Source organism: Amaranthus tricolor, chromosome 6, assembly GCF_026212465.1.
Source record: "Amaranthus tricolor cultivar Red isolate AtriRed21 chromosome 6, ASM2621246v1, whole genome shotgun sequence".
Lineage (NCBI taxonomy): Eukaryota > Viridiplantae > Streptophyta > Magnoliopsida > Caryophyllales > Amaranthaceae > Amaranthus > Amaranthus tricolor.
Window position 1 is genome coordinate 10332303 of NC_080052.1, and position 72089 is coordinate 10404391.

General features: G+C 33.7%; 1 protein-coding gene and 1 long non-coding RNA gene across 6 annotated transcripts; one reads left to right on the forward strand and one right to left on the reverse strand.

Moving 5' to 3' along the window:
* Nucleotides 1–20236: 20236 nt before the first annotated feature.
* Nucleotides 20237–37032, reverse strand: LOC130816154 (uncharacterized). 5 transcript variants are annotated; one of them, XR_009042714.1, is made up of 4 exons: nt 36322–37026; nt 31164–31756; nt 28374–30481; nt 20241–25982 (listed from the first exon to the last, which is right to left on the reverse strand). It is a non-coding gene; the product is annotated as an uncharacterized LOC130816154 (long non-coding RNA). The 5 variants fall into 5 exon arrangements; XR_009042717.1 differs by lacking the exon at nt 36322–37026 and adding an exon at nt 32024–33116; XR_009042716.1 differs by having other exon boundaries at nt 20242–25982; nt 31164–32194; nt 36322–37032.
* A 27715-nt stretch (nt 37033–64747) lies between these two features.
* Nucleotides 64748–66212, forward strand: LOC130815538 (uncharacterized). The gene is made up of 2 exons (XM_057682027.1): nt 64748–64771; nt 65886–66212. The coding sequence occupies exons 1-2, from the start codon at nt 64748–64750 to the stop codon at nt 66210–66212; spliced, it is 351 nt and encodes a 116-aa protein (XP_057538010.1).
* Nucleotides 66213–72089: the final 5877 nt, after the last annotated feature.

Here is a 72089-nt window from a genome sequence, read left to right on the forward strand (position 1 = left end):
TATATATATATATATATATATGTATATATATATATATATATATATATATATATATATATATATATATATATATATATATATATATATATATATATTACTATTATTATTGGTAAAATCTAATGTTTAATTTATTAATGTATAGTATATTATAGTTTTATACGACATTCCAAGGGAAACACCCCCTTTGAGAAATGAAGAAATGCGCGAAATAAAAGACAAGATTACCGCATATCTTGCTAATTTTTGTCCTTGGTAAATTAATTGTTATCAGTTTAGATTTTTTAGGACTTCAATGTATATATGTATGTACATATTATTATATTATATATATATGATCGAGATTTTATTATTACAAAGAGATTATTGGTGATTACTTGTGATTATCGTTGGATTATTGGATTAATCATTGTTTATTACATTGTACATTATTATTGGATTATTTTTAGTATTAAACGAAAAAAGAAAAAAAAATTAAACTATATGTTGCGGGCCACAAAAAAACCACAGCATATTGTTTAAGATTGTATGTTGCGGGCCACCAAAAAACCGCAGCATATAGTCTTAATCTATATGCTGCGGTTTTTTGTTGGCCCGCAGCATATAGCTTATTCTATGTGTTGCGATTTTCCATTGGACCGCAGCATTTGGTTCCCTTTTCTGCTGCGGTTTTAAATCGCAGCATTTAAAATAGGCTATTTGCTGCTATCACTAATGCTTGGCGCCAAAACCGCAGCATATTATGGCCAAAAAACCGCAGCAAATGAGGTATTTTCCACCAGTGATTGTCTTTTCTACGTTTTGATGATGATGGAGTAGAATATATAGACAATAAAAGAGTTTCCCTCAATTGCTCTTCAATATCGGTTTTTTGAGGTTTGGATGATGTTGATGTTTTTTGCATCAATGAGTCTAAAATACATATAAAATAATATATGAGAAAGTAACAATAAATGAACAAATAATAACATGAAATATGTTAACATAAAGAAGTACAAATAATAAATAAATATATGACATCCTTCATGTTCAACATCAGCTATGTGTTGCTTTTTAATATATTAATTGAGACCCTCAAACAAGTGAATTAAATCTTCAACTTGTAAGATTTGAATTGAGACCCTCAAACAAGATGCCTTGCCTAGAGAGGTACAAACTCCACTTAAGTAATATATTGCATTATTATGGCCTATACACCTACCTACACTAGTGGAAAAAAACGTATTTGCTGCTTATCATTTGCTGCGGTTTTAGTATATTCGCAGCAATTAATTGGAAAAAGATTTAGAAAAAAAAAACTATTAATTTTTGCGGTTTTTTGGTTCAACCGCAGCAAATACTCCATTGCCATAATAATTGCTGCGGTTTCCCTTCCGACCGCAGCAAATAACTGTTAACTGCTTCATTATTTGAGTGTTATTTGCTGCGGTTGTTGATGCCCGGAGCAATTAAGTGCCATTATTAAGAAATTGCTGCGGTTCTCCCTCGAAGCCTGTAGCAAATATTGCTTCTAAAAAATTAAAATGACGTTCCAGTAGCTTCTTTGCAGCCATTATTCACACTTACTGTAAAATCAAAAGCCCTCCTAAAACCCACCATTTTCGCACATTGCTACTGTTGCTTCTTCATCTTTGTACTGTGTGTCGTCTTTAATTTCGTTTGTCTTCTTCATCATTGTACTGTTGCTTCCTTCAGTTTCGCATACCCAACGAACATTTCAACCTAAACCCACCATTTTCGTTCTTTTTCTTCTTCTGTAACATTTGAAACCCACCATTGTTGCTTCCTTCAAAAACCCACGAAATTAGGACTTAGTCTTGTTCTTCTTCAAGGTATTATTTTTTCAAGCTTAATTTAAGTTCTTCAACCTTCATTATGTTTTAGGAATTTAGTTTTTTTATACTAATTTTTTTTTCATTGTATAGGTTACACAACCCACCAAAACCCACGAAATTCAAGGTATCTTTTTCATTTTGATTTTGTAAATTAGGTTTAAATTTGTCATACTTTATGAATATGTATGTTGTTGTTGTTTTTAAGTTTTAAATTTATCATATATATCATGTTCGTTTATGCAAACATTTAGTTACTTGGAGTTCATTGATGTATGAGTATATCAGTATATGTTATTTTGATGTGGTTTTCTCTTCTAAAGTGCTGTTTTGTTGTTGTTGAGTATATCAGTATATCAGTATATCAATATTCAGTATATGAGTTCAATGGCCTGTTTTGTTGTTGGTATTTTATGTTGGTAATGGGGATGATATGTGTTTTCAATTTAACAAGTATAAGCTATTAAAAATTATTTTGTTTACAATTTTCCATCACTATCTAATACCACATCTCAAAATGAGTTGGTTTTGTTTAGTTTAGTATTCTTGGATGTGGCAGTAGTCTTTTTGTTTACAAGTTGCAACTTCTTATGGAATTTTTGCGTTAAATGTTTTGCAGTTGCTATGCAAATGCTGTGCTCCAATGCCTTGCTTCACTCGGCCCTTGACAATGTATCTCCTTCAAGGACTTCATTCTAAAGAATGCAAGTATCTAATCCTCTTGTGCACCTGGACTTAAATACTTTTGTAGTTGTTTGACTTTTGTGCTTAAGAACTCTCTTTTGCTTTCTTTCTGTCAGGCTGGAAGGAAAAATGGTGTTTTGTTTGGGAGTTTGAACATCTTATGCTAAAGGGAAAGGAAGGTTACACTCCACTATCCCCCATTCGAATCCTCTCTAACATTACTCATCTTGGTCATGGAAGAGAAGAAGATGCCCATGAGTTTTTGAGGTGAGAAACATTCTGACATCTATAACATTCTTTTTTACATGTATTCCTGCACATGGAGTTTTAACATAATCATGGATGTATTTATTGCCCCTACTGCTAAGATGGCAGGTATGTTGTTGATTCTATGCAGTCGGTTTGTGTTGAGCTGGCTGGACTTGCAGGTTCAGTGGCTGAAGAAAGCACTCTCGTTGGCTTGACATTTGTAGGCTATCTTCATTCTAAGGTCTGACTCTTTGCTGAGAGCGAGCATTGATATTCTGTAACTTCTGTATTGACTTTGCTTGTGCAATATTAAGTTTTTGTTTTTTATTTCAGATAAGATGCATGAAGTGCCACTTTAAATCAGAGATATATGAAAGGATGATGGACCTCACTGTAGAGATAGAGGGGGATATCAGGACTCTGGAACAAGCACTTAAAAGATTTACGGCTTCTGAAATGTTAGAAGGAGATAACAAATAGTATTGCAGCAGGTTCTCCAAATTTTTTTCACATTTCCTCAACTAACTATTTTCTTAATTTTTAATTTAATAAAAATATTTGTATGGTTTTTGTTATATATACTCAATGCCAAAGCCTTTATCCCTGCAATATGCTTTTAATTATATGTTTAGATTTCATTATTTTGCTTGTCATTATGCTGCAGATGTAAATCGTATGAGAAAGCTAAGAAGAAGTTGACTGTATTTCAAGCACCAAACATTCTTACAATCATGCTTAAGCGATTTCAGGTTATTCTCTAGATGCCAATCTGGAGTGTTCTTTTTTCATATCTGCAAATATGCTTTAGATATGCATGCTTATCTTTTCACTATTCTTTTCAGGCGGAAAATTTTACGAAGTTAAGAAAACCTGTTAAGTTTCCCGAAATTCTGAACATGACTCCTAAAATGAGTCACTCAAGTGATAAAGACCCTCAATACTGGAACCTATGTTTCACAACCAGAAACTTGTGCTAAGTGCTCTTTGATGGGTATGCACGCTGGATCGGTATTCAGAAAGCTCATGATGAAGAGCATGCTTAAGAGTAGTAGATTCACGTGGTTTTGCCATCACACAAAACATAGGCTAACTTATTAGTCTTTATTATACAGGAGGTTTGTGCTCTCATATTACCATCTATATTTTTAATGTATTAAAAAGAGAATGGAAAGCCCAATGTCTACTACTTTTCTTCCTCTCTTTGTACCTGTATTTTTTTCACTAATAGAAGTGAAGTTCTCAGGAAGACTAAAAATTTTCATATAGGAAGAATGGAAGTTGGCAAACTGAAGCATATTTGTTCCTTTTTTGTAATTAGTATAGATTTTAATTACTATATAACTTTAATGTATATTATATATATATGTACGTACATATTATTAATATTGGATTATTATTACAAAAGATTTTAATTACTATATAACTTTTGTGATTATTTGTGATTATCATTTGATTTATTATTGGATTAATCATTGTTATTACAATGTACATTATTATTGGATTATTATGAGTATAAAACGAAAAAAGAAAAAAAAAATAGAGTATTTGCTGCGGTCAGAGGCAAAACCGCAGCAAATAATGCACACTTATTTGCTGCGGTTTTGCCCCTGACCGCAGCAAATAACCCTCCTTATTTGCTGCGGTTTTTGCCCATGACCGCAGCAAATAATGCCCTTATTTGCTGCGGTTTTGAACCGCAGCATTTAAAGTAGGACATTTGCTGCTATCACTATTGCTGAGGGCCAAAACCGCAGCAAATAATGGCAAAAAAACCGTAGCAAATGAGGTTTTTTCCACTAGTGCTAGATTTTCATGAGCGCTTTAGTGGAATATTAGCCCAAACTTTTCACATAGGAGGTGGCCAACCCTCGCACTCACATAGGTGGATCTTCTAAAGTTGTACACTACAAAATACTACAAGATCTATTAGGAGCCCAAGGACTTATCCCTCAAATATTGAGCAATGCCAACAAATGCGATAGGAATAGGTGAAATGCATAGTCATCCACGTTTGGGCTTTAGCACTATCCCTCTCGACACTACAAGGACCACTTATCTTGATAATCCTTTTGAAAAAGGTATGTGTCGTATTCACATTTCCTAGTAAGGAGTTTTCTCCTATACGCGAATCATGGTATTCGTTACCCCACGAAGAGAATTATATCAAGAACCACATAATTTTATGTCCTTTTGATTAGTTAATGAATGGTATTCTTACTTCCTTCTAGAGGAGCATTCCCACATTCAGAAATTTATATCGCAATATCATATTTATCTCAAAAGCAATATCATCAAACAAATTCTTACAATTACCTCAAATAACATATAGTTTGATGCTCACAACTTAAGTATGATATTCAAAACAATAAAAAATACATAAGTGTTCCGAACTCATCATGGTTATAAAAAAACAACTTTATAATCAAGGAATGTTTCCGACAAAACTTTTTTAGCACAACACATATATAGAGTCGGAATAAACATAAATCTTCTCTTAGGGGTTGCTTGTATAGGATGTAAAAGGGGTAAAAAGTAGCCCAATAATTAATTGGGCTATACTGTAAGGCCTATATTAGATTTAAAGAAATTGACACAAATAGTCTACCCCTAAAATGGGAGTACTATAATTCAGCCCTCCCTTGAGGTTAATGTTTTACATTAGGCACAAAAATAAAACATATGAAAAAAGCTATAGTAACCAGCAACAACAGTTGTTTTCTCACAATTCTTTTGCCTCTCCTCCAAACCCTTTTCTCTCTTACGATTTCTTTTCTATATCCTCCATTTTTAAAGATTAATTTCTCTTCGTCATCCTCTTCATTCAATCTCTTTCCTTTGTAGTAATTCCTAAATATTTAAGGTAAATACTTATCGATCTATCAATTTATTTCAATTTTGTGATAAAAACGTGATTTATGAATTGTTTATTTTGATTTTAAAATGAAAAACTTTATGTATGGATCGTTTATTTTGCATTTTTTGGGTATTTAGGTTCTCTATGTTTGGTTTATTGATTTTCCATATTTTTCATTTTTTTCATATTTTTTTGGTTTATGGATCGTCTATAACACGCTTTCTAATATCAATTGTTCTTTCTTTGTTACGAAATAAATCTGTTGGAATTAGTTTGATTGCGCTTCATGGTATGCTTGAAGACTACTTAAATTCAATATCAGTGGTCATTACTTTTGAATTATTATGAGGTACTTAAAAAGTTTCTGGAATACAATCAAGGATTTTAGTGCTTAACCTTAAAGATATATTTTAATGAAATTTAGATCTCAAACATTGGTTAAATTTCGTAGTGTTGTTCAGTTTCCATTGTTTTTCCTATAAGCACTGTTTGATAGCTAATGTTGAGTCAAATAGAGATGTTATTGTTATTTTGTTTGGTTTATTTATTTTCATTATTTTTCAAAATATTTATTTATACGAAGCCATGCCTTGTATGTCGCTCTCAAAATGCCAAAAGACTATTGTTTCACTTATCTATATTATTAGACTAAGAGATGTGATGATGAAGTTTACCTTGTGTTATTGAATGACTTTCCTTGAATTACTTAAAGTTCCATGAAAATACATGTTCATTCCACCACAAGAAGCTTAACATTGGGTATAAAAAATATTAATGAGTTTCTTGTAAGTGAATTAAGTTGTTTTGACCAACTTAAGATGAATTAGAGTACTTTTACAAATTATGCAATTTGTTTAAAAATCATGGAGGTTTGAAGAAGTCAGAAAATATGAGTAAAAATAGGGTTGTAATATTCTTAAACATATTAGGCCATGATAAAAAAAGGTTGATTGTTAGAAATTTGAGAAGATCAAAAGAAATAATTTCTAGAGACTTTCGAGAAATTTTAAGGTGTGTTTTGTGATTGCACAACATCATATTAAAAACTCCCTAACCTATCCCAGAGAACATCAATGATAGGGGATGAAACAAGTTTAAGCTACAAAGATTTTAATTTTATATAGTGTATGTGTTTTGGTTTTATGTTTGTTTGTTTAAATGATACTTTTTTTGTGGTAACTTGTAGTATTGTATTGGGGCTTTAGATGTGTAGAGACGGTTAGAGATGGTAAACTGTAACAAGAGGGGCGGTAAATTGTTGTTTTAATAAGTTGAAGTATTTTTTTCCCTGTTTTGGGGGAATTAGATTGTGGAATTAAAACTTAAACTTAATGTAGACAGTGTTAGAGATGGGAACGAACACAAGAGGGGGGGTGAATTGTTGTTTTAATAAGTTAAAGTATTTTAGCCCTGTTTTTGCGAAATTAGATTGAAGAATTAAAACTTAAACTTAGTGCGAAAAAGTAAAAGAGACAACACAATTTTACGTGGAAACCTTCTAGGCCTAAATAAAAGGAAAAACCATGACCCCTCGGGATTTCAAAACTCTCCAATATGTTTTAGGCAATTCGTTACAATTACATAAAACAACTTGCTTCACTCGAAGCTTCTCTTACTAGGCCAACTTCTCTTTCTCTTTCTCTTGCTTCACTCGAAGCTTCTCTCTTAGCTTTACTCAAAGCTATTCACTTTTCTAGCTTCACTATAAGCTTTCTAATTCTCCCATAGACTTACCCAAGTCTAGTTACAATAATTTTCTCAAAAACCCTTTTACAAGGATGAAATTCTCTAAAGATAACATTAAAGAGTTGCACAAGAAAATATTATAAATTAATTGGCAATTTTCGAACAAAATATTTCTTGTTAATTTTTCTCAAACTCACGTATGATTTTTAAGGCTCATACGAAGGCTATTTTTGAGGAACAAACAAGTTCTCTATTTATAGAGTTAATTTTCCTAAGAAAAAGAAAGTAACCACCCATTATTCCTTTATCCCTAAAACTAAGAAGAATAATATGGATCTTGAATAACAAGGTCAAAACCCACGGTTATTTCCTTAATAAAACGTAAAATAGGTATACACTTGATTGTACAAGTAAAAGCCACGGTTTTCCTTTTTCTAATAATAGGTTAGTTAGCTACGGTTCCCCTTTTCTAACAATAGGTAAATTAGCTACGGTTCCCCTTTTCTAGTAATAGGTAAATTAGCTACGGTTCCCCTTTTCTAATAATAGGTAAATTAGCTACGGTTCCCCTAAACTAATAATAGGTAAATTAGTTACTCACTAAATTTAGATCCAAAATAAAAGCCTTTTTAAAAGGAAAAAAATATTCCGTACTTAGAAAATCACGCCGTTATATATTATCAGAGCATACTAACTCATTATCATACTCACTCACTATCCTTAGGTAAAACAAATAAGAATATTGAACTAAGTCATATATCAAGCATACCTTTAAGTTTGTGCCATATTCCCCCTTTTGACATCATTCAAAAAGAAATGGGACAATCAAACTACAGCGCTAACCATATAGATATAGCTAAAGAAGGAAACAAGAAGCAGTAAATGAAAGCAAATACCAAGGAGCGCAATCAAGATATGCAAAGTTTTAAACATCACCAACCTTTGCAGAATAAAGTAACAGTAGCAGCTTCTTCAACAAAATAAAGATACATAATTCGTGCCCCAGCTGGTACTTAAAAACATAAAAGAAATATTGTTTGATAGATAGACAAACAAATGGTTGAGCCAACAAAACATAAAACTTAGCGGGAGAGGGATCAGGATGCAGTCTCTTCTTCATCTACAAACTCGGTCTGCAATTCTACTGTGTCAAGCTTGGCACCAAGACGAGCCTCCATCTGGGTAAGCTGATAAGTAATCGATGCAAGTAAGACACGAGTTTCGTCTTGTAAAGCAAAGAATTGAGACTGGAGATCGTTGAGCTTCGAGAGGACGAAATCTAGTGGAGCTGTAGGAACAGAAGAGGAATTAGCAAAGCCTAAACCAGGTGAAGCGTGTGTGGTAAATGGAGGTGGTGTAAAGAGTATAGGTGATGGTGATGGTGGTGGTGATGGAATCTGATGTGATGGTGGTATGGCTGGCTTTGGTGAAGGAAGTGCGTTAGTGGTAGGCTCAAGAGTGTTGTGTGAGGAAGAGTCATCATCCAAGGTAACAACCGGACGTTTTCCTTTGGAAGCAAGCCTAGAACTTTTCCTTGGGGTCGCAACAGGCTTCTTCTTAACCGGCATTCGAACCTCCTCATCACTGTCATAATCATCATCATTATCATCCTTCAAATCCTCACCTTTTTCCTAAGCTTCCCCCTTACTCACTGCTTCCCCCTGTTCCCCTTGGAAACAAGCTTCTGCCTTTTTAGTGGTGGTAGAGGGAACAGGCTCCTAATCCTTATTCTCTAGATCCTTCTCTTCTTTTTCTTTCCTTCCTTCCTCATTCTTCTGTTCTTCGTCATCCTTTTCAGAATCAGCAATCTCAACCTCCTCATTGGCATCCTCAAGAATCCCGTTATCATTTAATTTTAGATGCAGATTATTCAAACATTTTGCACCAATTTTGTTGTTGGGACTCATGGGGAACTGCATACCATCAAGAGGTACTCCAAAATTTCTAAAAATCCACGTTAACAACCCTCCATAACCAACAAGATATTTCTTTTCAATGCAATCACACAAATGCAAAATCATTAAAGAAGGGAAATTGATTTTTATATGATTAGCTAAACAATAAATCAATGTGGCGTCGCGAAGATTTACCTCACTTCGCTTTAAATTCCGGGGTAAGATAAAACGACGAGTAATATTATAAAGCAATTTGTTGAGGGGAGACAGTGAATTGTGACTGATCCTCACCTTCTTCTCATTGATTCCTAAAAACTTAAGAACTGTTTTTTCATTTATTCCAGAAAAGACAAACTTTGACCCAACATAGTACGTGTCAAAACCTACTGTCGGTACACCAAACCATTCACCCAACATCAAACTATCGAACTCAATTTTGACCTCCTTAACTATACTTGAGCCTACCCCATTATTAATTGAAAATTTTGAAATGAATTCACGCATCAGATTTGGATAAGTAGGGTTACAGCAATAATCAGACACTAATGTTTCCCAACATTGATTTTGCAAAATAACATGTAGTTGAGGGAAAGGTGTGGAATCATACCAATATTTGTCAAGCCCGAACACAACTGACATTTCTTTGGAGATTTCTTCGACGCTATTGGGATCAACTTGTTTGGCTCTCTTTGTTGGTTTGGATAATGAGTTACCTTTTAGAGTGTCGTTAGGGCGTTTGGTTCCAGCATGCATCATAGATTGACTTGGTGTGTCTGAGTTTTGTGGTTCTTTGGAGTTAGATGGTGCAGCTGTGATTAATGGTGAAGGATGGACTACATTGAGAGGTTTCGGTTGAGAGGATTTGGGTGTTCTCTTGTTCGCCTTTTTGCTTGATGTTGATTTTGAAGTTTTCATGGTGATTGTGAATGTGAAGAAGAAAAAGTGAGAGTGAATGAGGGAAATTGATGGTTTGAGAGTTGGTAAAGTAAGAGTGATGATGTGCGAAGGTGTGACGTGAGGGTGAAGGGTTATATTGATGGTGAAAGGATGGTTAATGAAGGGTTGCACTACACGTTATTTAATTGTGCATGTGTGAACAATGTGTTTGAGTGGATAGGTTCATGGAATGGGTAGTTAATAGCAGTTTTTTGAAACACTATGATGATCCGACTCCCACTATTAATTAATTTGCGTTGACCATCTATCAAAAAAAATTGCTGGAATAGAAAAAAGATATAGAAATCGAAAATAAGAAATATTTGATATGAGGACAGAAATACAATGAACAAACACATGCTGCTTTGGTCCGATCAATTCAAACATGCAAAACAAGAAAGCTTCCATAGCACGTACTTTAAATACCTGCATACTTGAACCTTTAAATACCTGCATGATTTAACCCTTTCAATTTTATGTTGCTTCATGGGGAATGCTTTTAGTTAACTTTAGTGGAGCTTAACATGCCAAGTTCTAACCTCATATTTTCATGTTGTTCCCTTGGAAGTGGTTTATTCATGATGTCTGCTATTTGCTCATTAGTATTAACATGCTTAACAATAACATTTTTATTTTCTACATTATCCTTAAGAAAATGATGTCTTATATGGATATGTTTAACTCTAGAATGATGCACTGGATCTTTAGATATGCATATGGCATTGGTATTATCACAATAAATAGGCACACATTCAAACTTAATACCAAAATCTCTTAGCTGCTCTTTGATCCAAAGCATTTGGGAACCGCAAGCTGCTGCTACCACATATTATGCTTCAGCGGTGGATAGTGCAACGGTGTTTTGTTTTTTGGAACACCAAGATACTAAACAAGAGCCAAGAAATTGTACCATACCTGAAGTGCTTTTTCTGTTTACTAGATCACCTGCATAATCTGCATCACTATAACCTTTCAAATCATAGACATCACTTTTAGGATAAAATAGGAACAAGTCATATGTTCCCTTCAAATATCTCAGAATTCTTTTCACTGTTGTATGATGTGATTCTTCGGGGTTTGAATGAAATCTAGCACATAAACCAACACTAAAAGCAATATCGGGTCTACTTGTAGTTAGATATAACAAAGAACCAATTATGCCTCGATACATAGTTTGATCAACATCAAAACCATTTGAATCTTCATCTAATCTAACATTTGTAGCCATGGGTGTATGGTTAGTTTTAGCATTATTTAGACCGTATTTCTTAAGAAGTTCTTTTATATATTTTTTTTTGATGAATAAAGATTCCATTAGCTGTTTGTTTAATTTGTAAACCAAGGAAGAAATTTAATTTTCCCATCATACTCATTTCAAATTCAGTGCTCATTAGGTTAGCAAATTCTTTACATAGCAATTCATTGGTAGCACCAAAAATAATATCATCAACATAAATTTGAACAACTAAAACAGAACCTCTATTCTTAAAGAATAAGGTTTTGTCAATTTTACCTCTAACAAAGTTATTTCCAATCAAAAACTTTGATAATCTTTCATACCATTGCCTAGGAACTTGTTTTAGCCCATAAAGAGCTTTATCAAGCCTATAGACATGATCAAGAAAAGAGGGATTTTCAAAGCCAGGGCGTTGTTCCATAAAGACTTCATCAAGAAAACCATTCAGGAAAGCACATTTCACATCCATTTGATATAATTTAAAATTCATAAAAGCAGCAAAAGAAAAAATTCTGATAGCCTCTAACCTCACTACCGGAGCAAATGTATCTGTATAATCGATTCCTTCTTGTTGATTGTACCCTTTAACCTCTAGTCTTGCTTTGTTTCTCGCTATGATTCCATGCTCATCCAACTTATTTCTAAAAACTCACTTTAGTCCAATTACCTTCTTGTGTTTTGGTTTGGGTTCTAAGTGCCATACTTTATTTCTTTTAAAATCATTTAGTTCATCTTGCATGGCAACAACCCATTCGAAATCTTTTAGCGCTTCTTCGTGATTTTTGGGTTCAAGTGTTGAGAGGAATGCAAAGTGTGCACAAAAATTTCTCATTTGGGATCTGGTTTGTGTTCCCTTATTTAGACCACTGACTATCAAATCAAGTGGATAACATTTTTGATATCTCCAAGGTTTGGGCATAAATTCTCTTGTGGGACCTGTTGTAGGCTCAAGGTCATTAACTTGATTGTTATTTTCCTCATCTTCAGCAGGATCATTTTGCTCATTTCTGGGAACAGCTTGCTGATCCTTATTTACTAGCTGTTCTGTTTGGTCTGGTACTTTAGTTTATTACTGAATCAATTGTTCTCCTACTGTTCTTTGATCTTGCTCTTTCGTTACATCTTCATCATCTTCCAAATTTGCAAGACCTATTTCAAAATTATCTGTATCCTGTTCACATGTCATAAGGTTAGCTTCTTCAAAATTAATGTGAATGGATTCTTCTACGCACATAGTTCTCTTGTTGTAAACTCTATAATCTTTACTTTGTGATGAATAGCCAAGAAATACTGCTTTATCACTTCTTTCATCAAACTTTCTTATGTTTCGTTTTCCATTAACATGAACAAAACATTTACATCCAAACACACGAAAATACGAAATATTTAGTTTTACACCTTTAAACAATTCATAGGGTGTCTTAGAAGTGATAGGTCATATCAGTACACAACTTAAAATATAGCATGCAGTATTGACAGCCTCGGCCCAAAAATTCTTAGGAAGACCACTAGCAATTAACATGGTTCTAGCCATTTCCTCTAATGTTCTATTTTTTCTTTCTACTACACCATTTTGTTGTGGTGTTCTAGGTGCGGAAACGTTATGACTTAATCCATGTTCACTACAATAATTCATAAAACTTGAATTTTCAAATTCTTTACCATGATCTGACCTTATGTGTATAAGTTGATTATTACTAGATTTTTGTATTTTTTTAGCAAAAGAAACAAACTCATTAAAAGCTTCATCTTTAGTTTCTGAAAATAAATTCCATGTAAATCTACTATAATCATCAACAATAACAAATACATATCGTTTGCCACTACGACTTTGAATTCTCATAGGTCCACAAAGATCCACATGGATTAGCTCAAGCGGTTTTGAAGTGGTCACCACATTCTTTGGTTTAAAGGACGACCTCACGTGTTTTCCTTTGGCGCAAGGATCACAAATTTCATCCTTTAGGAATTTTATGGATGGAAATCTTCTTACTAGGTCTTTTGATCTTAAGGTATTAATCAAAGAAAAGCTAGCATGACCTACACGTTTGTACCAAAGAAGAAGGACTTCTTATATGACACTGAGACAAGTCAGACTCGATTTGGGAACAGTGTTGATGTCCACAACATAAGTGTTCCCTTTTTTCAGAAGTGAAGTTTACAGAATTACCTTTGTCATAGAACTGAGAAATACTTAGTAAGTTATGTTTCAAATTCTCGACCAAAAATACATTATCAATTGCATGCGAACTTGACCTTCCTACTTTTCCTTTGGCGATGATTTCACCTTTCATGTTGTCACAGTTCCCCAATCATAGGTTTCTAGTGAGAGAAATTTTGATTTATCACCTGTCATGTGCTTGGAACACCCACTGTCGAGATACCATGAGTTGTTCCCCCTCACTCGAACCTGCATGAAAAATTAATTGTTAGAATTAGGAACCCAGTCTTTCTTGGGTTCCTTATTGATTTTACATGAATCAACTTTCTTAATCCCAATACGATCGACATAGTCTCTATTGGAGACAATATGCTGTTCCCTTTTGGCACACTAGATTTTTAGATGTCCAGTTTTTCCGGAAAAGGTAAAGACTTTGCTACTTGGGAGATCGACATAGACCTTTTTCTTTTTATTATTCTTATGGTAATCTAGGCCTTTTGTATTTCTAGTTTTAGCATTTAGAATCCATTTGGGAACATTTTTTATTTATTCCTCTTGAGTTTAATTCAAGTTCTAATTTATGATTGTCGGTTTGCCTGGATTCTAAGTTGATTTTCAATTTTTGAAAATGAGAACATAAATCATTAATACATGCGTCATTTAATTCCTTGTTCAAGCCTAGTAATTTATATTGGGTCAATTCAATATTAAGAATAATATTCTCCTTTTTTACTCTTTCCATTGTTTCCTTTAAAATGACATTTTGATCTAGCAAATTGAAAAATCTATTTTGGACATCGGATCTAAAGGCATTTATATAAGAAACATGGTCTTTACTAATCTTAAGGTCTTTTTCAAGTTGGAGATATTTATTATTACTTTCTTTCAATTTATCTTGTGTCTCCATAAACAACTCAATTAATTTATATCTATTTAATTTAAACAGATGGTTAGGAAATGAATTAGAAGACTTTACCTCTTTTCCTTTTGACTTCTCATTCTTGCTTTCATGTGAGGCCATGAGACATAAATTAGTTGTTTCTTCTTCTTTGGGGTTTTCAGTCTCAGCATCACTCACGGATTCTCCCCATGCAGCTATCATGGCTTTACGAAAGTCGGCTTTGTTGAGATTTCCTTTGCTTGGTATTCTTCTTGTATCCCTTGCATTTTCCTTGCCCTTTTCGTTTTTCCATATTCCATATAGGGCAATCTTTGATGAAGTGATCAGTATTTGCACATTTGTGGCATTCAAGGTTGGATTTGATATTGGCAGTTCTTCTTTCTTTGTTATTTTTTTTATTGGTGTATCTACTAGTTCCTGAAGAACTTCTTGAATCTTCGTACCAACATGGCAGCCTCCTCTTCATGACATTTTGACTCTTCTTAATCTGCTACTGTCAGAACCTATCCCTTGTTTCAGGAACTGTCTGCTATTCCCAGATGTAATTCGTGAGTCATAAGGGAACCAGCCAACTCTTCCAGATTGAACTTTGTGAGATCTTTAGATTCCTGGATGGCTGTGACTTTGGCTCTCCAGTGTTCATCTTGAGGAAGACTCCTTAGAATTTTCCTTACTTGTTCATCGGTAGGAATAAGTCTTCCAAGAGAGACAAGTTCATTTGTGATGTTTGTAAATCTTGTGAACATCTCTTAGATGCCTTCTCTAGGTTCCATTAGGAACCGTTCATATTTTGACATCAACAACTCAATCTTGGAACGCTTCATTTCATTTGTTCCCTCGTGGGTAACTTCCAGCAGGTCCCAAATCTGTTTGGAAGATTTGCAACCCATAATGCGGTTATGCTCGTTTGGTCCAAGACCACAGTGAAGTAACTTAACGGCAAGAGCATTCATCTTCATTTTCTGAAAATCTTCCTTTTCATATTCGGTTATAGGTTTGGGAATAATTTCGTTATTGGAGTTTGTAGTTGTCACCTCAAAATCTCCAATTTCGATAACTCTCCAAACTTGATAATTTTCGGCTTCGATGAAGATCTCCATCATATTCTTCCAATATGTATAGAATTTTCCATCAAACATAGGTGGCCTTTGAGTAGAGTACCCTTCTTCCATTCGTTCATTCATTATCGACATCTCTAAAAATATCAAGATATTGCACTCAGGGTTTCCTGATCAAATGAGGAACAGGGCTCTGATATTAATTGTAGACAGTGTTAGAGATGGGAACGACAACAAGAGGGAGGGGTGAATTGTTGTTTAATAAGTTAAAGTATTTTAGCCCTGTTTTTGCGGAATTAGATTGAAGAATTAAAACTTAAACTTAGTGCGAAAAAGTAAAAGAGACAACACAATTTTACGTGGAAACCTTCTAGGCCTAAATAGAAGGAAAAACCACGACCCCTCGGGATTTCAAAACTCTCCAATATGTTTTAGGCAATTCGTTACAATTACATAAAACAACTTGCTTCACATGAAGCTTCTCTTACTAGGCCAACTTCTTTTTCTCTTTCTCTTTCTCTTGCTTCACTCGAAGCTTCTCTCTTAGCTTTACTCAAAGCTATTTTCTTCTCTAGCTTTACTAGAAGCTTTCTAATTCTCCCCTAGACTTACCCAAGTCTAGTTACAATAATTTTCTAAAAAACCCTTTTACAAGGATAAAATTCTCTAAAGAAAATATTATAAATTAATTGGCAATTTTTGAACAAAATATTTCTTGTTAATTTTTTTCAAACTCACGTATGATTTTTAAGGCTCACACGAAGGTTATTTTTGAGGAACAAACAAGTTCTCTATTTATAGAGTTAATTTGCCTAAGAAAAAGAAAGTAACTACCCATTATTCCCTTATCCCTAAAAATAAGAAGAATAGTATGGATCTTGAATAACAAGGTCAAAACCAACTGTTATTTCCTTAATAAAAGGTAAAATAGGTATACATTTGATTTTACAAGTAAAAGCCACGGTTTTCCTTTTTCTAATAATAGGTTAGTTAGCTACGGTTCCCCTTTTCTAATAATAGGTAAATTAGCTACGGTTCCCCTATTCTAATAATAGGTAAATTAGCTACGGTTCCCCTTTTCTAATAATAGGTAAATTAGTTACTCACTAAATTTAGATCCAAAATAAAAGCCTTTTTAAAAGGAAAAAAATATTCCGTATTTCGAAAATCACGCCGTTATACATTAGGTGGTTATCAAATATTTTGCCAATTAACTTAATTATTAAATAATGCAACAAATTAATTTTAATTAATAAATCAACTAAAAAATTAGAAAATATAATAATCAGAATTTTCCAGCAGACGCATCTTCTCCAAACTCCAGTTTGGGAACAATGCACTGTTTCCATTTTTCAGTAACGTTAGATCATCAAACTTGGGAACAGTAGACCTCCTGTCTACATTTGACATCCTAAGCGATATACCTTATCTAACTTCTTTGGATTCTTTTGACAAGTACACATTCCTAGACTAAGTCATAGGCACTATCAACCATCCTTAACAAGACCGGATATCGACTTGCATACAATCTCTAAAAATACATTTGTTTATATAAAGTGTAGTCATCATCAAAACCTAAGAGTGCCAACAAATTCCCCCTTTTTTTTGATGACAAACTTCTAAACAAACTTAAACAAAATAGAGTAAAACCAATATCATAGAGCATGCCAGAGATTAAAGCTACTCTACATAACTTAGTAAATCAACTCATTACAATATAATTTACCAAGCATATAACAAAAACAGATTACTCTAATATTTAGAATTATTTAAAAATAACATAAGCATGATCAGAGCATTAGAATAAGTTTATTGCTTAAGTCTTTAAATAAATCTACAAGTCCTCCTGAGTGAACTAAGTCTTAAACCCCAAGAACTTTAGATCAAACAAGTGAAATAATTGAATTTGTAAGATTTGAATTGAGACCCTCAAATAACATGCCTTGTTTAAAGAGGTACGATCTTCGCTTAAGTTATCTGGTGTATTTTTATGGCCTATACACCTATCTTGATTTTCATGAGCGCTCTAGTGGAATATTAGCCGAAAATTCCACATAGGAGGTGGCCAACCCCGCACTTACATAGGTGGATCATCTAAGTAGCACAGTACAAAGTACTACAAGATCCATTAAGAGCCCAAGGACTCATTCCTTAAATATAGAGCAATGCCAGCAAATGCCATAGGAATACGTTAAATGCATGCTCATCCACGTTTTGGATTTAGCACTATCCTCCTCGACATATCAACAACCAATTATCTTTGTAATCCTTTTGAAAAAGGTATGTATGGTATTCACATTTCCTATTAATGAGTTTTCCCCCATATGCGAATCATGGTATTCGTTACCCCTATGAAGAAATCGTATCAAGAACCACATAACTTGATATCCTTTTGATAAGGTAATGAATGGTGTTCTTACTTCCTTTTAGAGGAGCTTTCCAACACAACTTGATATCATACTTATCTCAAAAGCAACATCATCAAACAATTTCTTAGAATTACCTCAAGTAACATACAGTGTAATGCGAACAACTTAAGTATGAAAAATACATAAGTATTCCAAACTCATCATCATTATAAAAGAACAACTCATGCATCTACATAACAACTTGAACACTTAAAACCTAAACTTAAATTAGGATCCCACCTTCAAGTCGTATGCATAATTTAAACAACCATATTTGTCTCTTTCCATATTTGTTCAACAAAACAATATGAGTCACGCATGAATACCTTGCAACTCTTCAAATAAAGTAATAAATATTCATATAACAAACAATTGACTCAATCAAAATTATGAACAAAATCACAAAGGGACTCATCAATTACCAAAGGTTTCACAAGTTCATCAAACATAAAGTAGTTCCTAAAACTACTTTTTAATTATTAGAAATACTTCTATTAATAATATTTTAAGGAAATAAAAGGAACATCACATACTTAAATATGTTTAAGAGGAAAATAATTAATAACCTTTAGTAATATACTTCTTAAAAAATTTCAACAAAAATACTTAAATAAATATAATTTTTTACAAGGAAAATATTTATAATGCCCCCACATTTAAAGAGTTTAACCATACTTTTAGAAGATCTCATAATAACAACTAAAGTATGGAATCCACAGTTTTAATCTTTAGTTTTTCACTTAACCACATTTTGCACTTAACCACCACATTTTAGAAGATTAGCTAAAGAGCTTAGGAGACCTTTCAAAAAGTTTTCTAGAACTGTTTTAGGTCCAATAATAAATTCAACAACTAAATGCGAAAATAAACTTAAATAAGAACAAAGGATTTGTTAACGAGGTTTAGCTAATAATAGCCTACTCCTCACCTATGGGTTCTTCTCCAATCCTTAAAATTCAACACCTTTTAGTAATGAAACCTAGATGACTAAGAAAATCTCTCTATCTTCTCTAACCACGTTCTTCCCCTTGAATAACGTTTTACAAGTTCCCTTAATAAAAGTTCTAATCCCAGTATCACAAAAAGAAATCAAATGAATACTTTTAAAAGTTTTTTATGCCCGTTAAAAATTTGCTCTAGAAGATTAGCTAAAGAGTTTAGGAGACCTTTCAAAAAGTTTTCTAGAACTGTTTTAGGTCCAATAATAAATTCAACAACTAAATGCGAAAATGAACTTAAACAAGAACAAAGGATTTGTTAACAAGGTTTAGCTAACAATAGCCTACTCCTCGCCTATGGGTTCTTCTCCAATCCTTAGAATTCAACACCTTTTAGTAATGAAACCTAGATGACTAAGAAGATCTCCCTATCTTCTCTAACCACGTTCTTCCCCTTGATGAACGTTTTACAAGTTCCCTTAATAAAAGTTCTAATCCCAGTATCACAAAAAGAAATCAAAAGAATACTTTTAAAAGTATTCCAAGGTTTAAGGTGTAGATGAAATTAAAGTTGTAACTTTCTTTTATTGTAAACCTATTACAAATGAGAGAGTTAGATGAATTAAGTTTACAACACTTTTTGATCTTAAGACTCAAAGTAAGTAGAAAGCTAAGTTGTAAGTTGTGTTGTAATCCTATTCATTCTTGAATGAAGCCTCTTATATATATGTTACGCCTCCAACATCGCCGTTAAGACAATTGAAACTTTATTCCTTGATTTTCTCCAACTGGTTATGCTGAACCAGTCTTCATAGTCTTGGACAGCAAGCAAAACGGACGCTCCACTTTGACTTTTTCAACACAAATGTTTTTGTTGTTTTTTTAGCTTTTCCAAATCTTTGTGATCCTGCTATGTTAGTGCTCATGCAAAGCATCGAATATTGATTTATTCAAATAAAACAACCAAAATATATAAGCCACATATTATTCCTTGATTTTATGTTCATTTGAATTATTCTTCTATATATTTTAGGTGAGCTAAAAAGCAACTCCATATTTATAGGAAAACCCTATAATTAGTAATAATCTTGTTTACCAAGTAAATTACTTATTTAATTTATCAATTTACAAACCGTGTAATTTAGCTATAAGACAAAAATGTGTAATTAACCATAAATTTTACTTAGTCTAAAATACTTACGTTAAACTTAAGTCAACATATTTTAAACTTATTTCAACAAATATTTGGATTGAAATTATTTATCAAAAAAAAAACACTTTATATCTAATAAGATTTTGAACCTATTATTAAACAACTAAATATAATTACTTAATTTATTTGTTTAATTTAATTTGCGTTTTTAATATCATCACTTAAAAGAATTGAGTCTTCAATCTCCTTCTTTATGAAAGTCAAAACCATATTTTCCTAAATCATATTACTATGTGAACATGATTTAAAACATGATAAGAATAAACACTTAGATAAATTTATAAACCATGTAATATTATTATTAAACAGAATATTTTCAAGACTTTGAAATCTATTCAAACAGAACAGTAAGCATAATACTCCCTCCTATTCATCCAAAGTGTCCCATTTCCTTATTTAGTTAGGTCACCCTAAATGTCTCATTTCTATTTTGGGTATGCTAACTTTACCAATTTACCCTTACTAAACTTAACTTTTTCACACCTTTATACTTATCAACCCTATTTTACCCCTATCAAAATTCAAAAACACTACAATCTTTCTTTCACATGTGGTCCCATTTGACCACCTGAAAATGGTGAAAAGTCAATGGAACACATTAGATAAATAGGAGGGAGTATATCCATAACATTTAATATGTATCTACCAATAGAAAAACATGCAACGTTTCTAGCTAATTTCAATCAAAGTTTACCAAAACAACAAGCAATCAAACAACCAACTATAGCTCATGCAAAGAAACGATCATCATCATTTTAAGACCATATCATCAGTAATGTATCATGATCATCAATAATCAGTATTAACAAATGAACGATAATCATCAAGCAAAATAATCAAGCATGAACATGATAGCATGACTATGAATAGGAGCAATATCAACAATCAAGCAAATAATTAAGCATAAGCAAACCAATGATCAAGCAGCGTGCAAAATAAGCTATGACTAATCTAACTATTACAAACCAAAATATTCTCCCCCTTTTTGACTTTCATCAAAAAGAAATAGGGATTAACAATGTTGGGATTTGTTTTTGCAAAAACTAAATTGTTTGCCAAAAATATTGTCCATCAAACTAACATTTTAAAAAGAAATTGCTTCCTGGACCTAGTCTTCCTTTTCATGGAAGCTTTGGGTTTACCAAGGCAAGGTGTAGTCTCAACTGGTGGTGGTGGTGGTGCTTGAGCAATTGGGGTAGCAACCTCCTCTTCCTTCTTTTCCTCCTCTTCTTCTCCTTCTCTACCTCTTCCTCAACCTGCTCAGCCTCCTCACTGGTTAGCTCCTCCTTTTCATCAGCCTTTTCTTCCTCCACGTCTTCTTCTTCAACCACTTGCGCAACAACCGTACCCTTCATCTCTTTCATTAAAGTATCTAACATAAATGTAAGAGTGGAAACTTTTTCGTGAAGTTCAAGGAGGGACAGTTTTATTTCACTAACCTCAGAGTCAAGGGACTGAAGGTGAGAATGGGTAGTGTGGTCTTTGATGTATGGTTCAAGGTGGTGATTTTTTTCCCATGGAACTTCAGAAGATACTCCTTTTCAGAAATTTGAGTACAAGTCATACTTATCATGAACTTTGAAAATACTAATGGAAGGGAGGATATTGTCAGAAAGGGACTGAGGACTAGAATAATACCCTTCCTCTAAATCAGAGAGTAGATTAAAATGGTCAAAGACCAATGTTAACAAATTAACATAAAGAAGAGCAATATTGTGGATAGGAGAACTATAAAAATGCATGTTGGATATAATGAGGGAAGCATAATCGATTATTTTTGCGGTAGCTACTTTACACATTAAAATAAAGTGAGCATCTGTAACAAGTTCGCAAGAGGAATTGAAGCAACTTCCCACACAGATTCAAGCCATTGTAAGTAAGTTCTCGGGTTGGAGAAAAATCAAAATGTGAAGTAAGCACAAACATATCTTTGGCATTTTCAAAAAGCCACGAAGTTGGGGGTGGAATCTTCCTCATCATGTGAAAATTTAAACAGATCATTTATTAGGTTTTTAGAGATTACAGTCTCTTAGCCTTTGATAAAACTCCTCAAGGCCGAAAAGTCATCTATAGTAATGAAAAATAGATTACAATAGAAGATTTTAATAAGAATGGGGTAACTGGATCCAATAGCTTCCTGGAGTTATTTGAATAAAGGATGAAACAACATCAAAATCTTCGAATAAAAAGAAATTGTAATCAAGAACGTCAACAAAAGATTATGATCTGTGCTTGAATGTAAAATCAATCAATCTACCAAACGCTGTGTGATTTTCAAACCAAGTTTTGGGAACCTCTAAAGAAGCATGAGCTGAGGGAATGGATGGGTTGGGAGTTTCAAGCCTTGGAGTCTTTGATGACTCGCCTTTTTCAGATTTACTAGAAGAACTAGTGATTTTTCGGTGCCATAGATGGGTTCTTGAAAAGCTTTAAAACAAATGTTTTTCTTGAAAGGGAAAGCAAGAGGGATGAAAAGGAAATGTGCATGAAAAATACGGTTCACAAGGGTTTTAAAAGGGAAATGAAGTACAATGGATTTGTACACAATAAAGTTCTGATTTGGCAACTAGGGAAAAAACAATAATGAATGGGAACAAAAATTGACTGGTTTATGGATTTGAGAGACGTGGGGGTGTGAGCATAAATCATAATCATGACCGTAATTAAGTTCTAGTTGAATTAGGACTAAGTTCATGAACTAGATATTTAAGATGTACTTTGACGTCCAAGATTTATTTCCAAACGCACAAATTTAGTTTAAGAAAATTAAATATCCTTTATTAATTAAAGGTACTTAATTTTTAACCATTTATATATATAAAATATATTTTAATGTATTGATATTAATTTTTCTACACACTTACATATATTTTTGACCGTAAACACACATAACCACATGCAATCATATCAAAATTTTTACGTAAACTACTCATACGAAATATTTGATTAAGTACCTAAATTAACTCCCCCTAAATATATGCATAATATTTATTTAACCCTTACTCCCCCTAAATTCATGCAACATCATTCAACACTCCATGTTCCATACGAATATATGCAAAACAATCAAGACTTAAAGGCTTTGTAAATATATCGCTAATTGATTTTCTGTAGGAATAAAAGATAAAGTTACGTTACCTTTTTCAACATGATCGTGTATGAAATGGTGACGTACCTCAATGTCTTTTGTATGTGAATGTTGTATAGGATTCTTAGTAATACAAATTGCATTTATATTATCATACTTAATTGGAATGCCTTTGAAATTAACTTTAAGATCTCGAAGCTGTTGTGCAATCCATAAAATTTGAGAACAACATGCATCGACTACTATATATTCCGCTTCTGCTATAGATAAAGCCACTGAATTTTGATTTTTAGAATACCATGAAATCAAAGATGATCCCAAGAATTGACACGATCCTGAAGTGCTATTTCTATCCACCTTATAACCGGCATAATCCGCATCTGAAAAACCATTAAAATAAAATTTCCATAATAGGGTACCATAGACTAAAGTCTTTAGTCCCATGTAAATATCTAAAGATTCTCTTAACTGCTATTAAGTGAGATTCTTTTGGGTTAGCTTGAAAACAAGCACATAATTATATCTGGACAATTAGCTCTACGGTACCCTAGTTGTGGAAATTTTGCTTTGATTGGTTTTTCAAATGCGAATTATGCCAGTTATAAGGTGCATAGAAAGAGCACTTCATGATCGTGTCAATTCTTGAAATCATCTTTGATTTCATGGTATTCTAAAAACCAATCATACCTCTATAAGACGTTTGATCAACAGTACTCTTACCATTTATATCTTGATCTAGACTTAGTGTTGCACTCATAGGCATATTAGCACTCTTGCATTGATCTATATTGTACTTCTTTAAAAGATCTCTAACATATTTACTTTGACAAATAAATATGCCATCTTTCTTTTACTTTATTTGCAGTCCAAGAAAAAAATGTTAAGTCTCCGATCATGCTCATTTCAAATTCTTTGCACATGATCTTAGAAATTTCCTTGAACAAAGAATCATTAGTAGCTCCAAACAATATATCATCAACATTTATTTGAACAACAAGAATATCATTTCCTTTAGTCTTAATAAAAAGCGTTTTATCAATTTTACCTCGTTGAAAGTTATTATCAAGTAAATGTGAACTAAATCTGTCATACCAAGCGTTTGGAGCTTGTTTCATGTAATATAATGCTTTGTTTAGTTTAAACACATGATTACGCAAGTTCGGATGTTTATAACTAGATGGTTGTTTAACATATACTTCTTCTTGTAAGTAGCCATTTAAGAAAGCACATTTAACATCCATTTGATACAATTTTATGTTCATCTACGAAGCAAAAGCAAGCATAATTCGAATAGATTCTTACCTTGCTGCGGGTGCAAAGGTTTCGTCATAATCATTACCTTCTTCTTGATTATAGCCTTGTGCTACTAGCCTTGATTTGTTCCTTATTATCTCTCCATCCACATTGAGCTTGTTGCGAAAGACCCACTTAGTTCCAATAATAGTACGATCTAGTGGTCTTTCAACTAGATACGAAACTTTATTTCTTTCGAATTCATTTAGTTCACTTTGCATAGTAATGATCCACTCCGGTTCTTTTATTGCTTCTTTTATATCCTTTGGTTCTACAAGAGAAACAAAAGCAGATCATGCACATAAATTTTTAAGAGAGGATCGAGTTTGAGTACCTTTGTTTGGATGACTTATGATGTTTTCCGGAGGATGTTGAGATGATAATCTAAACCGTCTTCTTAGTATGCATGGTGTGTGATCATTTAGAGAACTCGTTCCTACTTTCTTTGAGGAATATTTAGTTGAAGTATTAAAATAAGTACGTTCAGGAGCTTTTTCCAGGTCTTGAGGTTGGTTGACTTGGCTCTCAAGATCAGGTTGGCTGACTTTGTATAGTATCTTACATATTCTTCATTTTATCTTCACTATGATAATTGGCATCTAATTCATCATCACTTACGTCATCAAAATGTTTGTTAAGGTTTAACTCATTAAAATGTTCACTTAATATTCCATTGTCGGATTCATAAATTACCACATGTATGCTTTCCTTAACCATACTTGTTCGCTTATTAGCACTCAATAAGCCTTACTATTTAATGAGTATCCTAGAAATATACCTTCATCGCTTCTAGCATCCAACTTACCTAGATTATCCTTATAATTATTATGGATAAAACACTTACAACCAAATGGTCTAAGGTAGGCTATGTTTGGTTTTCTACCTTTAAATAGCATGTCAGGGGTTTTCTTAAGTATAGGTCAAATGAGACACTTATTCAAGACATAGTTTGTTGTATTAATTAACTCAGCCCAATAATGTTTGGCTAATCCATTTTCTATGAGCATAGTCCTGGCCATTTCTTCTAAAGTGCGATTTTTCCAATCAACCACACTATTTTGTTGTGGTGTCCCAGGAGTTGAAAAGTTATGACTTATACCGTATTTTTCACAAAAAGATTGAAAGCCTAGTTGATCACACTCTCTCCCATTATCACTTCTAACCAAAACTATTGGAAGATTCATGTAACCGCCTCGAATTATAAAGGCCAACACTAACTGGAATTTAGTATTAATCAAGCGGAAGCTTAATTTTGCCAACACAATTAAGGGGTTACTTAAAGGATAAATCAATGTCCAAGTAGAATACTTGAACCAAAACCAAAGCAATATAACAGAAGTCTTAACTGTCTAAAATAAAGGAAAATTACAACCAAATCAAAATAAGTCCAAAGTTCAAATTACATCCTTAAAATAGTCCAAATCAAAACAACTAAACTAATAGTCTCTCAAATACAATAAAGAGATCTAAACAAAAGGGGAGTCATACTCCAACTCGGGTTCATCTTCCGCTCACATATCCATTCTCCATCGAGGTGCCATTGGGGTTTACTCTAAAAACAAAACCATTGGAAAAAAAAACATACAAAGCATAGTTTCAGTAAAAAGGCTGAGTATAAACACACTAGTGTCTGTCAAACAAGTTATTAAAACCCTTTTATTTGAGTAAATTCATTTTGAAATATACTTTTTTCATTTGATAAATCATATTATCATCCAAAACTAGTTCAGTTGTTCTATAGTCATTTCAAATTTTCATTTTTCATCATAAATCATAAGATATCAATGGATCTAAATCAATTTCAAACTCATATCATAAGTTTGCATGGGTACTTTGTGAGTCATCCTGTGACTCGTTTGGTAGTTGCTCTACCGTCCGCAACATGTCCGGCAAGTGTAACACAATGGTATTGTGAACAATACGCGCTCAGAATTGGTGAGTCGTTTAATCATGCACACAACATTTTCTGTGGCATATGTAACCGCCATTTAGGCTAAAATATTTTTGTCTGTAATATATATTTTGTAATTTCAATAGCATTTGAAAAGTCAAAAATATTAACTTTTTCCATATGATAAACATCTTTTATTTGCAACATAGCAAAACATACGTTATTGCACCATAGCAAAATCAAAGCATAATCTTTCCCACATGGGTAAAACATACTTAGCATAGTCATATCATCAAACATAACCTTTGTATTGTATTGGGGCATCACTAGCATGTATGGAAATGCATCGTAACAAAAAGTGATTAAAGTTAAATACGATTTTTCAAGGAAACCAATAAAATATTTCGTTTCAATCCTTCTTAAAGTAAATATAACTTAAAAGAGTTTTGAAATTCATTCAAAACAACTAGAATATAGTTCATAAGTCTATAAAATCATTATCACAGAAGATTTCATAAAACACTATTTTCTTAGATACGGGATAATTTTGCCGGTAATAAAATTGATAATTTGTTTACAAAATACATATTAATTCTCCAACAAGGCCCAAATTAATCAAGTCATTATAATACCTTAATTAAAATGAATTTAAGGTTGTCCCATCAGATTATAATTGGTTATGCCAATTTATAACGATTTTATGATTACTTTCGACAATTTAGGTATTTATCGTTATTTAAATGATGTTTTGAATCCATAAAATTTATAAATCATCTAAGTTAAACTTATTTTATACTATGAGGCAGTAGGTTACTAACACAATTATAACTTTTTTATATATAGTTCTATTTTTACTCAAATTTAATTATCAATAGTACACCTTTTAATAATTAAACAAGTTATTATTAATTTGATAAATTAGTAAATAATTAACAATTAGTTTAATAAAATTCATATAACATGTTTATTAGGTCATTCAAAACTTATAAAAGTCATGTATAATGTTTTATTATTTTGTATAGATATTTTATCGATAAATAGAATAAAATAGGTTTAAAATTTTTTGCATCCGAATAAAATACTATAAAAATTCTATGATATTTCAGAAGATATTTTAAGGGGTATAAAATTTTAAATAACCATTAAAAATCATGTGAGGTATTTTTAATAATAAATATCATTATTTTACCGATAAATCGAATAAAATTTATTTAAGTCCATATATGGTGACGAAAATCCATATAAATTTTTGAACATGTATCTACTATTTATATAAGTGTCTTATAAAATTTTTATGTCCAAAAGACATCATTTAGTATTTATTTCATATTTTACCGTTTTCTAACTTACCAATTATTAATAACCGAGTAAAAATTATTAAGGTCCTTAAACGTCAACAAAATCTTCTCAAAATTTTAGTTACTGTCCATATGAGTATGTAATAAAAATTTCAAATCTATATGTTTTTATGTGGTAATTATTTTATATTTTACGATTTCACAATTTATCGATAAACAATTTAACGATTACTCAAAAATCATGAAAAATTCCAAACTAAATATATTCTTGCCAAATCTTGTTGGAGACATTATAATATGGTTTTATTAATTAGTTTTGATGATCAAGAGTTTATCTAATACCATGTTTTATAATAAGAGTATTTAACACCTTAAAATCCATTAAAATATCAATTTAACGAATAAATTTCAACAAAAACATCCAAGAGATTTTGTTGACATATATCTACTGGAAACTACTTTTGAAATTAATTTCAAATATTCTAAAAGTTCATATAATCATTTCCATCACAATGACTTTCACAAAGTAGTGTTAAACATGTCTTTAAACATACAACAATTCATAAAATTAGCATGTATGATGCCCACAATAATAATACATTTAATAAATTATTCCATATTCAAAATTAACATTTTGATATCATTTTTCAAGATTTAAGAACTTCTCTGGAATTTTCATTTTTAAAAACAAGTTTATACACAAACTTTCCCAATTTGTTCTTAAATCCTTTGAAAATCACCCCATGTGACATACCTCGACTCCAAGCTTATATAAATATTCTGTAAGCTCCCACGTAAGCTCCTATGCGTTCTTATAAGTGGTTCCAACTTCGGGTCCTTGCCCTTCTAGTCTCAACTCCAACTCTTCAACTAAACATATTGCATTCATCGAAAAATTAATAATAATCTTGGATTTCTAACATGCACTTAACTTTCCTTAGTTGCAGTTGTTAAACTAATTCTTGTGATGATTTGAACATATTTGGAGTATACTTATTATGTTGAGCAACATACTTAATCATGTCCCATAATTTTACTTATTCCTTAAAGTAAGAAAATTTATATGTTTGTTGAAATACATCTTCTTAATTTATATTATAGCCGATTTTTATTGATTTATAAGTGATGATTTTCTTAGTCTTAGAGATAAAATACCCATTTTATAATAATCTTAGTTTATAGAAGGATTCATGAACAAAAAAAAAAGTTTTACATGAACAAGTTCTAACAAAAAGTATTGGAAATGCACATAACTTACTCTATACTTGATGAATTTCTTCAAGTTTGGTGTCTATGGAAAGCTCTTGAAATGAAGATTATTTTTATGGGAGATTTGAGTTTATAAACATAAATTTTCAAAAGTTTTAGATGGATTTTTGAAGAAGATTTGATGAGAAAAGAAGGTTTTTGAGTAATTGAATGTTTGAAGGATTCTAGTGTTTGTTTATGGATGAACTTAGGAGCAATGTGCTGGGGTTTATGGCTGATTCATTATTCAAAAAATAGAGTGTTTTTGCTTCAAATATTTGTCTCTTGTATGCTTGTCATGATGCACAAGCTTTGGGTAGAACAAAAGGGGTTTAGGGTATTGTGATTGGCTTGAGTATGTAAGTGAACAAGGAGCTACTAAGGGAATAGGAGACGGCCATATTGGCTGCTATTTGGGGCTAATTTGGGGTGCTTTTTTTCCTCAATTTAGTCTATTATGGTGTAAGAAAGGTTTATCTAAGATAGTTTAAAATTTGTGTAAAAATCGTTGTACATGTAATAAGTTATGTAACTTGTACTTCATGTTTAAAAATCACTTGTATATGTTAATTTACTCCCATCGTGGTTAAATAATATGCTCAGGTAATAATTAAAATTTTCTCAAACTGTTAGGGGTAGTTGCTCAACTTTAAGTTTTACCTCCAAAGTTTACATTACTTGTTACGATTCATAATCACGTTACGAATTAACAAGTTTCTAATCATCGTAGGGATTTTTCAAATTACTACCATCACTAATTAAATTATAATTAGTAACGAACAAATATATATAAAAATTAGGCGCTAAAAACGACTAATGAAATCTCATAATAATGCGACTGTTTCAATTCAACAGAGTTTGCATTTCTTTACAACGTCTTGAAAACGGCTTCAAGCCTTCCCTTTTATGCTTCAAAAACTCAACCTACGTAAATCTAGAATTATCATCAACTATTACTATGATATAAGATTTACCTTGTATGCTCCTCACACGCATTGGACCACATAGATCAATATGTAGAAGTTCAGATGGTTTAGAAGTGCTTACCATTTTTTTCGGTGTAAATGAACTTCTTACTTGTTTACCTCTAATGCATGCATCACATGAAGGACTCTGCTTGTATTCAAGAGTTGGAATTCCCTTAACCAGATCTTTACTTACTAATTTGTGCATGGTGTGTGTATTGATGTGACCAAGACTTCTATGCCATAGCTTTGGATCATCCGTTATAGCCTTTAAAGACTTCAAGTTTTGAGCTGCAATTTTGTTAGTATCCAAAGCATAAACATTATCATGTCTAAGGGCGGTAATAAATGTATCTCTGGTGTTAGGATTTTTGACAACACATTTTTCTTTATCAAATATCTCTTGATTACCTTTATCGCATAATTAAGACACATATAAAAAATTAAATTTTAGACCTTCAACCAAATAAACATTTATCATAACTTTAGAAGGATCCTTACTAACTTTGCCAACACCTAATAATTTGTTTTTACCTTTTTCACCTAAAGAATCGAGCCACTGCACTTTTCTTTAATTTCTGAAAAATAAAGAAACTTTATCACTCATATGTCTCGAACATCCACTATCTAAGATCCATTTTTGCTTTTCCTACAAAATAAAAAATAACCTTTTTCAACCTTACTTAGCCAACCAAGTGACAAATTTGGGAGCATATTCGAGGTAGACCATGTTAGGTGGTCTTGTCCCTTTAGGAACCCATATTTATTTTATCTGCTCATGTAATTCATAAGGAAAGGTATTCTTAATGATATAGTTGTCCTTACGTTTGTAAAGATATGCAAGCTTAAGATGTCCTTCTTTGCAACAATAGGAGCAAGTAGGCATGCATTTATGCTTGTATGCACTTTTAACAAATTTGGTTTGACTCTTATTGTGTTTAGTGTTATTAGATCCTTTTTTGTGTAAGCATTTTTACAAATTTAAATTCAGAATCATTTAGCTTAGTTAAGGATTACAAACTTTTCTCAGACTCATGTCTCAAAGTCTTAATATCATATTAAAGATCATAGTTTATATTCTGAAGATCAATGAGCTTTCTCATTTGACTGATATTCTGTTCTTTCAAGACTTTAACAGTCTCTTCAAATTTTAAATTTTCATCCACAAACGATTCATTATTTTTTATAAGGTCTTCACAACATTCGGCATAGTGACGAATTTTATCTTCTAATATGTTTTTCTCATCTTCTAAGATTTGTTCAATTTGAAACATATCAAAGAGAGCTTTAATTAATTCATCTTTAGAACAAGAGTTAAGAAAGTCAAGTACCCTCTTAGAGGTTTGTACTAGTTCGTCATCTTTGTCATCATTTGCCATTAGACATAAGTGAGCTTGACCATCTTCATTTTTTGATTCGCTTGACCCTTCAGAGTCACTCCACTTAGCAATTATTGCTTCTTTCTTTTTGTTTTTCTTATAGTATTCATTTTTCTTTTTATGTTATTTCTTTACAAGATGCTCTGTAGATCCACACTCAAAACAAGCAAGTTTGTTAGTTTTAGAATTGGAATTAGAAGATTTACCTTTGTAGTCGTTTCTAAATTTGAATTTTTTATATCTTTTTCACATTCTCATAATTCCTTCTTGACCTTTTGTGATTAAGGCAAATGGATCTTCCTCGTCATCACTTTCCTCTTTTTCGCGTGAGGATTATTGATGCTTCTTTGCCTTTAGTGCAAGATTCTTTATGGATGGCGTGATATCACATTCTCCATCATCATGTAGGGTAAGTTCATGAGTTGTGAGCTTTCCAAGAAGATCGTCAAGTAATAGTACTGTCAAGTCTTGAGCTTCTTTAATGGCGGTGACTTTTGCACCCCATATAGATATTGCAAAACACCTCAAGATCTTCTGGACTTTTTCTGCATTAGTAAAAGTTTTGCCAACGGAATTCAAACTGTTAGTAATCAATTTAAAAGGAGTAAACATTTCACTAATATTCTCATCATTTTTCATCTTGAACATTTGGTATTGATGCATGAGGATGTTGATCTTTGTCTCCTTGACTTGACTTTTTCCTTTATACGTCACAACAAACTTATCCCATATTCCTTAGTACTTGTGCTTGATTAAACCCTACTAAACTCGTTATCATTTAAATCGCAACACGATTGATTCAACATCATTACCTTGAGCGTCCTTTTTCATTGGCACCTTAAACCCTTTGGTTATGATGTCACAAAGTTCCACATCTTGATCAATCACAAACATCTTCATCAAAGTTTTCCAACGAGAGAAATTCGCTCCAAAAATTAAAGAAGGTCTAGAGCACGAACGACCTTGAGCAAACAGCCCTTTTCCTATCGGATCCATCACAAGATATTAATCTTTATACGTGATACACAACTCTCATACAAATTGAAGGTTCATAGGAGATCGAATACTCTCTAGAAGGGGGGGTGAATCAGAGTATGTCCGTTTAAAATTTTTCTCTGGAAGGTTAGCTCAAGAACTTAGGAGACCTTTCAAAACACTTTTCTGGAACTTTTTTATGTCGAATATTCTCCGCTTATGGGTTCTTCTCCAACCTTTAGGATTCAGCGCCTTTTATTAATGAACCCTAGATGACCACGAAGATCTCTCTATCTTCTCTCACCATGCTCTTCCCCGTGAAAAACATTTTACAATTTCTCTTAATAAAAGTTCTAATCTCAATCTCACATAGAGAAATCAAATGAATACTTTTAAAAGTATTCCAAGCTTTAAGGTGTAGATGAAATTAATGTTCTAACTTGATTTTACTCTAAGACCTATTACAATGAGAGAGTTAGATGAATTAAGTTTACAACACTTTTTTATCTTAAGACTCAAAGTAGAATGCTAAGTTGTAAATTGTGTTGTAATCCTCTTAATTCTTGAATAAAGCCTCTTAAATATATATATGTTACGCCTCAAACATAGTCGTTAAAACAATTGAAACTTTATTCCTTGATTTCTCCAACTGGTTATGCTGAACTAATCTTCAAAGTCTTAGACAACAACTAATGCTCGACTTTGACTTGTTCAACCCACACTACTTGAAAATAAGTCTCTAATAATCTTTATTTGCAACACTTAATTTATATGTTAGCATTTGATTAGAAAACTAATACTTTGTATGTAAAATTAATAAGTGTTGCTTATTAACATATAATGCAACATTTCTAGGAAAGTGTTGCAATAATTTGATTTTTAAAAAGTGAAACTTTGTGGGAAATTTACCTCCTCAACCAAATAAAGGAAAAACCGTAAAATAAGAACCCAAAAAATGAGCCATCATTCTTTGGGTAAGTAAACAAATATCAATATTAATTTGGTAAGTAAATCGAATATCAATGTGAATATCCTTCATTCCTACTATTATTCCTCTCTCTTAGTGAAAGCTCAGAAAAAGCTGTCATTCTCGCCCGTGTCTTCAATAAACTTCGATAGTTCTGTAGAATTTAACTCATCAATTTGTTGATTTGGTAAGTAAATCAAATATCAATATTAATTTATTATCTTGCCCTTTGTCAATCTTTTCTCGTATTGTTTTTCATATAGTTCTTAGATTTGAGATTAAGATTTTGAGATTTAAAAGCGGATTAATCGAGTAGTTCACTGTAGTCTGTAATCCTTCTATTCAGGGTTTCGTTTTTCTTCAATTTAGGGTTTTGTTCTTTAATTAAATTGTTAGTCTTTATAGTTAATCTGTTTTGTTTGAATCAATTTTGCATTATTTTAATCGATTCATCATCAATCTTTATATTTTTTTTGAATTAATTTGTTAATCAGTAGAATTTGCGCTGAGAAAGCCATGAGTGTTGTGATTAGTTTTGCTAATCTTTATTTTTAATCTCATATCAATTTTGCTTCAATTTGTGTTGTTAATTTGTATTGTAAATCTCATATCAATTTTTATTCAAATTTACTTTAATTTGCGCAGTAGTTTGTATTATTAATGTCAAAATTTTAGTGTGTAATGCTGTTCTTTTAGCTTTTATTTGCGCAGTAATATGAGTATTGTTTTAATTATAAGTAAAAATAGGATAGATTTAACTTGTTAGGCTTCAATGAGTTAGTATTAATGTGTTAGTGATGTGATCCTAATAGAACAATGGTTATCCTGTGAGTTGTTCAACAACATTGAACATTACAATTTTATTCCCCACATTGTTGTTGTAACATAAGATAATATCTTAATACATCTGCCTATTCAACAGATTAGTGTGGTCGTAACCTATTGGTTGTAGTTGCTACTCACTTCGATTCATTTGAGTTGTCCCGTTTAGTTTTTTGATACTATTCATCGATCATTCTTAATTTGTATTTTATTCTTTTTAGACGTTAAAATATAGTCATGTGGGATCTTATTTGATTCGTCTCAATGTAAATTTTATTAATATCAAATTTTTATAATTTTTAATTATGCACAATTAGAGATATTTGGAATTTAATTAGTGCATTAGATAGTGTGCCAAAACTAAACGACAACACAACTCAAATGAATTGGAGGGTGTATTACTTTTATGATGTTGTTGTTGTTCATTGTGTTGCTTTTCCTGAGCCTAATATGACATACTAAAGGTTTTATAATTTATTATTAATAATTAAGTAGTGGCAATGATTTAGCTTTGATTAGTTTTTTTTGTCAAAAGTGAATTATAGTTTATGCAAAGCTGGAAATAAGTGGTGACCAAACGAACACCCCGTCCTGTGCACACACACTCCATCACCCCTATATATTCTATGAAAAATGTATCAAAACACCTAATATAGATATAATATCAATATAGTGGCTATAGTGTCATAACGCTTAAAATAATAAAAGCAAGTCAAAGCAGCTAGATTAATATAATTTGCATATGGAGTTATGTTAAGAACTTAAAAGGCTTAATTAGTTCCAATACTTACTTTTTATAAAAATAGATATTTTAATCTTTTGTTTAAAATCAAGAGGGAATGAATTGAGTAGAATTCCTTAATAAAGATTCTATTTGTCATTTCCAATTTATTACTTAATTTATCTATTTGTTGAACTTAAAATTTTGTTTTCAGAATCCATGTTGAAATGTGTGGCTATTGTTTGTAGTTTATCTAGCTATAAAAGAAGGAACTTTAATGTTTTTTGGATTACATTTTGAAAATATCAAATAGCCACCACTTATACTTTTCTATATCACACACTCCTTTCTAATTTCAGCTTTTTAGTTGTAAAGAATCATAAATATCTTTTCTAGGATTTTGAGATCTTAAGTCTATGGGAAATATCTTGTAATTTAAGTACACTTATAGTGTCATAACATTATAGCTTTAAATTTGAATTGAAAAGGTTTGACTATAGAAAATGATAAGTAAAAAAGAAAAGCAACATAAAGTATGGGTTGATTTGCATAAACAAAAGTTGGTTAATACTGACCATGTCTTAATTTCAGTTTGGTACTAATAACTTTGTTTTAATCTTGCAACAGGTTTAAGCACTTATTGGCATGGATGAGTTGATATATTGGTGTGCATTGAAGGGCTATATGCTATTTCTAGGCCTATGTTGTGGTGAAAAATGTAGTTTGCTTTAAGTTTGTTTAACATATTATGTCTATAGATTAGTGTATTCAGACATAGGTGGACCAGATGCATTTTAATGACAATGAAGTCATGTATTTCAATCTTTTGTATAATAAAATTATTATTGTTTTTACTTTTCAGGATATATGCTAGGTTGCACTAAAACGGACACGGACACGACACGGGTACGGGAAACGCCAACTTAAAAATGGCGGACACGGGGACACGAAAATGTTAATATAATAAATATATCAAATTAAAGATAATTTTACAATCTTTCATTTGATATTTGTAAATAAACACTTTAAAAACATAAAACTCACATAAAATGCAAATAAGTACCAAATAAACAACATGAGTATTTAAATTACAAACACCTTAACAATTTAACATTAACAAATTTTCAATCACTCAAACAACATAAACAAAACAAATCAAGAAACAACATTCTAACAAAATTATTACTAAAATTTCAACATTTTCAACTGTTGGTTCAAATTTTCAATAGCATTTGAAATTTTGACGGATTCAAGGTGCATAATCCTACTGTTTTTGAATTTGCAATATTCTTGGCCCCAAAGTTACAGGTTATTTAATTTTTCGAGTACTTTCTTTCCACTTCAATATCTAATTTTTTTTGCTTATCATAATTTTTTCTGCATTTTGATTGTCTATAGTATTGTACTGGTTCCCAGGTTAAAAGAAAACTTTTTGTAGGAGTATTTTGGATAAATAAATGGCTCCATATTACTTAGATTATAAAATCAAAGATGAAGATAGTAATCAAATTCAATGGTCGAAAGAGCACATTACAAGAAATTAAGATTAAGAATTTAAGATTAAAATTAAGATTAAAGATTAGAACAAGATTAATATTAGGATTTAGGATAAGGAGTGAAAATACCTTAAACAAAATCAAAAATTTCGATTTTTAGGGATTCTTTGAATGGATTCGAACAACCCACAGCCCACAGTGAAATTAGTCAGCAGCAGTTGCAGCACCGAGTTCGAGTGTTTGTCTGTGATAGAGGAGCAGCCGTCGGTGGCAGTGGCGGTGGCGTGGTGGAGGTGGAGGAAGAGGTGTAGAGTTTTTAGGGTTAGAGGAGTGAGAGGCTGAGAGCAAGAGAGGGAATTGCAATTGAGAGGGAAATGGAATTTGAGTAGTTCACTTCTGCCTGCTGCCGTGCTGCGTACTCAGTTTTCAATTTTTTTTTTTTTTAAATAACTCACGTGTCCTTGCCGTGTCCGTCGCGTGTCCTTGCCGTGTCCACGTGTCCGAAAAAATATTAAAATATTGGACACTTCATTTGGCGTGTCGGACACGGATTTTCGCGTGTCCGTGTCCGACACGGGACACGCCTGTTTAGTGCCGTGTCCGTGTTTCCTAGGATATATGTTGGATTATTAATATGTTAAATTTATGCAACAAATTAGCATCCAAGCAAGATTGAAATAAAGCATATTTAAGCATATCAAGGTGCTGCAAATCTGGTGTAGAAATGTTGCACTAGTTACCAAATTAATAAAACAGATGTTGCAATAATCAATAAAAGTGTTGCGTATATTTTGGAGGAAAAAAATATATGGAAATTGTTGAAGAAAGTGTTGCATATATTTATTGGCAAACAAAAAGTGTTGCAATTGATGCACAAAGATGTTGCTTTTATTTTTTAGAAATAAAGAAAAAGTGTTGCATTTCTTATTTGAAGTGTTGCAGTTGATTTACAAAAAAACAGTTGCATCTATAAAATATACGCAACACTTTTATTAAGTGTTGCGAAAACATGAAAAAGTGTTGCGTTTAGCTAATGCAATGCGACTTAAAGCAACACTTTAAAAAATGTTGCATAAGCTCTTGCAATATTTAAGAGTCTTAATATAACACTTTTGAAGTATTGCTACAGATGTAATTTGTAGTGGTGACAAAGTTTTGGTTGTAATTTTTACCTTTTCCAAATCTTTATGATTCTGCCACATTAGTACTCATGCCAAGCACTGAATAATGATTAATTCAAACAAAACAACCGAAATATATAAGCCACATATCATTCCTTGATTTTAGGTTTATTTGAATTATTCTTCTCTATATTTTAGCTGAGCTAAAAAGCAACTCCATATTATTGATAGGAAAACCTATAATTAGTATAATCTTGTTTACCAAGTAAATTACTTATATAATTTATCAATTTACAAACCGTGTAATTTAGCTATAAGACAAAAACATGTAATTAATCCATAAGTTTCACTTAGTCTTAAATACTTACGTTAAACTTAAGTCAACATATTTCAAACTGATTTCAAGAAATATTTGGACATAAATTATTTATCAATTAAACTCTTTATATGTAATATTGTTTTGGACCTATTAAACAACTAAATATAATTACTTAATTTATTTGTTTAATGTAATATGCGTTTTGAATATCATCACATAAAGGGATTGAATCTTCACACCAAAAGAAGTAAAAACCATTTTTCATGATTCAAACTACTTACTAGACTAAAAACCATTTTTCATGATTCAAACCACTTACTAGACTAATTAAGTCATTAAACATTGCAGCTTATGCACAATAATACATCAACCTCATGAAAAGGGTATTTTATTCCAATATAATTAGTATGTGGACATATTTTCAAAATATATGCAAATTTACGTAAGTAGTAAATAATACAAATTACAACTCTCACATACACAACACATAAGACATCTCAAAAATCAAAATTGATTATTCATAAGTCATAAAAATCACACCACTTAGTCAATTTATGACTAACCTCCAATAACAATAATTTTCTTAATATTCCACTTAAAATAAGATTTTAACACTAGTTGTTTGAAATAAACTAATCAATATTTATGTCATAAATAATCATGCAATGTTTAATGAGTCTCTACTACTCGTATTCATGAACATATACATCATTAAAAACTTAAAGGAGCTAATTAAAAATTAACAAACCTCCGCTTTAAGGTTTGCAACTCACAACAACATACTTAATAATTACCAACTTTATTTAGTCATGAAATAATCTTCATTTTTAACTAAGAATTAAAATAATTATAACTCTTACAACATAAAAGCATGATTAAAAATCAATTTAATTAGCTATAAATTAACTAGCCATTATAATATAGATGTTATAAACTAGCCATTATGAGCTAATTAACACTCATAATTATCTACGAGTTAATTAATTATTAAAGAGGTCCAAGTTATAAAACTATCATAACCCTTATAATAGATCAGAAGACTAAATAATTACCCTTATAAATTAATTTTAACATCCATCATAATATTAGTCATAATAACGATCATATAATAAAATGTCATTACTCTTTTTCAAATTCATGATCAAGTAATAAATCACATTCAACTTAAACTTTATTAGCTCGATCAACTTTTGACTAATTTTAAATGACATTCAATGCCTACATATGGGTTACAAAATTAAGAAAGAAGAATAGAATGACTAATTTTAAATGACATTCAATGCCTACATATGGGTTACAAAATTAAGAAAGAAGAATAAAATGTCTTTCTAGCACAAACATCATGATAAAGTAACATAATGATACTACCAAAATTAGGCATGAAATAATCTACTCTTCAACATGTACTTTTAAAATATTAACATGACTATGTTTCATCGAATACTCAATTGGTGAACATAAACATGAACATGAACATGAATCAAATTCGTATTTTACAATTACTCAAACTAAATTGCAAAATATAACATGTAAACATATAAGAAACAATAAGTAAAAATATACTCATCAAAAAACAAAATACAATTTATATCATCCACCAAAATCAGTCACCAAGAAAAGTAAGCCAAAATCAAATAATATTCCCTCCGAACCAATTTAGTTGTCCCATTTCTTTATTCGGTAAAATCTTTTTAGTTGTCCCATTTCTATTTTTGTCAATCTTTTTTTTACCTAAATATCCTTAGTTCACACAAGTAATTACAAATATACCCCCATATACTTTACTTACCCAACTACCCTTCACTACTTACCCTTCACTACTTAACCTTTACTACTTACCCTTTTTAATGGACCCCACATCATTCTTAATAACCGTGCCCAAGCAAATGGGACATCTAAATTGGTTTGGAGGGAGAATTATTTTAATAATTTTTATAAGTTTAGAACTTAACTCTTTTGCCAATGCTCATAATCAAATAATACTAAAATAAGAACCAATAATGCACCATTCATAAAAAGTGTTGATACAATCAGTAACAATTTCCCTCCTACGGGTAAATGCATTAAAAAAGTCACCAGCAAATTCTGTCATAAGTACTAATACACTTCTTTTCACTTACACATTAGTCATATCACAACTAAAATAGCCATAAAAGAATAATAAAATAAATTTCTTAAATTGTTAGAAATATATGCCTATTTAAGGTCTTTTAAAAATCCTCCTCTGACAACAATCATTAACACATATTAGTGATAATAACATGCATAATATTTGATATTAGAAAAGTATTTAAAGTTGTGTTTAGCTAGTGATTGATATGAAAATGTATGGTATGACACGAACTTGTGGTTGCATTAAGAAAGTTATTTTCTGACTATTGCAAGTGCAAATAGACGGGACATTCCCATGGTTAACACACCCACCAAAAGCAATGCAAACTCACTATTAGAGATGCAAGCGGGGCGGGTCTAATAGGAGACCCGCCCCATCCCCGCCCCATCGGGGCGGGGATGGGTCCCGGTTTGATGGGTCATGGGGCGGGTACGGGTATAAAATTCATACCCACCGCGGGGATGGGGATGAAGATGGGTTTTAGGTGAAACCCGCCCCATCCCCGCCCCGCCCCGCCCCCCCGCAGTGAACAAATTTTTTAAAAAATTTATTTTCAAATTTCTGGAATTCTTAAAAGTATTTTCAAATTTTTTTAAAAGTTTTTAAAAATTCCGGTTTATATTGTTTAAAAAAAAAATTTGAAAACCCTAAATTTGAAAACCCTTTTTCTTTCACTGTGCTGTGTTGGCCGTCATTGCAATTCCATCTTCTTCAGTCTTTACTGCTGGGCGCTGGCCGTCATCACTCATTTCCTTTTTCTTTAATCTTCACTGCCATTCTTCTTCAATCATCTTCTTCTTGAAACAGACTCCCATCTTCATCAACAGGTAAGCATCAAAGAACATAATATCATCTCGGGTTGAAGAAAATATAAAGCTTTTTTTCTCCCCATATATTTTTGCGTCATTTCCTTGCTTTCTGTTTATTTTATCTCTTGGTATCTGTTGGTATGTATGAATATCATATTCTTCAGTTTGTTTCACTTCATTTTCAGTTTGCAAAGTGTTGTCAGTTTCAATATTTTCTTGGTATTTTTTTTGATTTTGTTTTATGCCCTGTTTAACAATCCTGTGGGTATTTTCAGTTTGTATCTAGGTATTCTTCATCTGTTTTATATTCCGTTTGCAAATGGTCGTCAGTTTCATCTGTTGATTTTGTTTCAATTTCATCTGGTAGCTAGAATTACATTAAGATGTTTTAGATTAAGATTGGGTTTTACAGCAACTTAGAATGTATTAAGTTCTAGGAGTAGCAACTTAAAATGTATTAAGTTCTAGGAGTAGCTAGAATTACATTAAGATGTTTTACAGCAAAGGACATTAAATAGAATATAGATTATGAAAAAGCAAAATGGTATAGATCAAACACAATAGCAAAGTTGTTCTTTATCACAATAGCAAAGTTGTTCTTCATCTAAAACATCACAGGTGCTGGTTTGGTGTAGCATCACATGTGCTTCTCTTGATGTGTTAGAGTATTAGTATTAGACTTAGGTTCTTGCTAATAGGAATAATGCATAATTATATTAAGTACCAGTGATCCTGCTTGCCATACCAGTGATATGCAAAGTAAATTCTGTCACTGGCTTTCTTATTGACTGGTGTATGATGTGCATTTAGCTTTTCTTTTATTACCTTTTAGGGCATATGTACTAGTTGTTAGACAATTCTTACTTGTTAGATAAATATGGCTTCAAACCCATCAACTACTGCAAGTTGTACTCTTATTAGCGTCAATGAGTATGAAAGTCCAGCACATGTTGTTTCCGATCCTAACGTGTTACCTATAACAAGTAAGAACACTTCGGCGGTTTGGAATGATTTCAAGAGAAAGAGAGTTGGTGGGGTAGACAAGGCTGAGTGGAAAACAAATGCTAACATACCACTTGAAGATAATTTTGATATTTTAAATTGGTGGAAAACAAATGGAAGCACATATCCCGTTCTTCAACAAGTAGCACGGGATATTTTGAGTATTCCTATTTCTACGGTTCCATCTGAATCAGCTTTTAGCACAAGTGGTAGAGTTCTTGATCCTTATCGTAGTCGACTACTACCTCAAGCCGTTGAAGCTTTAATGTGTTCTCAAAATTGGATTTGGGCTGCCCTCAAAAGTAAGCATTAATCCTATCAATATTGTGTAATTTTTATGCATTGATAAATTTTGGTTATAAAAACATTTGTGTTTGCAGATTGTGGAGAATTCAAGGACAAGGATTTTGCTAAAATTGTTGGAGAGTTGGAAGAAGAACGCGAAATAAAATTTGATAGTGATGAAATTATTCTGGATTGATTTACTTTAGATGATTTTGAGTTGATGTTGAAACTTGAAATACTTTTGTTTTAGACATGTATATTTGTTTGAGACTTTGATTATGTGTTTTTGTTTGAGACTTTGGAGTTTGGATATGTTTTATGGGTTTTAAGGCCCAAATAATTGAATATAAATATGTGACACAGATGGGTATTAAGCGGGGATTTAACGGGTGGTGGGGCGGATAAAATGGGTATTAGACGGGGATGGATACCCAGATGGGTGGCGGGGCGGGGATGGTATTAGGTACAAACCCATCGGAGCGGGGACGGGGAAAAAAATTATACCCGCCGCGGAGATGGGGATGGGGATTGATTTACAAGATGGGGATGGGGATGGTAACGCCAATACCCGCCCCGCCCCGCCCCGCCCCGCCCCGTTTGCATCCCTACTCACTATTTGAGGTGTGGAGGAAATACCCCACTTGCTCAAGTGAATAGAAGAAAAAGAGATAATAGAATCAAAATTGTATAGTTCCAAATGAATGAAACAACACAATTTATAAGCATATTTCAACAACTGTTATTTGAACCATCATAAAACATAGTCAAAAAACATAAATGTATCTTAATAGAACTAAAAAACTCCATGAATGAAAATATAGTTGTTGGAGAAAGCTTTAAATGGTTATTTATCCAACAATAATAAGGAATTTCAAGAAAAGTACTTCAAAAGAAAAAGCATTTCGCAAGACCAATGATCTTAACATCCATAAGAAGGCTGAAAAACTAATTTCACAAATATTTGCAATAGAGTTAATGGTTCATTTAGTCTACAATCTTGTAAAAAGAGTAAAGTTGATCTAAACTCATTTTAAAACGACCTAAGAAAGACAAAAATTTTTAACCTATCATCCGTGGTCAAAATAAAATTCAAAGAGCTTATCATACGAAAGGTTGTTATCAGTCGCAACTTCAAAATTTTCCTCAAACAAAAATACAAGGAAAAATGCATACGTGTGATTCTAATTAGTATGATACACACAAAAAAATTGGTGGAATATAGTGAGACTAAAAATCCGGTATTTTTTTTTTTCTTTTTGTATGTTTAAAAGTAAAGTGACAGGGAGACGTGGTGGTGAAACATTTGTGACTCAAGGTTTAATCAATGGGATAAAAATCTTGACTTCAAACCCGTGTTGAAAAGTTGTTAGCATACATAATTTGTGTGTAGAAAAAATGAACTTTTAATGAAAGCAAATGGATCTATTGTAACAACTTTAGTAATGAAGTCTAGAGAGATTGATAAAAATTATAAATACATCTATCAACATTACTTGATTTACAAAATATATTCTATCCATGAGTTATCATTTTGTGGTCATGGTGAAAGTTGACACTCTTTTAAATAGGGGAAAAGTAATAAAAATTTTCATGAATAATGCTCTGGAAATGAACAAATGGTTTCCCCTACGGTTTAATAAATTTAGTCGATGCTGCTACCAAAAAAAACCACAAAAGCTAGAAAACACCAAATGGATAGAAACTTAATGATTTGTTTGCAACACTTAAATCACTCAGTAACTTGATAGTTACAGAAGTACGATAACTTTTCTTTTGTGATATTTCAATCACATTGACATTTAGGAAGATAAGGTGAACTTTACAAAAAGACACAAATATTACACTACAGCTTTAGTGCAAAAGATGTATTTTAAATGAATATTTATATAAGAAAGCTAGATTAGCAAAGCTGAAAAATAAACAAAGAGCTCACAAGTTATTTATTTGTTAAATGTCTTAAAGAAAAACAAAAATTGTAATTTTAGAAGTTTGTTATTATAACATATAAATTTAATTATTTATTTTAGGAAAAATTATAAGAAACTATCTAATCTATATGCCCTTTTTTAAATAACTACCTTATCTAAATTCTTTTTGCAAAAAACTACCTAATATAACACAAATGTTTGCAAATGATTACCTGTTAACGATTATCGTTTGTTGACTGTTACCTTAGCCCTTTGACCAACACGTGGGGTGTCACGTGACTAATTAAAACACTCTTTCTTCTTCAATTAAAACACGATTTTAGAAACTTTCATCATAGAACCCTAATTTCTCCCATCAAAACATCCTTTTTTTTCCCTTTCTCCTTAATTTCCCTAATTAAAGGTTAAGCAATGCAAGGGGGGAAAGGAGCTTAATGGTGTATCACCTATTTGGTGCATTAAAGAATGAAAAAGACATGATAAAAAAATGATAGATATTTTAATACGATAATAAACTATGCCAATAATCAATAGAATCAGAAAGAAAACATTACAAGAGCTTCATAGTTCAAATTTCTAGTAATTAGCCAAAATCCAGTTGCATACCTCTAACAACGACAGTCACCATCACTATAAATACTAGTTCGCAAGAAATAAATGCACTCGGGTACTAGGTCTTTCTGGGTAATAATTAGATTAGGTGTTAGGAACCTAAATCGAGAAGAACAAAACCATAAGAAGTTGGAGATACACTTGTCAATTAATGTAGGGGAAGTAAAGAGGAGGGTGGGAGAGAAAGTAGAGATGGAAGAGAAAGGAATTATGTCATGTGACACCCCACGTGCTGGTCAAAGGGTTAAGATAACAGTTAACAAACGATAATCGTTAACATGTAGTTATTTGCAAACATTTGTCTTATATTAGGTAGTTTTTTGCAAAAAGATTTAGATAAGGTAGGTTTTTAAAATAGGGCATATAGATTAAGTAGTTTCTTATAATTTTTCGTTTATTTTATTGTCATTATTATAATGTTACTTTGATACCCCTTGATTTTTTTTTGGACTTGGACCCGTAGTCAAAGTCTTTTTATAACTTCTCCTTCTGCTGTATTTGTTACACCCCAGAATTTCCGACCCCTTAACGAAACCAAAACCGTAAAGAACGGGAGGAAATTCGGGTGTTACATAAAAGAAAAAGGAATAGAATTTGGATAAAAGTTAAATATTAACTTTAAAAAGGTGAGGGTATAGGTGGTGTTGTGGTGGTGTGGAGCACGAAAATGGCGGAGGAAAGGCCGCGTGGTGCTGCTGCCTTGGCGTTACAGCCTGGTGTTTGGGGCACGCAAAGCAGTAGTTACTGCTGCCAGGTGGTGGAGGAGAGACACGGCTGCCCAGCAGCCAATTGCTGGCGGCACAATAATGCTACGTGACTATTTAAGGTGCAGCTCAGCTGCTGTTGGTGGGGGAGAACGTAGCCACGGCTGCTTCTGTGAGGAGGCGAACGCAACCTATTGGTGGCTGCTGGCAGCTATGGCGGAGGCGTGGCTGGTGGTGCTGGGGCTGCTGCTGAACCGTGAGGGAGAGGGATGTGAGAGAGAAGAGAAGAGAGGGAAGTGAGGCGTGTGAATTGAGTGAGGGAGGGAGTAATACCCCCTTAAAACCCTAACTCATCTTATTTATTTAATTTATACACTTATTTTATTTGTTTACCTAGGTTCATCTTCTTGCGAGGCCCAACTAAGAACTTACCTTCGTGTGCTCACACATTTCAATAAAATAATTATTTTGATTCGAACCTCTTTATTTAGAAATCGCGATTGTATTTTTAATATAAATATATGTCAATATTTGAATTCGTATATGAAAGGAGTTTATTAAAACTGCTTCTAAATTAATTTAATATAATTATAAAATACTCAAAAGTCATTAATATATTAATTAATGACGTTAGAGAATCTCGGGGTGTTATAGACTACCCCCCTTAAAAGGAGTTTCGTCCCCGAAACTAGAGTAATAAGAGTATAATTCCTGAAAATTGTATTTCTAATAACTCATGAAGGTGTTTTAACGATTTTAAGCTCTATAATTGACTCAAGGATCGTGACCTTATTGACACTATTAACAAAAGGATACTCAATCTATCAGAATATTCATACATATCTCATTTCGAGTATTACAATCACCTAAATTAACTCAACACCCAATCAAAACATGTAAAAAAAATTATACAATTGACTCAACACGATCAATCAGAAGCATGCAAATATCACACCAATTGATTCACACAATCAATCAAAGCATGTAGATATCACACAGATAGGTTCAAACAATCAATCAAAAGCATGTAAGTTTGTAATAGGTTGTTATCATAGAGGCGAAAATGCGTGAAAACGCGCGAAATTCTATCGCATTCTACCCCCCTTAAAACTTAGTTACGACCCCGTAACTCACTAACCTCGAAACATATGCAAGGATAGTGTGGTTAGACCATGGGACTCTAATTATTTAATATCTTTGATCTCAGTACTACACACCCTAGTATCTAGGTCTCAATATGTTCTCTTAGTAAGACAACTCTTCTCAATGTCTACAAAAATAACAGATCTAGCAGATGTGGCTTTTAAAAAGTGTATCACTTGAGCTTGTGACCACACGAAATGTCCTGTTATCTAATGTAATTCTTCAAAAAACCTTTCCACTTCTACGTGACCACCTAAGGTCGTACTTTTTGATAATCTTGAAATGTACGGAAGGTTTAACTATTGTAATTTAAACCATAAATGGGGGTAAAATATCAAAACAACAAAGTCCTAAAAGTAAAGTGCACAAAGTTGCTCAACACTTAACTCATATTACAATTAGACACCCTAGACCTGAGGATACTTGAATCTTACTAAACTTGTTGGTTATCAACTCCCAAATCGATTTTCCGCTAACTTTATTTATCATAACATAATCATAACCTTTTACTTAACATGAAATCCTCTTTTCACTAATCATAAATGATCAAATTATTTTATAACATTCTAGATCATACATCATGACTTGATTAATAGATTAACAACTCAAATTAATAACTCAGAACATAATACATGTTTCAAGTATATAATCAAATTATATATAACACATTTTAGCAAGTTACTGTAGTTAATAATTATATGTTCACAACCATATTACTAATACACATATTGTAATTGTTCAATAATAACATCCTTTATCCATCATAATATCAAATCATAATTACGAAAATATGGGGATGATTTAGAATCATGAAGACATTTTTCAGCTATTCACTTACCATACTACTAGATATGTTGAAAGTATAGAATTTATATCAATTAAGATCACGAACTCATATATGACTAAAGTAATGCATCATGTACATATATAACGACGGTACTAATGGTACTAATAGGGTAATAATAACAGTGATGACTGATGATCAACAAAGATGACATTTTATGTATACAAAAAAAAAGCAAGGTGTAAAATAACTGATGAACACACCTACATCACCACAATTTCCAACATTAATAGCAAAGCAGTCATGTATCATACAATTTGATAAAGTTGTGATATCAACACTAATTTCACAATATCCAATCTACATCATAACATTTCCATCACAATACTACCTCTAACTGTAAGACCGTTATTGCAACCATATGACTGCTACATTAACAATCCTAACACTATACTAAAGTACAACAACACAAAGCTAACAAAATAACGCAACACTTGAGATTATGCATTACAATTATTCTTTCACAAATAAGTGGAATTCAATCACCCTTCGACGTAAAATGCGAAACTTAGAACTAACAACTATAACATAATCGTTTGTATTAAAACACCCTTCTAGTTTCTCCATTGTGAGCCATCTCTTCTCTTTTCTCTAATTAATTTCTAGTTTTATTTGAAGTTTTATGAAGTTTATGAGTGAGGTGTTGATTTTGTGTTATTTTCATTGAATCTTTTTGTGGGTAAGAATTTGATTGAAGTGTGACTTAGGGTTTGAAGTGTGATTTGAAATTATGGGTTGTGTGTTGATTTGTATTAGTTTCTTTGAATCTTAGTATGGGTAGTAATTAAATGTTATCTTTGAACATGAAACGATTAGGGCTTGGATTTAGAGATGAATTTACCAATAATGTGTGTGTTATACTATATTTTGGTGATGATTGATTAAATAACTTTAGAAGTTGTTTTAAGATTTGGTCGATTGGTTATTATTGTGAATAGTTAGTAATGGTGATGATGTTAGTTGACTATGAAAGTGATTTTGATTGATTAAATTGGGAATAATAGTTACTAATTATTGTGGTTTGATTGTTGTAAATTACAAATACCCTTATTAGGTTGTTATTGAAGTTATAGATACATGATATTGGTAAGCCAAGAGCATAATGTCAACTTATCGTCGATGATTGATAAAGTTATTTGTCGTGTTGTTTTGATTATAGTTCTTAATAGCTTTGGAGAATGTAACAAATGATATCTCGATACAATAACTCTAAGATTTGCCTTATCGTTATATTAATGTTATATTAAAATTGTAAGATTTAGTTGTGCTTAGTTATTTTTGGGTAACGTGAGCCAATATGCTCAAAATTAGTTAATGTAAAGAACCGATTCACACATACTTCTACTTTAAATTGATGGAAAGACTTATGTTGTGTTGAGTTAATGATTTTGACTTGTATTGAATGAGTTGTGTGCGTGCTAGAGTAATCGGAAACTCATGTTGAATGGATCATAGCGGTTACTTTGGTATTTAGTTTGGTATGGCAAAGTAGTTAAGGGAACTTCTTAGTTCTACTCATAACTTATATAGGTGCCCATTTTGTAAGAGGAAAGTAGAGCTTTAGTCGGGTGATTTTGTGACTTTTGATCGTGCAGTGATGCTTACAGGTACGTACACACAGTAATGAACCCTTATATGCAATTTTATTTATGACATTATTCTTTATTGTAATAATATGCACTACATCAAAACTATGAGATACTAGTGAGTACGCCTTATACAAAACGCTGTCGACTATGAAATCCTTACGCTTAGAATAGTTATAGAGAATGAAAGTGTTAGTAGGAGGCGGGGACCACCCCCCCTTATTTATTTAATAATTAGATTATGCCTTAATTGGAGTTAGAATGACTCCTTTATAGGTGAATTTCATATTCTATTGAGTGGCTCAGTGGGTTTTGGCGCGCTGCTATCCCAAGGCGCTCATTAATAGTCGAAATCGGAAGTTATTCCCATCTGATAAAGTATTAGATTATGATTAGCTGGCGTGACTCAACTAGATTATGTCCGGTTGATTTATTAGTCCCCTAGGTGAGGTTCGACGGGACAACCGTAAAGGGGGTATGAGCATGCTTGGGTCATTGGGCGCCGGATGGCCGATACCGCCCCTTGACCGAGGTGTTACCATGCGGGCCTTAAACCTCAATATGGTGGCCTCTTCACTGGTTTAGTACCCCAGTGTGTTATTTTTTCCCGAACGTAGGACCCGAGAGGGTCAGCTGGAGGGGGCATGAGCTCGTACTTTGCCATGGGCGCTGGATGGCCGATAACGCCCTTGGCCGTGTCACTATGCCAGGAAATAGAGAAAAATCCACTGATCGAAAGTTATTTAGTGATAGAAAATTTATTCATCAATCCAAAGTTATTTAATGATTTCATTCTTTGATAGAAAGCTTACACATTGATAGAACATTTACTTTTGATAGAATATTTACTCATTGATAGAACATCTACTTATTGATATAATAGTTTATGCTAGTGAGAAGTGTGCCTAAGTTAAGTTACCTCAAGGGTATTACAGAATATGATCACACGTACCTTAAGATAGACAAAAACTAGAAGGTCGTGTGTTAGGTATTTTGTTAATGCCTTGGTCGAGTTGATACTATACGTGTGTTGCAAGAGTTTATGTTTGAAAAGAGAAGCGTGAAGACCTGCATTCTACCCAAGAACGCATGGTTCGGGTTGGAAAGCCAAAATGAAATTAAGAAGTATAAGTGGCCGATAAACGGCTACTATCTGTGCTTTCGTTTTATGAAATCATCTTATGTTGTTTATGATATAATGCTATCTAGTAGTTGGCCTTATTATATTTGATGTTAATTACTGACGTGTACGTGTTTGTGTTTATGTTTGATTGTTGATGACTTTCTATGATTGTCCTGCTATGACACATTGGCCTTTGGTCTAATGTCGAGCAGTAGGAGGATCATAGATAGGCGTAGCAGGTACTGAAGCTTCTTTTGCATTGCATTGCATTTGGGGAGAGTGATGAGGGCGAAGCATAACCTGTGTCATACCGCTAACTTCCGGGCGAAGCATAACCTGTGTCATACCGCTAACTTCCGGGCGAAGCATAACCTGTGTTATACCGCTAACTTTCGATTTTGTAGCTTCTGTTATCTTTTGTAAACTTTGGTTGTATATGATTTGTTATGAGGCCTTGTGTCCTCCCTCGTATATTTGTATTTCCGCTGCGTAGTTATAACTCTGTATGGTTTTGAGGAGTTAAATCTTTTTAAGACGCAAACGTCGACACTGGAACCACGATCCATGCTTGGCATGTAGATTTGAGAACCTGGCGACGAATCATTCCGCCGTGACATAGTTTTGATAGGCCGTTGGTGCCTTTACTTTGTTAACTTCTAAATAACTTTTGTTTTTCTACAAAGGCGCATAGTTTTAAGGCAGATGCTGCCAAAATTTCCACTCACCTTTTTAAAGTTAATATTTAACGTTTATCCAAATTTTATTCCTTTTTCTTTTATGTAACACCCGAATTTCCCCCCGTCCTTTACGGTTTTGGTTTCGTTAAGGGGTCGGAAATTCTGGGGTGTTACAGTATTAACTGCCATGTAACGTCCCTTATTTTTAGGAACCCTAACTTCCCTTGTGTAACTACCCACTACTCTTCGCTTGCTACCATAATCCCCCATCATGCCAATTACCCCCATGATCCTAGTAACCTACCTTGTTTTCACTTCTTATAAATACTTGCTGCATATATCACATTTTCAGAACAAGATCATAGATACCATTTTGAAACTCTACCTAAATCTCTACTCATTATCATCTTTATCAACATACCAAAACATAACCAACCAACATCCTAATACATACTGACTTGCATTCAATCTATTATCATCATTCATTCAATGATCTCTCCTCTCTTATCTGACTTGAGCGTCGGAGGGGTTTTTCGAGAGACCACCCCGGGCAAGGCTAACGTGTTGTGTTGCAGGACTTCAGATCACTTCTGCGGAAGAATTACATCTGACTTCTAGTTTGTTTACCGTTGACTTTGATAACGCTTCCACTTCAAGTATTTCAAGTGTCTCTTGCACTTTCTCATTTCTTCACTGAAACAGTTTGGCGCCGTCTGTGGGGAATTACGTTATAAATATTTAACTCGAACAAAAATCCACGGCTCCCAAGAAGAATCCTATGCAAACCGCCACGGTGCACAGCACAGATAAAAAAAACTTTAGTGGGGTCAGGCCTACAATCAAGCCGTGACACACCGAGATCTGGACATGATGGCGTATAATCTTACTATTGCTTTCACCAAACAACTCTGCGCCATTGTCAGTGCCAACGCCGTTACCGCCCATCAACAAGTGTTTTCCGACATGGTAGATCAAATCAAGTACCTTAAAGAACGGATTGAACCCACCAAACATGCCTCATGTTCCCAAAAATCTGATGATGGGAGCACAAAGGTGTCACGGTCAAGCAAAAGGAACAAAAAGAGAAGGGAAAGATCCAAACGCCAAAAAACTTTAAACAAGGGAAGGGAAGAACAAGGAGAGTCTAAGTCTGAAACTCGAGATGGTAGAAGCTAATTAAACGAAATGAGGGCTCAAAAATCACAAATTGTTCAATCATTTGTGGACAAGAAGCGAGAAGAGAGGAAGGTGTCGCCGCTTTCAGGGTCTATATAACAACCCAAAATTAACCAGTTGATTAAACAAGATTAATTAAAACTAATCCGGAAGGTTAATACTTATATCGGGCTATTACGTTGATAATATAATTAATTATTTTACGGACTATATTATCCACTATACATCTATCAAAGAATTATATGATAGTTTACAACCTTTGAAAGATCTAAAGAAATTGCATTATAAGAATCATTTAAAACAGCTTAAAATATATAAAATCCTACATAAAATTTGGCAGACTTTAGTTTGTAAATATGATAAACCAAACTTTTTCCTTTGAATTAAAGTCACCCTGCAAGTTCAAAACCAGCATTTCAAAATAACAACCAGCCAATGGCGCATGCGCCAAACATTTCAAAATCACATCACCTCGTAAGATGAAACCTTTTTCTTTCAATGATCCAAAATAAGTATTAAAATAATTTTAAATAAAGATTTGTTTTACTTACACTTTTTTATATGATTGGTTGGAATTACTTCGTTGCTTACTAATCTTTACACTTTCAGCTGCCATTGACATCACCAATATCAATCTTCTTAATATTTGTCCCCTACCAAGACAGATTCAAAGAACAAAAAAATCACTTAGTCAGCTTATTCTGAGTACACATTTAACATAGCTTAATGTAATTTCTCTTACAACCTAGCCAAAATACTAATTATACATAAAACTATAACGGAAAGGAAATCTTATAACTATTTACACAAAATGAGTGGACGTTGCTTTCTGACTATACTCCAACTTTAACCTTCATGTAGGTCATTTATCGGCATGTAGTATTGCCAAACATATTGAACCAGATGTTGTACGATAAATCCAAATACACATGCAGGTAGGTTACATTATTACATCCTACAAATAATTTTCTTTTACAAACAAACTACTTTATCAATACCATATAAAATCTTTCTCATTTCTCTATTTTTTAAAAAATCAAATACTTTATCATTTTCTTTGCTAAAACATTTCCTTTCAAAATCTTAATCATCAATCTATAAAATGGATAGATTTTTCTTTTCTATTTTCTTTACTAAAAATTTTCCTTTCAAAGTCTTTAAATCATAAATCTATGGAATGAAATGAACTTTCTTTTCCATCGGGCTAGCTAGTCCCTTTGGATAACTATTAGACAAAGATTCCTAGTGTGCACACCCCATAAACGGCTAAACTGTAGCATAAGATCTAAGTCTGAGGTACTGATCAACGTACCCCTCAACTATTAAGTAGTGTCGAGATAATCCCGACGATGTTCCAATTCCTTGAGACACCATAGAGGTAGTCCCAATTGTTTCAAAATATAAAACCATCTATATTTTTATGTAACTATTCTAAAGATAATCCTGATGATGTTTCAATTCCTTGAGACACCACAAAGGTAGTTCCAACTGTTTCAAAACAACAAACCATCTATATCTTTTCTATAACTATTTTATGATTTCAGGGTTCGAAATAACAACTTTCTATTTAGGAAGAATAGCTCCCTGTATTCAAACCAATCTTAGCCAAAGGGAAATACATACCTTTGCTTTCTTTTGTTGCAGCAATTAAAGATTTGAGTAAGAAATCTAACCATTTCAATTACATCAACCCAACAAGCTTAGGCAATACAATTTCTTAATGAAATTGAAATCTTCAGTATAAACATATATGTGCTTAGAATAATAATTACCAATAGATTTTGGCTGAACTAGCTAACTAGCTTTGCTTAACTTTGATTTTATGAAACAACAACTTTTTATTCAAAATTTAATACAACTATTTCCTATATCTTATTTACTTTAACCACCAATTATACTTGATCATCAAAGAAACTAATATCAACAATACTAAAACACTCACTTAGTTTACTAAAATTAATATTAAGATTCATAATCAGATAGTAGAATACCAAAAATATGAAATAACATTGAAAACTTAAAATAGGCATAACTACTTTCTCCTTACAAATCAATTCATAATATAATCACACATCATTCTACAAATTCATAATCAAGTTCTACTACTTATCCATATCACATTCCCTACTTATATACATATTTCTTATAAAATAGTTAAATTCTAGATTAATCTCTAGTTGACCAACGCTAACCCAACAACATTTTTATATATCACTTTATATTTTATTACACATTCTAACTCTTTATGTACATCGACCATCGAATACCAGAATCATACTTTAACTTATATTCTCAAATTTGCAACAAATAATTCATTCTGTAATACCAAGCCTACAATCAAGCTCGTACTATAAATGTCATAGCCAAACTGACTTGTATTATTCGCAAATATTAATCCATAACCAATCATCCAAGGTACCAACACCAAGTCACAGTCAATTTTCCAAATTCATATTGAAGTTTATAATATCAACTCAATTGTTAATCCATTCTTGACACACAGCTTACTATTTTTCTTTTAAGGTCACAAACGCAATCTTATTCTAATTTCAGTCCCGTGGTCAACTTATAACTCCAAAATCACAATCAAGCCATAAGCTCATATTTAAAATCAACTTGCAATATTAATCCCCATTAACAGTATCTCATCAACACTATCTTACCATTCAATATTATCATTCAAACTGTTATAAATGGTGTGATTTGAGTGCACATTTGGTGTGTGCATTCATATGGTGACTCTTGGGATGGAATCCCATAAGTATGTCATGAATGGGTGTATTAAGATGAGTCTTGATGATTGTGGTTTATGATGATTAAAGTATGGATTAATGAGGTAATGAAGTATGAGTTATTCATGGGAGTTATGGGACCTAAATGAAGAAGTTCAAAGGTTTAAGATGCTCAACTATGCAAGTCGAGCAATACTGTCAGAAGCCCTCTGAAGTGCCGCTCGACCAGCTCGCTCGACCGAGCGAGCTCTAGAATGGGTCGAGCAAGTATACAGAATGTAACTAGAAACTTCCTGTAGTCCGCTCGACCAGGCTGCTCGACTGAGCGAGCCTCTGCTTTGGTCGAGCGATGTCTTTGATGCTCCTAGGATGCTGTTTTTGACTCTTCAAGTTCTTGAGGATGTTTCATTATCATTTATTCATAGCTTTAATATACTTAATGTTACTTAGTGTGATCTCTCCTATAAATAGAGAGCTCTCATTCACATTGTATGAACATCCACAAAATACACCCCAAGCCAAACACTAGCCTATATCTCTTCTCTATTGTAATTCTCCATATTTGAGATTTCTTTGAACTCCTTTGATAATATAAGAGATACTACACACCGGAGGACGTAGCCTAAGTTGGGTGAACCTCGTTAAATCTTTGTGTCATTTTATTGCTTTACTTTCTCCTACAAACATCAATATCATTGATAGCGTAATTTTTTTGTCACTAAACTTCATACATTCGATCTTGGCAATATTGGAGTTTGAAACACATTGTTCGAACTCTAATACGTCACCGTTCTCACAAACTATCCTTTAAATATTATCTTAGTACTTTATAACGAAAACAGTAACATTCGGCACTACTTATTAATAGCTAAGCGACAATCTTATCATTTCAATCATATCAAGAATCCATCACACAATATTTCCATTCAAAACTATGTCATCACAATCAGTTCATAGATTGAAGACCGTAATAATCATCAAATCTCTAAATCAACAAATTTTTTTTAACAAAACATCAATTAAATTAAAATATAATTAATTAAAAAATTAATTTCATTTTGGTGAGTGTGTACCTCAAATATCAATTTTACTAATTTAGATTCAATTCACCAATTACTAATTTAATTCATGTGCTCATCTTCAATCTAATCAATTCAAATTAACAATTATTACTTAACCTAATTCTAAAATTTCTACTTGAGTCAAATATTAAACATAAAATTTTACTTATCAAAAATTTGAATCAACCACTTAAATTTATTTGAGTGGGAATGTACCTTGAAATCGGAAGACGTGAAAGGAAGCTATGGAGGTGAAAATAGAAAGAGCCATTGATGTTCATATTGTTGACTAACGATCTAACCTCAGCGACGGTATTCGCAGCAACACTAACCAGATAGCGTGGGGTGCCGGAACTGGTGTTTGGTGCACGATGTAGGTGAGCCAAATCAACTAGGCTCAGAGGAGGATAACAACGAAGAAGGCCCAAGGGAACCAGAGAACAACATCATTGAGAATGACAATAGTCTTGGTGGTTCTGCATTTGGTTCTGTATTAATTCCATCAACACTGAATCGTGATGACTTTAATCCATGCCAAGACAGCATTAGAAGAGATGAGGTAATTATACAAAACCAGACACGGAGATTTAAGACAACAAACAATCAAGGAAAGCCAGCAGCAACGTTAGAACAAGAGAAATCAAACACTCAGCAGAATCTGATCAACCTTGCTGACCAGGCTACCTTGATAGATCCGTCCAAACGAAGCCTGAGTTCATGGGAAGACATGGAGGGTAGAATTGAAATCTCTCTACACGGACCTTGCTGCCATGGCCCAAGATTCGTCCTCACAATCACCGGAGTGCACAAGAAACAGAGATAAAGGTCGTGCAGTCAGCAGCCTAATTCTGACAGTGCGATATTGTATTCTGTTTTCTGTGCTTTTTTTTAATATGCACATGTATATCACGTGGACATTATGACCGTTATTGGTAGTTGCCTTACGTTATTATTCCTTGATTTACTCATGTATCTTAGGCTTATAAATAGTTGGTTTGATCATTGTAAAAACTCAATTGTCAATGATAAATTTTTTGAAATCTCATTAAGTGATTTTTCATTTGAATTGTTGTGCAATTGGGTTACCAAGGGTCAGTCTACCCTTCAAGGTTGTGCGTGTTCTTATGAGTTCATCTAGACACCACTCCACCCTATCCAAAGATACTGAAAACTCCATTGTAGATCAAAGGTGGAAGCCTAGAATTGCGTTGATTTGAAGCCTGGCAGTCCAGTTCATTTCAAGACAATCTGTGCATTAGTTTTTGGAATATCCTAAGTTTTCGAATCAAATCTAATTTTGTGCGTTGAATCGTTCATTCATCACGCATAATTGGATCAATTAGTATCAGAGGAAGTACGTGTAGGGCCTGGAAAACATCATGCCTGAATGATCAAGAGGAATCAAATACTTAGAGGAATAAGGGCGATTTCTGTGTGCGCACATTTGTAAAGGGGAAACTCTAAAGAAATCTGGTTGTTTTTCTTTCTTTTATTAAATTTCTTTATGAATTAGTGTCTCTGAATATATTTCTTCATATTTCAATTGATTTTGATCAATAAACGTGCATGCAATTAATCGATATCCACAGAGGATAATATGAAATTCTCAAGAACCTAGTTCTTGAAGGAATTACTGACATTGCGATCAATTTTCTTCGATTTGTGCATAATAATTCTGGTTAAATAATCAATCATCCTGAATCTGGAAGAAAAATTTGATGCATTAGCTATAATGGTTGAACAATTGAACATGTCTGTCACTGAACTTAAGAATGCTAGACCACAAACCCAGCAAACCAACCCTAATCATGAGTCTGCGAGAGAAGATAAGTCTATGAGAGTGGATGTACGTAAATTTGATGGCACTTCTCACGAACCAGAGATCTATATTGAATGGGAAAAAGGGGTAGAAAGATACTTTGAGTATAAAGACACCCACCCTGATCAACAATACAAGATTGCAAAGGTAAAATTGACCAAATTAGCAGCAACCTAGTTAGAAGGTGTACAGAGGCAGAGAGTGCGAGAAGACAGACCCAAAATCAGTTCATGGGAGAAACTTAGGAAGCACCTTAGAAGGAAATATGTCCCATCCAATTACAAGCAGCAACTGTACACAAACTGGAGTAACTTGAGGCAAGGAATCAAGTCTGTAGCTGACTACATACAGGAAGGGGAAAGATTGACTATGCTGTGTGAAATTGATGAACCTGAGGAGCTAAAAATAGGGAGATTTTTAGGGGGATTGAGAGAAGACTTGAGAGAAAAGGTAGAAGTCATACAGAACCTGACCTATGAAGGAGCCTGCAACAGCGCCCTCATCTTTGAGAAGTCTGCTAGGAGGAAGAGTACTCAACCCACTTACACACCCAGTAGAAGTAAGGAACACAGTCACAAACCATCTGCTCAGACCCCTTCTGTTAGTAGAATCACACACAACATAGAGAAACTTCCTGCTGCTAGCAAGGAAAGGGAGGTTAACCTTAAGGATATCATGTGCTTTAAATGCCATGGGCATGGCCACTATAAGAGGACTTCACACAAAGGGAATGTGCTGAGATACACAGTAGGTCTGGACCAAGAGCTATGTTAGTGCACATGGGGGGAAAAGTGGAAGTTAAACTACCTCCTACACCTGAAGATGAGCTAGAGGGTTCTTTTAGAGTTAACAACTTAGGGCTAATGGAAAGAATGGAGAGCAGCACCTCTGAGGAAAGTGAAGAGGAAGGGGATATAGAGCATGTTTACCCTGAGGAGGAGCTTCACAATCTGCTGATCAGAAGAAACCTTCACACAGTCCCACAAGTCAAGAATTCAGACCAAAGAGAAAACATTTTTCAAACAAATTGTAACATCGGGAACAAGCTGTGTGATTTGATCATTGATGGAGGCAGTAAGTCCAATTGTGTGAGCAAAGAGCTAGTCAAAACCTTGGGATTAACCACTAAACCTCACCCTCAACCTTATAAACTGAGATGGTTAGATGATAGTACAGGGAATGCAGTCAAGAAGCAATGCTTGGTAAAATTTAGCATAGGCACATACCATGACCAGGTGCTTTGTGATGTTTTGACCATGGATGCTTGTCATGTGCTGCTAGGGAGACCATGGCAACATGATAGGAAGACTATGCATAATGGTTACACCAATGTGTATTCCTTGAGGCATGAGGGTAAAACCAAGGAGTTGATGCCATTACCCCCTCACAAAGCTATACAACCTACCAAGACCAAACAACCCACACATTTGATAGGTCGAAAAGAGTGTGATAGAGAGCTAAGATCAGGGAAACAAGTGTTTATTTTGTTCACCAAAGGGAGACCTTCCACACTCCCATCTGTTCACCCAGCTGTGCAGGAATTGATTAAGGAATTCCAAGATGTTTTTCCTGATGACCTACCCTAAGGTTTACCACCTATAAGGGGAATTGAGCATCAAATTGACTTGATACCAGGGGCTCCTATACCTAACAAACCCGCTTACAGGACAAACCCCACTGAGACTAAGGAATTACAGAAACAAGTAGAAGAGTTGTTAGCTAGAGGGTATGTAAGGGAGAGTCCAAGTCCCTGTGTTGTGCCTACACTTTTAGTTCCTAAGAAAGATGGATCATGGAGGATGTGTATAGATAGTAGGAGTGTGAACAACATCATTGTTAAATACAGATTTCCTATGCCTAGGCTAGATGACATTCTAGATCAATTAGCAGGAGCATGCTGGTTTAGCAAGATAGATCTTAGGAGTGGATATAACCAGATTAGAATGAAAGAAGGTGATGAGTGGAAGACAGCATTCAAAACTAAATATGGGTTGTATGAGTGGTTGGTGATGCCTTTTAGGCTAACGGGGGCTCCTAGTACCTTTATGAGGTTAATGAATGAAGTGTTGAAACCCTTCCTTGGAAAATTTGTGGTAGTCTACTTAGATAATATGCTGATCTATAGTGGCACAGTGAGTGAGCACCTTGAGCACCTTAGGAAATTGTTTGAAGTCTTAAGGAAACAGCAGCATTATGGGAAAATAGAGAAGTGTGCTTTTATGTTATCAGAGGTGAACTTCCTAGTGTTTATCATTGGGAAGGAGGGAATCAAAGTAGATCTTGTCAAAGTAGAAGTAAATACCACCTAGCCTACACCTACAACCATCACACAGGTTAGGTCCTTTCATGGGTTAGCATCATTGTATAAGAGATTCATTAAGAACTTTAGCTCTATTATGTCACCCTTAACAGAATGCACAAAGAAAGGGGTTTTTGAGTGGACTACTAAGGCTCAAGCATCCTTTGAGCAGATTAAGGGGCTAATGTGTAAGGCACCTATTCTTAGATTACCAGACTTCACTAAACCCTTTGAGGTTGAGTGTGATGCCAGTGGGAAAGGGATTGAGGCTGTGTTGATACAAGAGGGAAGACCTGTTGCCTACTTTAGTGAGAAGTTAAATGGTAGTAGACTTAATTATTCTAACTATGATAGGGAATTTTATGCTATAGTTAGAGCATTAGAGACATGGTCACACTATTTGAAAGTCCAACCTTTTATCCTGCATTCATACCACGAACCACTCAAGCACCTAAATGGCCAAAGCAAGTTGAACTCTAGACATGGTAAGTGGGTAGAATTCCTCCAATCCTTCACATTCTCAGCCAAGTACAAGGCAGGTAAGGCTAATATTGTACCTGATGCACTACGTAGAAGATATCACCTGTTATTTATATTAGAAGCCAAAATCTTAGGTTTTGAGATGTTTAAACCCTTATACAGTGAGCATCCTGACCTAGGAGACATATATGTCGAATGCAAACAGGGGTCAAGAGGACCTTTCTATGTGCAGGAGGGATTTCTGTTTAAAAACAATAGGCTTTGCATACCTAGATCACCACTAAGGAATACCCTAGTCAAAGAGGTACATGAGGGAACATTAGCAGGGCACTTTGGTATACAAAAGACCTTAGATATGTTAGCACAACACTTGTCTTGGCCTAAGATGCTAGGTACAGTAGGTAAGCACATTCTAAAATGGGAAGTCTGCATGAGGGCCAAGTTAACTTTTCATAAAGGTGAATATAGACCCTTACCTGTTGCTAGCCATCCTTGGGAGCATGTGAGCATGGATTTAATAGTAGCCCTACCTAGGACAGCAAGAGGGAGAGATGCAGTGATGGCAGTGGTAGATAGATTCTCAAAAATGGCCCATTTTATACCCTGCAATAAGACCAGTGATGCTAAACACATAGCAAAGCTATAGTTCGAGGAGATAATCAGGTTGCATGGTGTACCTCAGAGCATTATAAGAGATAGGGACTCCAAGTTCTTGAGCACCTTTCGGACTAGCTTATGGACTATGCTTGTAATTAAGTTGTTGTTTGACACTGCATATCATCCTCAAACGGATGGACAGACAGAGGTGACAAATAGAACATTAGGAAATATACTAAGAACATTAGTCAAGAAAAACACCAAGGATTGGGATGAAAAATTAGCCTATGCTGAATTTGCATATAACAGATGCCCCAGCTTGACCACCAAATATTCACCATTTGAATGTGTATATGGCTTTAATCCTATGACTCCTACTACTATAGTGTGCTTTCCATTGCAAGAATGAGGAACATGGAGTGCAGAGAAGCAAGTTGCTGAAGCACAGAGAATACATGCCCAAGTTCAGAACAAAATAATGCAAGCTAATGACAAATACAAGCAAAAAGCAGACAGTGGATTCAAAGATGCAAGGAGATTCAAGGTAGGAGACTATGTCTGGGTGCACTTAAGAAAGGACAGATTTCCCAAGCATAGAAGCAACAAGCTCAAGCCCAGGGTAGATGGACCTTTTAAAATCATTGCTTAACCTGGAGACAATGCCTTTACAGTGGACTTGCCTACCAACTATTGTGTATCTCCAACATTCAACATTGGAGGTCTAGCACCTTATTACACAGACTCAGAATTGAGGGCAATTCCTTTTCAAGAAGGGGGGATTGAGCCAAATCAACCAGGCTCAGAGGAGGATAGCAACGAAGAAGGCCCAAGGGAACCAGAGAACAATAGCATTGAGAATGACAATAGTCTTGGTGGTTCTGCATTTGGTTCTATATTAATTCCACCAACACTGAATTGTGTTGACTTTAATCCACGCCAAGACAGCCAAAGAAGAGATGAGGTAATTATACAAAACCAGACACAAAGGTTTAAGACAACAAATAATCAAGGAAAGCCAACAGCAACATCAGAACAAGAGAAATCAGACACTCAGAAGAATCTGATCACCTTGCTAACCAGGCTACCTTGACAGATCTTTCCAGACGAAGCCTGAGTTCATGAGAAGACGTGGAGGGTAGAATTGAAATCTCTCTACATGGACCTTGCTGCCATGGCCCAAGAGTCCTCCTCACAGTCACCGGAAATGAAAAAGAAACACAGATAAAGGTCTTGTAATTAGGAGCCTAATTCTGACAGTGTGCGATATTGTATTCTGTTTTCTGTGTTTATTTTTAGTATGCACATGTATATCACGTGGGCATTATGACCGTTATTGGCAGTTGCCTTAGGTGTATTATTCCTTGCTTTACTCATGTATCTTAGGCTTATAAATAGCTGGTTTGATCATTTTAAAAACTCAGTTGTTAATGATAAATTTTCTGAAATCTCATTAAGTGATTTTTCATTTCAATTGTTGTGCAATTGGGTTACCAAGGGTCAGTCTACCCTTTAAGGTTTTGCATGTTCTTGTGAGTTCATCAAGACACCACTCCACCCTATCCAAAGATACTGAAAACTCCATTGTAGATCAAAGGAGGAAGCCTAGAATTGTGTTGATTTGAAGCTTGGCAGTCCAGTTCATATCAAGACAATTTGTGCTTTAGTTCTTGGAATATCCTCAGTTTTCGTATCATATCTAATTTTGTGCGTTGAATCCTACTTTCATCACGCATAATTGGATCAATTGGTATCAGAGGAAGTACGTGTAGGGCCTGGAAAACATCTTTGTTCATCTGTGAGGATGAATTTCTCTACATCATGTCTGAATGATCAACAGGAATCAAATACTCAGAGGAATTAGGGCGAAATCTGTGTGCGCACATTTGTAAAGGGGAAACTATGAAGAAATCTGGTTGTTTTTCTTTCTTTTATTAAATTTCTTTATGAATTAGTGTTTCTGAATATATTTCTTCATATTTCAATTGATTTTGATCAATAAACGTGCATGCAATTAATCGATATCTACAGAGGATAATATGAAATTCTCAAGAACCCAGTTCTTGAAGGAATTTCTGATATTGCGATCAATTTTCTTCGATTTGTGCATAATAATTCTGGTTAAATAATCAATTATCATGAATTTGGAAGAAAAATTTGATGCATTAGTTACAATGGTTGAACAATTGAACATGGTTGAAAAATAATTTATACTACGAAAAATACAAGAATATTAACCAGCTCATATTTGATAAATATGTGTAGGAAGCCATATTACTCTTACTTTGCCATGCGCACCTTATGACTCACCTAAGTAAATCACTCATCATCTCACCTCCAAGATTAAAAAAAAAAAAAATTAGAAATTAGGGTTCTTAAGGTTTTTATTTTTAAGTAAGACTACCTTGCCATACATTCTGCGAAACAGAAAAACGCATAAACCCTTCCTGCCTTCCTTTCTTCCCTCCTTTCTTTCCCTTGCCTGCTAGACTATTTGCCGGCTGTTGCGCCACCTGGACCACCACCTACCGGCTGCTTGCTTCCTCCTCCTCCAGACGCCAGCAGCCATGACTGAGACAGCCGACCTGTGCAACCATCAAGCACACCATCACCATGAATTTCACTTGTTTCTTCACCCTCTTCTAATTCCATCTTTATATTGTTGGGGTAGAAGAATCCAAGTAGTCATCACCATCTTCCATCCCTTTTGTGTTAGAGACTTGTTGGTAAATCTTCTTTTGGTGTTTGAAGTTGGATTTTGAAATTTAATTGAAGAAATTTCTCATCAAAGTAACCCACAAACTATTTTATTTAAGTATAAATTGAATGATTGAAAGTAGTTTTATGTACTTAAGTATTAAAAATGATTGATGAATTTTGGTAGTAGTTTAGTATTTATGGTTTAATTTGGGTCTTTAATTCAAATTTAAGCATCAACTTGAATTTAATTGGAGTATATGAGTTCAATTAGTAATTGGGTTCTTGTTAGTGTTGATTAATATTCGTTATTTGATTTCTAGTATAAAACTTGTTATTTTAGATTCTGAAATTTCAGTTCCGGAACTGAACTTTCTATTTTAGCTATTTTTGGGGCCGTTTTGAATCTTTTTTGGGTTCTAGTGTCTTCATAAGATTTGTAGATCTTCGAATCACGGTCGCGTGGGCACTTGAATTACTAGTAGGTTTTAGCTATTCGTATGAGGGAGTTATGTCCAAAATACTAGTAGGTTGTCATGAAAATCGACAATAAGGTTTCTGTTTTGTTCTGTCCGAACCTATGTTTCTGTTTTTGAGACTGTTAGAGTCGTTTTGGGGTTCTCATGTCTGCATGAGATTTATAGAGCTTCGAGTCTCCGTCACGTGGGCACTTGAATCGCTCCAAAATGAGTTCGTATGAGAGAGTTATGTTCAAAATAGTGAAATACCAACAGGCTGTCATGAAAATCAATAATAAGCTTTCTGTTTTGCCATTTTCGGGGCCGTTCTGATTTTTTCTAGGTTTTAGTGTCTGCATAAGAATAGTAGGGCTCTGAGTCATGGTCACGTAGCCACTTGAATCACCTATATACGAGTTATTATGAGGAAGTTATGACCGAATTACTAACAGGTGTCATGATATGGTACTAAAATGGAATTTATTAAGTGGGATTAGGAACTATAAAATGAATTGGATGTTTAAGGTTATTTATTGGGTATTTGAGATTAATTTAGGGTTATTATTCTCCCTTTATTGATTGGTATTTTAAATGAGGATGAATTGATTTATATTTTAAGTAATGATTGTGATTTCAAAAGAAAATTTAGTGAATTCTTGTTTTGTTTTATAATAAAATATTCAACATTGAAAAATGTCCGTTTTTGGGAATCGGCAACGGATATTTATATCCGGATTATTGTGAAATCCTATAGCTTGATAATAGGTAATGGTTATTCAGATCGGTCTCGAGCCCCCGATCCCGTTTCATTCTTGCAAGAGCCGTATTACGATCACCCGTGTTCTCAGGATTCAGATCAAGCCTAATTCCTGAGGGTCCATTATATTCCCACATTTTGAACTGTTATTACATTATTGTTTTTAATGAGTTTTGAATAAATATGTTTGGTATATAATGTTTTGTGTGTTTTGCAATGGAAGCATATGTTTCATTTGCCGTATTTCGCTATTAACTTGTGAAGTTATAGCCATATTTTGATTCGTTATGAACTAAAGGTTCATAGCCGTATTTATGTCAATACCAAACGGTCTTTTAAAAGAGTTTGGACTTGGATAAAATAATGTTTATAAATGGTTGTCAAGTGAACAAGGAATTAAATTGGAGATGTTTGTTAATGACTTGTATATAAATGTAATAGTTTGTTGGATTACTCAACAATTCAATTGTTGACAGTTTTTTTTGATGGGGCCTATCTCTTACGGGGGATAGATCCACTTTCAGGTTGCCAACTTTAGTGCGGATGGATGTGCTTTATGTGTCATGTGTTGCGATAGCGAGGACATCATTTTTGAAAATTTAACTTATCCTGATATTTTGACAAATCATGTGTTGTAAAAATTTAAAAGAGTTTAGATATTTTATAATGTATTAACTTAGTTTATAACTGGTTTGTAATTAATTGTATTACAATTATGTAAAGTTTTTAAATATTCTGATATTGGTTGCTGTGGCTATCGAGCCATAGGTCGGATTCAACCCAGACTTCTATAAGTCTTCCACTGTGCTTTGCAGACAATATTATTATATTGTTTACGCTGGTTTGGGCTGTTTCAATTTTACTCTTCACTAATTCTTTATTGAGGTCGTCTTATACAAGACTTACTGTTTAGTTTTTGGTTGTTTACTTTCATAACTTTATAAATAAAGACTGGTTTCACCAAAATAATTCAAACCAAATAATTCTTTATTTAATCTAATAGTTTAAATATCAAACACAATCATTTTAAAAAATAACGAAATTTCAAAGGTTGATATTTTTACTTAATGATGATAATCTTAGTTTATAAATAGTAATTAAGGATGTTAAAATCATAAGTGTTATAGTCTAGCTTCCAAATTAGCCCTATCAAGCCTCCACAAGATGATTTCAGCCAAGCAAGACTGCAAGAGGCCCCTATTTTGCTGAACATCTTTTTATCCGCTGAAATTCTAGCGACTCTTATCCCCACCAAGATTAGAGTGTCCAACATGAATCCTTTTGATGGAACAAAGTGCCCGAAAGAACATATCATGGTGTACAAGAATCTGATATTGCTACACTACAAAACTAGGGTTTATTGTACAAGTTCTTCCCTACTACTCTTAGTGGCGTCGCTTTTATTTGGTACTTATCGCTTCCACTTGGAAGCATCAATACCTTTGCACAATCGGAAGCCATGTTTGTAAGTCATTTTGTGGCATTCAAAAGACAAAAGAAGTCAAACTTTCATTTACTAAGCATCATGCAACAAGTGGGAGAATCCGTAGCCATCTACCTTGAGAAGTTTCAAGAACCCGTTTTAGAAGTCATTGATTTAGAAGTTTTCGTCGCTATTAATGCCTTGATAAATGGAATGTGGACTCCGAAACTGAATTCCAACTCATTGAGAATCAAGTGAAGACGTATGCGGAAGCAATGACACAATGTCAAAGTTATGTCATCGCCTTTAAGATACATCATTCACATGATTCCAAGAAGCGGAAGCATGATAAAAAGGAGCATGGACAAAATCATTCACAAAAGGTTCACAAAGATGAACCCCAAGCAAGAAGAGACAGAGGTTATCCCCCTCATCACCAAGGTCCCCCTTTGAAGATGGGGCCTCCCAGACCCAAACACATCTATGTCACGGAGGAGGAACCCAGAGCAAGGAACTTGAGGGATGGGGAAATGTTCCCCGGTTTAATAAAACTAGAAGAGAAATCTTCTATGCCATCCGAGATGAACTCTCAGTGCCTCCGCCTACCACTACACCTATGGATCGCCGCAACTATAACCTATGGTGTGATTATCACCGGAAATACGGCCACACTTGAACACAATGCAAAGAGCTTAAACGTATTTTGCATCAACTGGCCGAGGAAGGGAAAATTGGAAGGTTTATGAATCGGAAAGAGTACGGCCCTCATAGTGATAATGAGAGGCCATACCGTCCGAGGCATAAATGTAACACCTCTGAATTTCCAACCCCATAAATGAAACCAAAACCATAAAGGACAAATGGAAATTCGGGTGTTACATAAAAGAAAAGACAAAGAATTTAAATAAACATTAATATTCGTATACGTTCAAGAGTAGCTATAAAAAGGGGAGTGGAAAGTTTGGTAGCACCTCCTCTAAAAATTCTGGGTATGACCAAGGTAATTAAATAAGATAACATAACTAAAATAATCCAAGGCCTCATTGCCTTCCAAAATATGTCACGACGGAATGAATCATCGTCGGTTCCTCAATCATCAACTCCAACACGGATCATGATTCCAGTGTTAACGCATCGGTTTTTAACGACTACAAAAGAACTATTCTTACGACCATACATGCATAAACTACACAGCGGAACTATAAACATTCAAGGAGTCTTGTGGTTCCCTACAAAAGAATTATACAACCCTAAAACTTTATAAACCACATACATAGCCAAATGTATCATAACAGTTATGTCACACTATGATCCTCCTACTGCTCAACATAGTGACCATAGCCAAATGTATCGTAGCAGGAACATCATCGAGTGTCATGAACAAACAGCAACAAACACATACACGTCAGTAATCAATGAACTTGTAACAATTAGAATCATAGGACAAGGGGATAGACAACGACATAACACAGCAATAACGAATCTACTCATCTGTCTAAACACCTCTATTTACTCATGGTTTCTCTTTTAAACTACTAATTCCTCGAAGCATATTCAAAGGTAGTAGATCTTTTCTCTATTCATGGCATAGTGACACGGCCAAGGGCGTTATCGGCCACCCGGCGCCCATGGCAAAGTATGAGCTCATACCCCTCCAGCTGACTGTCTCGTGTCTTACCTTCGGGAAAAACTAACACACTGGGGTTACTAATCCCGTGAAGAGGCCACCATATTGGGGTTTGCAAGGCCCGCAAGATAACACCTCGGTCAAGGGATGGTATCGGCCACCCGGCGCCCAATGACAAAAGTATGCTCATACTCCCCATATAGTGATCCCATCGGATCTAACCTAGGGTACTACTAAATCAACTTGTCATAAATCCCGTTGAGTCACGCCAACTAATAAAATCAAGACTTAGTGATAAGGGAGTCATTTTGATCCCACACACAAACGTAATTCAATCTCTACTACTAAGGAGTTGTTCTTATATTCTGCTAATATCTTTGTTTCTATTCACCTATACCACTTTTGAAACAATTCAATAATATGCTTTACTTCCCAGTACTCCATAATTCAAATATGACGCGTATAATAACAAAATGTTGATAGTACTTTGAAACAATAAATATAAAAGTTAATTACCGCGTGTGCATACTTTTAAGCATAGCTGTACGATAAAAATCACATCAATCACCCAACTAAGGTTCTACCTTCATCTTATGAACTGGGAACCTATATAAGTTCAGAATAGAGCCAATAAGCCTATTTGTCTCCACTGAAGAACATCTAAATGCTAGAACAAGCTTTCATTCACCCATTCAAAGTAACTTCTATTTATTCTAATGCATTCTAAACCAATTCACGTTACTCAATATGTACTTGTTCATATGTTATGACATCCACTCAACAATCACATACGCTTTCGCATCCACTAAACTAACAATCAATCAAGCTTTCACAACAAGAAAGTGCACTTTATGACGATTTCTTTAAACCAATGACGCTCAAAGTATAAGGCCACATCACAATGTGATGTCATAAACTACTAATATTTGTATAACAACCTTAATACTAGCAACTTATAATGATTTTGATGTTAGTGATAACCTCATGTAGTGATATAATTTTACTATAACATACAAGGTGACTCATAACGCAAAGAAGCATGAAAGATTAAGGCAATTATCTCATATAATTAACCTCTCATAATTTCCTTAATCACTTCTTACCTTTGCATTCTTCCACTTCTAAAAAATTCCAAGAAATTCTCTCAAAAATCCTTCCTAGCCACACGCCTAAACCCATCATCCTCCATCACTTGGTGTTTTGTTCTTTTGCAAATTGTGAGTATAATTCTCAATCTATTTTTTTATTATTTTTATTTTTAAGTTTTAATTTAAAATTCTATGATTATTATATGTTTTATTTTATAATTTATGATTAATTTGTGGTTTAAAATTTATGGATGAATTTGTGATTTTTCTTTCTCTATCTAAATTGATGTAGGATGTTTTAGGGTTTTTAGATATGCATATATGTAAAGAATATGGTTTATTTGTGTGATGGTTGATTGTGAAGTTTATATATAAATATGAATGTTCATATATTAAAAAAATATATATTTGTGTAAAAAGCATTATTGTTGAATGATGAATTTAAATTCAAAGGTGGTAATGAGATTTATGTAAATTTGGTCATTTTGATTTAATAGGAAATATAGCATTGAAATTTATTTATTTTGGATGAAATTTGACAAATTCCGTAGGGTTTGAAAAATGGTGGGGAAAGGTGTTTTTGGGGCACTTTTGACTTGAAAATAGGTTTTAAAAAAAATACTTATAGTACATTATAAATTATAAAAATTGGTACCCGAGGGTTTTGACGCCTTCCGGACGCAATGGTGAAGTCGGAATTTTAGTTTGACAGTGTTAACATACTGTTTTGGACAGAATACTAAATTTGAAATTTTTATTTGATGTTATGTTGTGATGAAGTATGTTGTGTGATCATGAATGGATTGCAAGAGTGGCTTGGTGTTAGATGTGTGTGTGTGTTTTGATTGTGGTCTGAGAAAGTGTGAATATATGCTTATTCTCGTATGTACGATTGAATCATGTAGGAAGTCGATTCGTGACGGGAAGTTGATAAGTACATTTAGGATTTGCTTTTGCTTTCTTAAGGTACGTACACGCATTAAAACTTTTTACATCGTGGATTCGTTGTTACAAAAGAGTAATAATAATAGCATAATGAATAATATATGATGCTGACAATTAACTCCATTAATCAAAGGATATAATTTCAATAACTTGACAAGTAGAGGTAGTATGACCTCATTATCTTTCAAGTAGACGTAGTATGACATCAATTGGTGGAAAGAATTTACTCGCAGTATGTGGGGGCATTATGAGCCACCGCGGGGGTTATGCATAGTTAACCATAGGCACCGAAGTAAGGCGTGTGTCTATGGTAGAGACTTGCTTAGGGGATAGCTCCCCCTAATGTATTGTCAACACTTCACATCACATATCATCAAACTTAGTTATGTACCAGTTACATGTATCAACTTTCAATTTTCAATTTCAATTGTCAATTCAGTTTTCATCTACAAATGTTAATTTGTATTCCGAACTATTTTCTTATTTCCAGTTTTAACGCATTCAAAAGACTTCAGTTATTCGTTTACTGCAAAGCTTGTTTAAAGCTTATTAAGAGGCATGTGGGCACTCAATAGTCAATCAGGAATTCACCCTACGAATCATTAAGGCGGAAATAATCAAAACTAACAGTTACAAAAGTCTTCAGACTGATGCGACTACGATTCTAGTTGGTGGTCGGGAGGTTGAGGAGATGGTGTGAACCTAATAAAGTCTTCAATATCAGGCCATGGTTCATCACACGCCAACTCTTTAGATAAGCCGCGAAATGTCTCTTTTCTGTTGGCAAGAATCTTCAATAAACTCGAAGACTCTTGTTGAAGGTTGAGGAACAAAGACCTTTCCGCAGCCTTGGGAAATAGAGGATAGACCAAAAGGATTTTTTTCGAGATCGAGAGCCAAAGCCCTCTTTTCAAGTTCAGGATCCATCTTTTCAGCCCATGCTTAGTGCTCCTGTTCATCCCATGCTTGTCTAGTCAAGACCTCGGTGTACCGGTCAAGTACCTCCTTCAGATTGACCAGGGCCTCGTCAAGACTCGATTCAGCTAGCCCCAAAAGCTTGTCAAATCAACCCCCGTCTTTCTGGCGACCAACTTGAACTTCTCTAGCTCAGCCAGTGCCCCGTTGTTCATCATTTCAGAAGATAAATTAGTCATGAACTTCACCGCAGCATCTGACCCCAACCATTGTCGGGCAATCTTAGACTGTCTCTCGGATCTTAGCTTGTAAACATTGGCCACATCAAGGACCCTTTTAAAGGGGTTCATATCCTCTAGGACCAGCTTAATAACCTGCTCAATGTCCATGACTAGTTTGTCATGGAGTTCGAGCATTTGAGCCACATCTTGGCTGATCTTCATCAATTAGTCTGTAGCTTGATCAGGAGTATATCATGCCAAATCGAGGTGTTCCTTGATGTGGCCCCTCCATTTCTAGGCCCTTTCCAAGCACTTAGATAGCTCTTTGCAGTTGGCTAATTTTTCCTTCAAACTGGGAAACTCGGTAAGCTCGACCCGTAACTTCTCAAGCTTAGCATTTTGTGCCGATACTTTCGAAGAAAGGGCGGCGTTCTCCGCCTCTTGAGAACGAGACACATAGCTCATACTCCATCCTCAAAAGTGCCTGTTACAAGAGTTAAGTTAGACTCGGGAATTAAATTAAAAATCTTATATTATAACAAAATCATATTTACATTTACAGTGGAGAAGCAGGCCTGTCTCATCCTCTTAACTGGAGGAATAGAGACGAGAAATTTCATGTCTTTCTCGCTCAACATATTTTAGGAGGTTGGTTGAGGCGAGTAATTAGGTCCTTATGATTTATCTCAGTGAACGCCACCTCGTCTCGCTTTGGACGGATGCGGCGGTTGTATACCTTCTCATATGATTGGAGCGGCGTCTCACCAGACACCTCGGCAACACCCTTGCCCTTATCTTAGGCAGTGGGTTTTCTTTTGGGACGGGACGAGTCGCCCCCTATGTTATTACCCGCTGGCCTAAGTTATGCAAGAGGCTCAACTCTATGAACGGTGTTCGACCCTTAAGGGGTTGAACTCTTCACCTCTTCAAGTGATTTTTTCTTCTCGACCGGGGAAGAAATCCTAGGCTTTTTCCTCGCGGTGATTTTCTTGCGGGGTTCATCCTAGTGTAAATCCGAAGTTGGTTTTTTGGGTATCTAGTTATTCTAAACATGGACGGGCCTTTGTCCTTTTTCGATGGCCATAAGGGAATTTTCTATAATCACCATCTCATCTAATGTACATTGCGGGATGTTATTGTTCAATTTGTTAACTTTTGGCATAATACCGAAAGAATTTTTAATATTCCACGGTTGGGAATTAAACAAACATATGAACTTATTCCGGTAGCCTTTCTGAATATCCGGAGTTCTACTATCCTGTATCCTCACCTACGAAAAAATGTAATCCAACTGGCATCGTGCTCTTCTGAACTACAAAGACAGGCGCGGAAGATATAC

Bases quoted from the DNA above. Each gene is read 5' to 3' on its own strand.
- LOC130815538 (XM_057682027.1), top strand. From the start codon at position 64,748: ATGGAAGCATATGTTTCATTTGCC. The intron at 64,772-65,885 runs GTATTTCGCTAT...CTACAAAACTAG, and splicing joins AAGCATATGTTTCATTTGCC to GGTTTATTGTACAAGTTCTT.